Below are 67,342 nucleotides of genomic sequence, written 5' to 3' on the forward strand. Positions count from 1 at the left end.
TTCCTTTATCTCCATGATGCAGGCACTGGTCTCAGGGACCTGAAGTGTTTTTGCTTGACTTTCTCTTGTAACATTTAGGTCAGATGAAGAGTGAAATGAATAGCCTTGAAATGAGAACGACTAAAATAGATACTTTTCCCATTATAGGTTCTGCTGTGTTTTCCTGGAAAAGAAGTAAGCACTTAGGCTGCAGACAAGACAATGCAATATCATACTATTCACATCATATTTAATAATGCTCTAGTACCATTCAATATAAATAAATAACCATTAAAAAGTACTTTCTCGACATTCTCTTTTGTTCATCAATAGTATTTTCTGCAACAGGAAAGGTTAGTAATATTCATTGGTTGGTGAGTTGGATGAATCTCAGAGAACATGAGTATCAGTACTGATATGCTAGTAAAAACCAGGCGCTAGGATGCCTCTTCTTGTGTTTAAATACTTCAGGCTTGTTCTGTGGCTTCCCTCCTTACTGCACTCACTTCCCCTGAAGCCTGTAACCCCGATGCTGCTGCTGTCCTGGGCTCTCCCACCCAGCTCTGCTGGTGAACAACCATCTTGTGGTGCCTGTTACTTGCCATCCTTAGCTGATATGCCTTGGCCAGCAGCAGTCCTTGCTGTCCTCAGGCTGCCCTACAGGGAAAAGAGTATTTGTGCTGAACAGGCCCACATGTCTGCTAGCCTGGAATATCAGCTGCATACATTCATGCTGTCCATACAAGGTCTTGGTTCTGCACAATGTAGTGACTGACAGAACTTCTTGGTTCACAAAAGGTCTGCTCCACAGGGCCAGGCTGGGGCAAGAATGGAGATGGTGCAATAGGGCTGGTCTTGAGAGCTGACTCTGACCAAGACTGAACTGACAGCATAGTACATACAGAAGGAGTAATTTTGCTTTCTTATAAGGAGGTAGAGAGAACAACTCTCTAAAAACGTGTGTGGCGGCATCTGTCGCAATGGGAATAGATCCTTGCTACAAACACTCACTGTCAGTGCCTAGACCCTAGGTAGGACCTGTGTGAGATTAAAGGCCAGAGAATTAATCACCACATCTCCTCCTGTTCATACGGGCAGAAACTTTGCCCATCTCAGAGGAGAAAATGGAGGATCATAAATCAACTCCTTTATTCCCTCACTCTTGCTCATTCATTGAAACATCAAAAAAGGGGACTTAGTCTTGGGTTAATGCTGGGTAGAAGCACTGAGCCCACCTGTGTGGTGGCAGGATGGGTTGGCAAAGCCCACTGGAGTGCAAGCCCTGCTACCTTCTGCAGAAGGCAGGACAGAAAGCCATGACAAATGCAGAGTGAAAAGCATTCTGTGGATGCTGGGCTTCCTTCATGTTAACCAGTGCCAGTATGCCATACCCTTGCTCTGTAAGACCTTTCTAGGGTCCAGAGAAGACACTGTTCTCAGCCCATTCAGTATTTTCTTCATGTTGAGACAGCTGGCAGGGTGGGCCTGTACTGCTGGTGTGTTCATCCAGACAGACCCTGGCCTTAGTCTCACTAAATGCAGTCTCCATTTCTCTAATTGATGCCTATTCTTTGATTTCTTCTGTCTCTCTCTCTCTGAAAAGAGGCATCTCATCCCCTTTGCCCCTCCCATACTTTGGCCCCCTCCTATAGCAGGATGTGTGGCTGCTCCTTTTCCATTGAAGGAATATGGATCAACTCCCTCTCTCAGATACCCTTCAAAGAGCCCCCTTCATGGAGGCTTCCTGAGATCCCATGGGGACTGTCTGCTCAGTGAGGCAGTCCTTTGCTCATGTTTTTACCTCACTGTGATTGCTTGGGAGCCAGAAACTTAGTGCCACCCATGTCTGTTGCATAAAGGAACTGTAATTTCCTTCGCTGTACTGCCCCCCTTGCTGTGTTTCTGATTATTTTGCCAGTTTAAGATACCATTGTAAAGAAACCCCAGGGAGCCCAGAACACATGACATTCATTGGCGATCACCAAGCTCTACTGTTCTGAGGCAAGGGGGAAAATATTCTTTCTTCATGAATATGTCACATGACCTAAGCTAAAAACCAAAATTAAACAAGGAATAGGCAGAGAAGAATTCTAGTATAAATAAATCAACAAATAAATAAGATTCCTGCTAGCCCAGAATTTCTTGGGCAAGGGATGACTCAGTTGCTTACAACTTCCTCCCAGCTGTGACATCCTTGATGTGTTTTGAATGCCTAAAGCCTTGTTTCTCATGGCCTGAGTGAAGAATGTTTTAAAGATATGCTCAGACAGGTTTCTGGGTCATTCAAGGAATCTTCCTGGAAAAGTCACAGCGACACCACTCCCCACGCACACATATGGTACCAACACTTGTGCTTTTAATCCAGTGCATCTTTCCTTCGGTCCTCATTTGCACCTCCTGTTTTGTAGGCTGCCTCCCACCTGGCCGTCTTCCTGTTTTATTGAGGGAAAGGGAAACCCTTCCACATGACACTGACTCCTCTCTCTTCACAGCACCACATACTCCTCTCAAAGTTCAGCTGGAAAACCTTGCCACGCTTGTTATTTCAGTTGTCTTGTATGTGCTCAAGATAGGTATCCCGGTGATGTCTCCAAATTCCTTGATGTTCTCACAGCAGATGAGTGCAGGCTGAGGGTTACTCTTCTCCGAGCACTTTTCACCCACCTCCCTCTCAGAGAGTTGTCTTCCTCTCTGGAGGTCTAGGAAGCAAGTCCATGCACATGATTTGAGGCTACTGAAGCACCTGATAGTGCTGCAGCAGGCTTCCAGGCTTTGAACACATTCAAGTCCACCCATCTTTGCCCCTGCTTTCTGGTCTCTGCAGCAAGACACGGAGGCATGGCCTTTGAGGTACAGTACCTGCCGTGTCTCCCTGAGCAGGAAAGGAACTTCATCCAGAGGGCTCTGTGCCTGGGGATCTGAGATGGCGTTTTCCAAAACAACTTTAAGCAGGGACAGTTCAAGATCTGAGCTGAGGGATAGGTACCAGATCCTCCCTGAACTCCCAAACCCCAAATGAGGTTCTTCAGCACAGCTTCCTCTCCAGCACTGAAGGCTGATCTGTGTACATATTGGAGTGCATCCCTCAGAGGGAGGGACTCTCGTGCTAGCTTTACTTTAAAGCTGTTTTGAGAGCACACCAGCCTCAGGCCAACAACTCCATGTTTGTGCTTTAGTGACAACTCCTGTCCTTGAACTACTGCAGCTCACAGCTGCTGTACTGAAGCTCAGGTTTCACGAAATGCCAGGAGAGACCTTTGGTGGCACCTGCACCCATCCTGGATTTCAGCCTCTGTGCTGGCACAGCTGAGAATGAAGATCACATCTAATAAGTTATAATGAATGGTTAAAAGTACAGGGCCCAGTGGGGAAGGGAAGCACTCCTCTCCCAGGTGGGAAGGATCTCAGGGCACCACATCAGCTCTGTCCCTCCTTATTACCACCTCTTTGGGCAGTGGAGCTGTTTGGAGTGATGACATTTGGGGGTGTTTATCATCCTCCAGCTGTGGAGCAGAGCACTGGGCAGGACAGGCAGGGTGCACAGCTGCTACGGTTGCTGATGGACTTCAGGAACAATCACAGCCCTCTGCCTCTGTCAAAACAAACACAAGGTGAAGTAAGAAGGTGTAAATACAACATCCAGTGTAACAGGGCTATCCCCTGGCTCAGACAAACACCTTGCAGGCATCAGTAAACAGGTTCCTCAACCACACTGTGCACGGCTTTGGGCTGGGGTATGGCTGAAGAGCTGCTTGTTCTATCTGCACTAGAGTCTTAGCTGGGAGATTTTTATTTACGAATTAGATAAAGTTTCTGACAGATTTTTTTTGTCTGCACTTTAAGTCATTATTTTAACTTCTTTGATAATTTTTTTAAAGAAAGAGTAGGAGGATGAGATCTGAGAATCTCTATTCAGTCTGTCTGGAAGCTCTGAAATGCAGATGAACCTTCTCTGTTTCCAAATTTCACAAGGCAGCAGGAGTCCTATGCTAACCTAAGCACATTCTTCTCTTTCGGATGCCTGTAAATAAAAGTTAGCAATAAGAATAGGTAGTTTTTATAACACCAGTCTTCTGTGATAGTTTTCAGGACTTTAACAAAGAAAAATACGAGGTGAAATTGATTTCCATCTCCTGTTCTCAGAAGCCAAAGCCTGTGTTTCGAGGGTGTTTCAATACAGTCGGCAGGGATGTATGCTGTGACAGCTTTTGGCTGCTCTGTCTCAAGCAGCCATGCACATGGTCCAGCTAGAGATCAGGAAAGTACCAAATCCCACACCAAGCAATGTCTGCCTCACTCACATCTGCAGGATTTAAAGGGAAGGAGGGCTCTGGGAGGTCTTGGACTTAACTGGCTTGATCTGATCCTCAAGGAGGACTAATTGGCAGGAGGGAAAGATGGAAACATTCTTCCTATTGTGTCTAAGAACTGAAGATCCTCAGGGGAGCAATTTTGCCTCTTTTTTTTCTCAGCACTGGCTTATCTAGATCATGCCTATCAAGGCTCTGAAGCTCAGCAGCCTTGATAGTAAGGACCTGCAAAACACTGTAGCCTTCAGCAGAGATCTCAGTGTAAAATTTTAAGAGAGGCAATCTAAGGATTTTGCTTGATTGCCCTTGATTGTCAAGCAGTTTACCTTGCATGGAGTAGATGCCACCTGCCAACTTGGTGAGTCAGAGCAGCTGCCCCCACATGACAGACAGTGGTGCAAAAGGGATCGTGGTCAAATTCACTGCTAATGCAAGTGCAGAGATCCTTCAAAATCTGCAGGGCTGACCCGGCCAACAATCTGCTTGGAACAGTTGGAGAGGATGGCTTGGATAAAGGTGCAAGTCCTGCTGGTGAATCAGTGGCAGTGTCTTAATCTTTTAGAATCGTTGCTTTCCTTTCCTTTCCCACAACAAGTGACTCATGGGGAGCCATGCTCATGAGAATCCATAGCTGGTGCATTGCATTTCTTGTGGAGGCTGGCTGAGCGTTTGGCCAGGGAGGGAGGTGAGGACTAAAGTGCCCATCCATAAATGGCACATTTGTGAAAACATCACATCTGCACTCTGCATCTCCATTGGAGCAGTCAGCTCTTCCTCTGGCAAGCAGGCAAGGAGGGTCTAATCTATCTGAGATTTATAGCCCTGCTCATCCTTTACAAAGTAGGTGATTCCTCCAGACCAGTTAACTGGACTCTGAGTCCTTATGAGCTGAGTTTGGGCAATCACAGCTTTAGACTATTGCAGACCCAGCAGGGATGAGAGTGCAAAATGAGCCTGCTGCTGCTAGTGGATCTCACAGAAGTGCTGGTGAAAAGAGGAGCTGCCACCTAAGCACAGGTATTGTGCATCATTTATGGGTTTCCAGGATATCTGAACTATTAATAAAAAGCTGTCAGAAATGGTACAGGGTTTGTGTGCTGTAGGAGGTTCAGGTAGGCTACCCCAGGGTCCCTATGGTGGCACCAGGTGTCTGTGCTCAGGTGCCTGAGTCCTGTCCCTTCCATCTGCTGCTGGGTGTGCAGGCACTAGGCTTGCTTTGCACTATTTGTGTGGCTGTCACTCAGAGATGATGAGGTGCTGTGGAAATGTTGAGTGCAGCTACTAGTGATGCACACAGGAGATCAGTGCAGGAGTTGAAATACTCATGACTGCCTGTAGGAAACCTGTCAGTTTTATTTTCACTGGTACAGCTGAGCTGAGGTGTATATTGGGGTCAAAACTGAAAGCAGTCCTGGAATATCTTCTAAAGAAGGACAAAATCATTCAGCATCCTGTGTCCTGACACAGATACAAGTCATTTCAGAAAGAGCTGGGTACTCTGAAATTGGGATACTTTTATTCTTTTGGGACTTTTGGGATAGGAGTCTGCCATTGAGATCAGAGGGCATGGCATCTGGCAGAGGAGGTCATAGCTCCTCTGAAGCCTGTTCATCATCAATCTCTTTCTAAGAACATATCAATGATCTCTGATACATTCCTGCCGTCACCTGTGGTGGTTGCCATAATCCCCCATTCTGCTGCTGAACCTGGCTCTGTGAACTGCAAAGGCACTTCCTAGTGCCTTCACCACTTCTCCTCAGCTCCTAGCTCTGGTAGCATTGGTAGCACCTCAGACTGAGAGAGTCTGTGTAGGCTGTGCTTTGCCAGTTCCTGTTCTGAGGTGCTCTAAGTAAGCATTCCATCAGCCTTTCCCTGCTGCACCCACACCACAGCTGTTCATGCAGGATAAAAGGTGGATGCCTGAAGCACTATAGAGGTGGCAGGGCTGCTGGGACGAAAGGCTGCCTGCAGGAGTGGGATCTCGTTCCACGCTGTAGGACAACTCCCACACCAAAGGGAGTTTGGAGCTGGATTAAAGAGTCCAGGGGCAAGGAATCTGGCTTGTCATTAATACTGAGTGAAACTGGGGGATTCTGCTGTCACTTTTCTCTCTGTCAGGCAAAACTCCCACATGGTCTGCAAGGAGGCTTGAATGAGTAAGAAATACAGACCATACATGGATAAAGATGAGAATCTACTTCTTGTCCAAAGGGTGGCATGGTGAATTACTGGAGCAGTTGCATATGCAGTTTTTGAGGAAATAATAGTAGAAATAAGGAAACAGGTACAGATTATTTGCCTTGCTAAAAACAATAAAGACAAAGATACTCACACCCTGGAGCTGGCTCTCTGCTTACACCTCTACTCTGGGGTCTGTAAACCCACGCTTGCCTTCATTAACCAGAGTGGGCCTCTCAGTTCTTGTGTGCCAGACCAACACCTAGAGGGAATCACAACGAGTTCAGGCATTCTGACTGCCATGGAAACAACAGTACTGCACCCATTGATCGGATGGCATCCTCAGAAACCTGAGGCTCACAGCTGTTTGAAGCATGTCATTCAAAGGGCTTGATCCTGGGAGACACTTCATGGGCACATGAAACAGTGACAAGGAGGAGGGATCATTCTTGACCAAAATTCCAGGCTCAACCCCCTGCCAATCCTGGATTTTGGAGAAGCAATCTGGGCACAAATTGTACATCTGAGACTCTTTAATAACAGAGAATGCACAGCACTGCTCCTCAGCTTTCTCTGAGCTTCACATCTGTGAAGAATTTAGCAGGCTTTGTCCATCTGTCTGTCCCAGCATCATTTGGCACTGACATGTGCCAGCACAGGGCAGGCACACTGGAAGGTGGAGGGGTGTGGCAGGAGGCTGTAAAAACAGCCAGGACCCAGCAAGGAGACTGTATCTTCCAGATTTCTTGTCCTACTCACCTTTGTGCAGTTGGCTGCTTTGGGCTCCAGCCCGTCCATAGTCACTAGATCCTTCAGCAGACTGGTTTCCTGGTAGCCTCCTTTAACTCCCTCCAGCTTGAAACTGGCATGAGGCTTCTCCAAAATCAACTTGATGCTGATAGCAAATCCGGCCATGTCAATAGCAAAGGGCCGGTTAGGGTCAAAGACGGTTTTCCAGCCCACCACCTTCCCTGCTGGGCTCACTTTTGGGGATTCATATCGCAGCCCCCCGACAAAAGCCACTGGCCAGACTGAGACCCTCCTTGTGTAGCGCATCTGTGTGCCAGAAAGAGACAGTGCTGTGAGAATTCGACCCCACCACGTTTGTCCCAACCCCTTAGTGCACCATCCTCTGCTTTCATTGGCACCTGTCCTCCCCCATTGACTTCCTAGGCAACCACACTGCTCTAGGCAGCACAAGCTCTACTTCACCTGTGCTGCTGCTTGAAGAGCTACAGCTTCCATGGCCACGAGGCAAGTTTTTAGCACATTATTCTCTGAACACCAAACTCACTGCTTTTTTGTGCCCACATTCAGTTCCTCAGAAGAAGGAAAACCTCTGGTTTTCTCATCCCATTTGCACTTTCACCTTTTTGTTATGGTAGAATTTTATCATTTTTGTACTTCTGTACTTTTGTACTACTACTTCTACCAGGCCTCTAGCTCTGTATTATCAGCTCCACTCACTCCACCTTCACACTCATGCAAGTAATCTCCCTCCCTGACTGATTAATCTTCATCCTCACCTATTGCAATTTCTCCCCCTACCTCCTGCCTTGTTTTTCCAACCATGGCTACTGCCTTAAATTGTGGAGGTTTATTGAAATTGTCAGAAAGGACCTGGAAAGAAGTAAGAAAGGATGAGCTTAACAGAGACCTAACAACTCTGAAAACTGGAAATATGTTCTGATGCATAATTCTGCTCTTCAAGTGGCTTAGTACAGTTTGGCTTAAATGGGTGACAAGGGAGTTTACTGGATTTTTGCAAGTTTACAAGGGCTTGGCAACTCACAAACGCCAGGTTTCCAGCAGAAGTCTGGGCAAGCTTCTGTGATCCCAGAGGCACAGCCCTGTTGTGGCTGGAACTTGAAGAACTGAAGGGCAGTCAGGAGAAAGTCAGACAACTTTTCTATCATCCCTTTCTATCATCTCTTCCTAACAACAGTGCAGATTTATGCCTTACCAGAAGTTTGTCTTTGGTGCTTATTTAAACTTGGTCAGCTCTCCCTGAGGAGATGCATAAATTCTGAGGTATGTATCCTGTGTTCCCTGGCAGGGAGAACCCTAGCTGGTGCAATGGTGTGTGAGTGGCTGTTCACATCTGCAGCCTATAGCATGGCAAATGTGTTTTTTGCCCTTTCAGCCCTTTAGAGCACTGGCTACTGGGTTTACATAACTACAGGCTTGCATCTGTCCTATACCCAGCTGCCACTGCATGCAGAGTGGGTGAGGTCTTTGCAAGTACAACTGGGCTTAAGAGGCTCTGCAGCTCTATCCTGCTTTTCTGTCCCATGTAATTTTATGTCTCTTACCTCCTCAAAGAGCTCCAGGCTGTAGGTGTTATCATCATCGGCAAAATAGACTACCCCTTCTGGTGGTGCGGTGTTGCTGAAGCTGTCCCTCAGCCAGTGCAGCCCCAGGTTCCTCTGTAGTGTCCCTCTTGGGGTGTGGGATGGGATCCAGGACAGACCCAGCTTCAGGCTCTTGGGTGTCTCTACGTTGAGGTGGGTGAAGTTGAGCCCAGCCTTCTCCAGCAGGTTGGATACAAGGTTGGTCCTCCGTGGAGAGTCCTCCACCACCACCCAGTGCAGGTTCTGTACGTGGAGGAAGGTGTTGGCCAGACGGGTCAGCTCAGCTTTTTGCACTGGCCGGGTATAGGTAGGGGTGATAACAAAGATAGTTGGCAGGGTGTCTGACCATGGGGGAGGCCTGGAGTACACATAATTCTGGATGATTTTAGGCGTTGCCCCTACGCTTTGCTGCTGCCGAGTGCATGATGAGAAGCCTTCTTCTCTCAGTGCAGATGTACCATTAAGGAGAACTTTAGAGGTCACGTTCTCGTCTGTCTCTTCTGGGGCAAAAGGAAGGAAGAAAGAGGAAGAAAAAGAAGATGTCAGAGGATTAATAACTGTTGGGCCGCCTCCTGTCCAGGGAGGCACACATCTGTCTGGAGTTAGTGCTTAGCACAACAACATCCTCTTCCCAAAGCCAGCCTAAGGTGCATGTTTAATGTGCTCTCAAGAACACTTTATGTTCCTGCTGTTGGCAGACCCCGAGGGGGCTTTCAGGCAAGTTTGTCTTTGTTTAACCCATCCCATGAGAGAGCATCTCCTGCTCAGGGTTCACACCAGAAATCACCACAGCCACCAGCACACCAACAGCAGACCTTTTGCACTTACTTCTCAGCAGGCTGAGGTAGTGGGTGGTTGGATACTGGTGCCACAAGGTTAGGAGAAGAGCCCATGGCAAGGCAATCAGGAGCGTGGTAAGAAGGTTACGTCTCCTCAGCATGCTGCAGGGAGCTTCCAATGCCCAGGCATCTCTCTACCTTTCAGAAAAGAAAAAAGAATAAGGCCTCCGAAATATCAGACACCGAAAATGCAGGGAGGCACGACAAATGTTTGGCCCTGATCCAGCAAAGCGTTGTCTAAGTTTACAAGGAGCTCCATTAATGTTGCAGGTCCAAACCATTATCCAGCTTTGGTGCTATTGAATAGAAACTTTTAGCTATTTCTATTGCTATAAAGAACCTCCCACTATTCCGTGATGAAACCACTGTCCTTGACTTAGGGTTGTTCATGTTGCTGATTCTGAAGTCAGAGATGACTGCTACTTGCCTCATCTTCAGGACTTATGCTCATCCCTGAGCTCTGTGGTGACCATTTCATTTGCTTCTTTCGTACAATTTTTTAGAACTGTTTGCAAGATTTGTGTGCTTGAACATGGAACTGGACAAAACAGTAGATGTCAGGCATTCTCTAGATAGCCAGCATCTCTTTACACTTCTGCAGTGTTAATTCATCCTCCTCATGCAGGTGCATTGAGGAAATCAGGCATGCACGCTATCACCTACTAAGTGTTCCATGAAATCCCTGCCGTGGCGATTCCACAGTGCTGGTGTTGCCTGCTGAATGTTCAATTATCCCACATCCCTTTCTACTTCTGGTTTGCAGTGTTTGGCCATTGCAGCATTTAGTTTAAATCACAGACTTTGGAGTACCCACCAGGCCCTACCAGGTCCTCTTGCACTCCTAGGCTGAAGGCATTTTGAGGGAAGAGAGTGATGGCATCATGCTGATACAAAAGATTGAAAGGAGGTTCAAATTGGTTGGCTCTAAATTCCTCCTCTGCCAGGGATTTTTAAGTGTACTGAACTCTGCCAGTCAGCTAAAACCAAGGTCCTCAAAGGCATGCAGGCACATATTGTTCAAAGGCAACTCCTTGCCCAGGATTTGGGTCTAGCAGCTCATCTGTCCAGAGGGGAAGGACTGCCTTGCTTCAGAGTTAGAGAATTGTGTGAGAAGAAACATGACAATTGGTCTAAAAGGGCTCTGCACTTACAGCAGCCACAGAGTACTCCTGGAAGATATTAGGACATGCTATTCTAAATTCATCCTCTGGGACCTTCTTAGAATCTGTCTTTAATTGTTTCTCTGACATTTGACCTTGGTGTCCTGAAAAAACAAGGGTTATGCAATTGCAGGGCTCGTCAGTGCCCTACCACCAATAGCTGTCAATCCTATTTCAGCCAAATCTGACAGAAGACTAGCATGTCTCAGCAAGTCCTCTGGCTGGCAAGTGGATGTTCATAAGCCCACCTAAGGAAATTACTGCAACACCAGCTCATTCCTTGTTAGACACCAATGGTACCGTGCTGGAGCAGTCCCTTAGGGTAATGTATTCCCACTGACTGCTCCCCAAGCCAACCATTAATGGTGATAATATCTAACATTTCTTACCTCCTCCTTGGGAAGCACCATGGTGAGCATTTCACTACTTTCAAGCTATAAAAAACTGATGATGAAGTGAACCAAGGAGCCTGTGTGGCCAGGGGCACACAGGAGTGTTTTGGTGATGTGAGCAGGAGCTTTGTGCAGCAAACGTGCTGGCTCTGCTTAACTTCACTGCTTTTTGGTGACTGGGTCTGGGCCAGGTACAAGAGTGTCCTTGAAGCTTTAGTGCCAAAGGCATGGGTCTTTGGTAAGCTACAGATCCAGGCTGGGCGCACGGCAGGACGATGTTACCCACACCAAGGACTGCTTTCCCTACAGGAAATCCTTTCTCTTACCAGCAGTGTAGAGTAAAGCTTCCCATCACTCATGGCTGTGACAACAGACAGAGCCACAAAAGAAGTCCAAGGATTGCTATTAACAACTGCAGATACCTAGGTCCACCCAGGCCCTGGCTCAGGGTCATCACAGCTCCTGGATTCCTCCAGTATGCTTGCAATTACAAATGTCCCTGCACCAGAGTCAGGCAGCCAGTGCTTCTTCCCTTTAATAAAAGGCCTTAATTAGACACAGTTTCTATGCAGCAGACCTGCTACTGCTGCAAACTCAGGTTACTTCTGGAGGGAAGGAGAGGCAGCCGTGTTACCAAGAGAGCACAGAGGAGAGTGGATCGGGGTTAGAAGAATTTTTCACGAATTCCCTTTCTAGTTCTTTCTCCTCCTCCCTCTTCCAGCCAGCCCTGTTGATGGTTCCCAGACACTGCAAACAAGTGGAGATGCTGTGTGTGCAACTCCCCTGGTGCTCCATGCTCATTTATTTCTACATGCACCTTCTCTCTATTGCTTTTCCGAAGCAAACAAGGCTGAAGAAGTTAAACCCTGCATAAAGCCCCAGGTAACTTGTGAACCTCAGAGAGGAGCTGACTTTAACCCCATTTCAAAAAAATCTCTCTTGGAATACTTTATTTTATCTTTAAAATGCTGCCTTGTCTCCCCCACTGTCTCCCCCTGCATCCATCATGCGTGCTCTTCTCTGTTGCTTTGTATCTTTCACCTGCCTTTTCTCAGTCCTTCAGAGTCTCTTTTCTTCCCTGTTTCCAGGACTACAGGAATCCCCAGGCTTATTAATAATTTTAGCCTTTGTCTTCTGTCCTTACCCACACAAAGGCCCTTTGCATTCTCTTAATGTCCACCCCGAATGGAATATTTCCCACAAAGTGGTCCATTAAAGCATCAGTCCATCCTTTTGAAAACACAGCATCAAAATCCAGTCACATATCGATGCCTCTGGGTAGCCTGCTGATGGCCCCATTGGGGCTTACAGAGGTTTACTGCACATATTTTTACCTACTTTTTATAATTAAAACCAAAGTCTCCTAAGTGGCTCGGATTAATTGCATGCTTGCTGGCAAACATTACTGTGTGTATTCTTGGCACAACCACCTACCTTCCTCCTGCCTTTAACCCCTCCCAGAGTAGATTCTATTAAATGAGATTCAAGATCAGAAGAAAATTTTGTGATCATCTAAACCCATCTCCTGCGATCATCTGGTAATTCCTTGGTTTAAGCTGTAGAGGGCAGGGACTATCTCTTAACGTGCTTGTACAGTCCGGCACTGATCCCAATGGGAGCCTTTGGATGTGATTGCAATACAAATATTATTGATTGTACTCTCTTGCTGGCTCTTCTCCTCCCTAGCTATTTCCCCTGTCCTGCCTATTCCCCGTTCTCTTTCCTTTTCTTTTTTTCCCTAGTGTCTCCTGCAGCCCTTGTTTGTGTTACACACCCTTAACAACATTAGCTGAATGTTTGATGGATGCCTTCAATATGCTGCCTGTAGCCTTCTTGAGCTGTTTTCCAATTACACATCCCTCTTCTTAATTTCATCCATCAATCTTCTGTTCTCCATTAAAAAATAAACAAACACACACACAGAGCACAAAGCTGAGTATGATAGGGACAAAATGTTTCTCGTTCTACTCTTGCTTCACGCTGCTTTGTCAGACTTCTCGGCTCCTGGGATGCAACACCATTCACTCTCCATTTAAGCTCCATGTGCTGATGCAGGGGGCATTATTCTGAAAGGATTCAGGAGAAGACAATAAGAGAAGCACACGAGGGGAAGAGCTGGATTCCCCAGAACGATGCTGAAGAGAAGCAAGATCTGGCTGAGACTCAGACCATCACAAGTGACCAATTCCTTCATCTGTTGTTGACTAATTACCAACAGGGAACAATTTGTTACGGGCAGGACAACCCAGATTTTGAGAGAGGGATAAGGATTCCAGGCTGGAAAATGACCCAGGCAGTGACTCTCTCCCTGAGCTGGAGAGTGTTTGAAAGGACATGCTGGGTGAATGGGAGAGAGGTGAAAGGGAGAGATGCAGCTGACTGGGGATTATAAGGCTGACACGTTCCAGTGCCTCTGATTTTCCTACAGCCCTGTTGAGGAGGTGCTCAGTTTACATCCTCTTTGATAACTCAGAAATGGTTAGGATCACATGGGCTTTGGTAGTTCTCTTCTGAGGTTTTGGTTCTGCCCTCTGCCTGCCTGATCCAGAATGAGAACCACACCTTTCTAAAAGTTTGCTCTGCAAGAAAGGTGATTTTCCAGCCTCTGGTTCAGGGCAGCTGGCCTGTCTGAGCCAGGCTTACAAAACTCTGAATGCTGGACCAAGCCCAGCCCCAGGACTGTCTGGCTCCAGTCAGAGACACAGGCTCTAAAGATCATTACCTTCCCAGAGGGACAAATTTCACAGTTCAAACTGTCCCTTGGGAACATCCCACCATCCAGTGTAACGATTTTCTAGGCAAGCACCCAAAGCAAATTGTTCTCGGGTAATGGAGCCAAAAGTTTCAAGAAAGACTCCCTAATCTTGTTTTGAGCCATGTTTGCAAGCCTATCATTCTGTGTGTACCCTGGGAGGAGACAGGTGTGGAAAGGGGAGGAGAGAGGAATGTGAGGGGCAGGGCTGAAGCAGACCGGCAGGTAGCTGCAGATGACTCTTAATTTCACGCACCAAAGCTGTCAGCAGGGCTTTTGGTTTGTTTTGCCTGCATTTTGCTGCCTCTCTCCACGAACCTCTGGCCACCTTGAGGAAGTCCATGCAGATTTCATGAGTTCCCAACTCCCGGTGTGGGAGATGTGATGCTGAAGGCAGAGCAGCGAGCTTTCAATTATTGATGAGAGCGACCTCTCTTTAAACAAGGAATGCATAATTCATGGCAGTGCCGGTATTTGTGGTGAGCAGCACCGGCTCAGTCTCTGCCTTGCTGAGATGCACAGGAAGCCGCTGTCCCCTCTCCCCCCATTCCCTTGGGCCCATCAGAGCCTTCAGCCAAAACTACAATAGCGCTAAAAATTGAGGCAGGTCGAGATGCTGCAGTGCTTCCCCTCACTGGGCAGCTGCCTGCTTGTTTGAGATGTGCACGATAAAGTGGGAGGATGGATTCAAGGAACCACAGGAGTGGGTGGAATGGGTTATTGCTCTGGGATAAGCAGGGGTAATTACTGTGCAAACACAGCCAAAACAGGGCATTTCTCAGTAGCAAGACTCCTCCGGCCCCCAGACAGGTCTTTAGGAATGGCATCGTTGTAGGACAGAAAGGGTAGGCTAGATCTAAGGGACAGTGCCTGAGGGCTTCACATCCAGCTGTATTTCTTGTGGGGGTGGGAAAGAGAAGGGGAAAAGGGAGATTTGGATTTCTGTTCTGTAAGTAGCAATTTCTCCCCTAAACTCTGCTGTAACCGGGTGACTGAAAAGCAAAGGGGAAAAAAAAAGAAGCAGTTTTTCCAGGAAGGGAAATGTTAATCATAGAATCATGGGCTGGTTTGGATTGGAAGGGACTTTAAAGATCAAGTTCCAATCCCTCTGCTGCGGGCAGGGACACCTTCCACTAGACCAGGTTTCTCAAAGCCCCATCCAACCTTGCCTCGAACACTTCCAGGGATGGGCTATCCCCAACATCTCTGGGCAACCTGGGCCAGTGTCTCTCCACCCTCAAAGGGAAGAACATCTTCCCAATATTTAACCTAAACCTACCCTCTTTCAGTTTGAACCCATTCTCCCTTATCCTTTCACTACATGTTTTTATAAAAAGTCCCTCTCCAGCTCTTTTGTAGCCGTTTTTTGGTATTTGAAGGGGCTCTAAGGTCTCTCCAGAGCCTTCTCTTCTCCAGGCTGAACATCCCCAAGTCTTTCAGCCTGTCTTCATAGGAGAGATGGATGAAACAGGAAGAGAAAGACTCTGTCCTAAACCCACAACTGAGGTCTTGACCTCCCAGTAGCCCAGGCAATAGCAGGAGACTGTGGTTCTGTCCCAGGGTGTAAGAGTGCTCTTCTGCTGGGGGTTTTAATCATCCCTCTGCTGCAGACTGGTGAATGGCTGCAGGCAAGTGACACCTGCAATCTGAGTGAGGTGAGCACTCCCCTACTGCTCATGGGGATGGAGGGCAAAGGCAAATTAACCGAGTCCCCTGGAGAGACAAAACCCAGGGAAGTACAAATAATAAAACAATACGGGGAAGGATGGCCAGGTCCTTCCCCAGGGCAGGAAGAGCAGAACTACCAGCAGCTGTGTAGTTTCAAGGCTCAGCCCCATCAATACTCTGTGCCTTGGTGTGCAGGCTCCTGTGGGGACAACTTCCCTAGGAAGTGAGTCACTCCCAATGAAACAGCCGCCCTTCCCAAGCCCCCCGCGCCTTTTCCTCAGATGCAAAGAAAGGCTTCATCCTCTCCTGCCAGCTCTTCCACTATATGGGAGCACAGTTCCTTCAGCCCAGAAACCAGGCTTGTCCCTCGGGAGTACACCATGCACAATCCCCATCCCTTCACTGCCCACATGAAGCCAAGTTGAGCATTCCTCAAAGCTTGGTCCGTAAACAGCTTGACACAGCACCTTCCTGAAGACATGTCCTTGTCCTAGACATGTGGCTTGTGTGTGTGAGCATGGACTGGAGGAAGGTGGTGCTTTATACAGGGCTTTCTTCCAAGTCAAAAAAAAAAAGGAAAAAAAAAACCCAACGGAAAACAAAAAAGAAACTTTGATGGAGCTAATTAAATCTGCTGGCTAGGTCCCACGGGAGCCAATACTTTAGAGACAGCACGTGGCTCAGCCTGCTATCCCCAGGTACATCAAGGGTATCCAGGCACTATCTGGGCTATCAGCAGGAATGGAGATAACCCAGTTTGAATACAGACTAGACCTTGAACTTGGCTGCAAAGCCCGTCCTTGCAGGGAGCCTTCCGGAGCCTGAAAAAGGAGGTCTAAGCCAGGCTATTTTTAATCAGCCTAGACCCAAATGTCCTTCACGATTGATCCATACAACCTGTCACCACATTTCTGCCCCCTGAACACTGGTGAGGGTGGGCTGTGACTCAGAGGGACACAGCCCTCTGCCCTGTCACAATTTCCCTGTACTGCAGAGCCATAATCCAGGGATGCCAGAAATACCCAGAGAAAGATTAGCAGCTCAGGCCTGAAGAGAGGCAGGGGGTACCAGATGTCTCCTGAGAAAGCTAGCTCTCTCCTGAGAGACCTCTAAGCTTGGAGTTATCCTTTCTTGAAAGGGAAGTCAGGGGCTTATTCAAACGTCAGCTTCTCTTCCCTGCTGCTGAGCTCTGGCAGAACTGAGGTCCTTTTTAGATGCTGATGACTATTACAGAATAATAATTCCAAACGTATCAGCATGAATCAGCCCAATATCTTCACTAGTCAAAAAAAAAAAATAGCTGCTTTTTTTTTTCCCAAGGAGGCAAAATAATTCTAAGGAAGCAAAAACAATAGCGGGTTGTTCCAAAGTTTCTATATATTTCATTCAGAGCTTTCCCTACTGAGTTAACAGCTGATGCCTGTTCAGCAGGAGTGGGAGCTGTCATTTTACAGCTTTCTTGCAAAAGCAGAAAGGAAAAGCCCATAGTATTTCCTTCCAGAACATTTTCAAAGATGGAGAGGAATTACTTTTTCAGAGAAAAAGGCATTAGGCATTATTTGATGGATAACTACATTTCACAGGTGCTTGTTATGGGGCAAAAAAAAAAAAAAATCACATTGATCACGAGCTCCTTGTTAAGATATGGGGCCCAAAGGTCAATGCTGTTCCTCTGGTAGCAGCCAGGATGCAGAGACAGGCTTTGATCTTAGCTATGTGTCAATATGACATCAAATGCAGACCTCCAGAGGAACATGCTATCACTAATGCACACTCTTGATTGATTTACACAGCTTGTTTTCCTCCTGCTTTCAAAGGCGATGTTGAAATGCTCTTCCCTGCTGGACTTCCCTGTTACTCCTAGGGAGAGCAAAAGAAAGCAAAGGAGAAACTGCTCTGGCTGAAATCCCACTGCAAATGAGTGGGGCAGCAGTTCAGTTATGCCATTTAAAACACCGATGTAGCTGAATACGTCTGTCTTCCCAAAACCTGTGGAAATACTGGCATTTTAATGGTTACATGTGTGTGCTGGCCCCCTGAGGAATCAGAACCCTGATCTGCTATTGCGTGGAAAGAACTGTGGGCAGAGAATAAGTGCAGTGTAAAGGCAAGAATCCCCCCAAGTTTTTATTTGGGAATGCTGGCTGAATTATATGATCAATAAAAGCATCATGCAAACAGCAACTTTGTGTGGAATGTTCTTGTGGGTGGCTGCTCCATAGAGATTAAGACAGAGAGGACACTGGACAGCACTGATGCCACATCATGCAGGTGTTAGTTGTGTGAGATTAGAGAGAGGAGAAACACCACTTTGGTCTCCTTGATGGACATTTTCGCTGTTGCAGCTCTCTGAGCTGTGTGAAATACGCTCGCTTTGTAACTAGATGAGGTGGTCCAAAATGCTAATTCTGATTTCTTCCTCCAAATAAATCATCAGCACTCTTTATATTTGCCACTTGCTGTGCAGCATCCAAGTGTCATGCGGACACTTCTAGAAACAAACGTAGAATGGATAAATTGGCACCTAGAGAATCGTCTTTTGCAATAGATATACGTTATGGTCCGCTGCTTGATTTGTACCTTAAATGCCACAGCTGATCTGTATAGCTTGGGCTTGATGAAAAGAAACACTAGAATGAAAATTAGAGTCAGCAGACAGTGTTTATTTTCCTGCCTTCTGTGTGTGAAATAAAAAGGGAAGAAGAGAGCAAAAGAAAGAAGGGGCAGGAAGGTGATGGTCAGTGTCCTGCTAGGACTGTCCTGCTGCCCTTCCCTGTCCTAACAGGGAAGCTGTTGACTCTGGACAGGCATTCAGACATTCAAATTATGTGCCTAAGTGTTTGAGATCAAGAGACCCATATGCAATTCCCACCTTCTGGGAATGCCAGGGGAGCAATATCTAACTTGGGCACTGGCAGCAGCTGCCAGAATATATCCCTGCATCATGATCAGAGTGAGTTTTATTTTGTAGTGAAAGTAAGCAGTGCATTTGGGTGAACAGATGGAGCTAAGGAGTAGCAAAAGTCAAATGCCCCTTTCTAACAACAATCCAAACCTACCAGAAGAAAAAAGATGTGGGTTTTGGTTTCTGTTTTCCCATGTCTTGCACAGTTAAAATGGAAGAGTCTGTTGGGAAGGCAGGGAAGGCTGTGAGGGAATTGAGGGCAGACGAGCTCACAGCACAAGAAACAAACTGCTCTCTCTGAGTGCATGGGGCTTGCCATAGGGCTTGCTTGTATAGGAATTGCTCTCTGCCATGCTCCTTAATTGCCCATGAAAGCAGCCTGGTCTGAAAGTCATCTTTGCACGTAGTGTTTATAAACCTTCCCTTGGGAGGGAGGTCAGCCTGTGCTGTATTGTACTCGTGGGCTTATCTGTGAAGTTGTGTGCTTCAGGCTGCCCTAGGCCTGGATGCAAAAGGGGGTTGATACTATCCCCAGGCTGGTGAGTTGCCTGCTCTATCTGTTTCTTGTGACTGGAATATCATCTCTGCACAAATACAACCATGATAACCCTGAGAGATGCGTCTCCCCAGCTCTTACACCTCTGCACTTGGGGTGCTGGGCAGTGCTGTCCTTCCTACCTTAATTCCACATTCATGGGGTGCCAGTTGGCCTTGGACAGAATAACTGATGAATAGATACTTCTGGCTGGATAGGAAAGATGAACTAGACTTTTTTTTTAACCCTTCTCTGCAGTTTGAGAGCCCTTGGAGTTTCAAAGGCAGACCAAGTTGGCCTGGAAGATCAGGGCAGACAAAGAGTGGTTTCTTGTTAAAACCAGAAATGGGCTGCTGCTATAAATCTGAGAGGTGGATATGAATTTCTCCTGATTCTGGGGATGAATCTGGCTCCCTCCTTGTGCTTGGGGAAGGAAAATTCTCTCTGGTTATAAGGACATTTGCGGAGGTCAACAAGCCAGGTCAGGTATTCCTAGCTTCACACGTGGACACATGAACTATATCCATCCACTACCAGCTCTGCAGAAAATACCCCTAAAGGGTCAGCAAGAATTCCTAGGTGGAGGAAACATCCAAAAGCTGCTTGGGAAGGAAGAAACTGGGTTTTCACTGCTGCTGCTGCTGTAAATAATTTCTAGGCCATTTGTGCTTGTTCTGGTGCTCAGATTAGGACCTGTGTTTGGGTTAGGAAAGAAATACTTGGTATCAGATTTTATCAGTCTGGTAAGTGCAATGCAGAAGGAAGTATACAAGAGCAGAAGTCTTGCCTAGTGACTATTTTGCACCAGTGTTTAACAGTTCCAGGACTTGGTTTTACTTCAAGAGAGCTACAATCCAAGTGTGGCTTGGCATGTCTTGATGGACTATGAATAAAACTTGCTGAGATGGCAGCTTATCTACCACTGAACAGGAGCTGGTGCTGACAGAAGAGCCTCAAGCATCCTCTGCAGCACGCCCAGAAGAGACTGCTAGGTGGGATAAAGTGTGCAGAGTTTGTCTAGCAGGCTAACATGACTAGGAGCACAAGTGGGGAGACTGGTCATGATACAGGAACACGTTACACAGGAACAGTCTTGGATATATTCTCAAAAGGGGGACAAGAGAAGACAACTCCATGCATAAAGGCTCTTTGAATGGTAATGATGCCTTTGCAGTAAACCATATTCACCCCAAAAGTCTTAGCACAGAGGTCAGCAGTGATGATCATAGCAAAATGCTTATCAGTGTCCTGTGACTTCCCTTGTAATGGAGCTGCTGATGCATATCGAGTAATAAAGAGATTTGTTGTGTTTTCCTAAATGCTCCAAGAGTCCTATTCTAACATGGAAGTTAGGGACATCACTTTGGCTGTAAAAAACCTCTTGTTATAATTGGATACCATGCTGCTGAGCACTGTAGGTTTGAGGGAAACAGGAAACAGGAAACAGTACAAGAGTTGCTAACTAGAATGGCTACTGGGATTACTGGAGGAGCTATGGAGAAGCCTGTGGGCTGCTACAATTCAAGAGGTGCTGGTATCCCATGCTGGAGGGCAGACATATGAGTTAAGGCAGAGCAGGGGGCTGGATTGAAGAGGATACCTGAAATATCTAATTGTTCATAAAACAGAGGCTGTAAGATGTTGGTGGGACTAGGATGGAGGAGGTGGTTCCAAGGCCAAAAAGAAAACAAAAACAGGCTGGGGGAGCAATGTTGGCCAGGCTGAGATCTGCCACTTAATAACACTTGACAAAATGCAAATAATTTCTCCTTCCTAAAGATCTGCCAGGGGATGCCTCAGCTATCTGGGGTCAGTGATTAACACTCCTTCCTCCTTTCCTATTGCTCCACAGAGATGAGGAGCTGGCACGCATGTCTGAGGGAGGAAAGAAACTTACTGTGGACCACAGAGCAGCAGGATTTGCCAGCTTGCCTCTGACTGCCCAGCCCAGCCCTGAGATACAGCTCAGCCAGGCTCGCATTTGACTTCAGCAGACACTGCTTGTGGGCTTTGTGAGGTGCACAGGGATAATCAGGATTTGGTTTCTGTTTGCTTGCTAATTTCAGCCCCTGCTGTGAGATTTGGATGTTTCTGAGGATTCTGTATTAGCTTTAATGATTAAAAAATTATTTCAATGCTTACTGAAGAAGATGCATGATCTATCATTGAAGCCGCTTAGCAACAGGACTCATTAAGACACGTATTAGTACAGAAAGATACCCTTGCCCCAGCGCCTTCTTGGAATGACTATCCACTCATCTAAACAAGATAAAGGTCTTTGCTGGCCTCCTCTGAGGCCAGAGGATAAAGCAGTCAACTGTGAAACAAGATTTCTTGGTTCTTTTTCTGGCTTCAACTATGCGTCAGTATGTGGATCTGGGCAAATCATTTCACCTGCTTCAGTGCCTCAGTTCCCCCACAGGTAAGATAAGCACAACAATGTATAAGCAGTCTGGGGAAATGACTTTCGACTGCCTAGGCTCATTAGAGAAAAAACAACCAGTGAGGTGAATAAAACTGTCTCAGCCCCTTGCTGGTAGTTTGTACTAACCACACGGTTCACTTTGCCCTCCTGAAGCCCCACATACAGTTAGCTAATTACAGGGGAGAAAAAAGATCTTCTCCTAACTCCTTACCACCTGGTGGTAGCCAAGCACAGATGTTAAAACTTGTCATTTGGCTCAAAAGAATTAATTTTAGGCAAAGCATTTCTGGTTATCCTTCAAGGAAGGAAAGGGTCTGCCAGTTCTGGGGCAGGATCTAATTTTGCTCGCAGGAACACTGTTAAATACCACGTCTGAGAGGAGAACAGTAATACTTTGTGTTTTATTCCCAGAGTCATTCACTGAATCTCTCAGGCAGCAACATTCTTAGGAGGAAAAACTGAAGTGGGGTGGAAGAAGCAGGTGAAAGAGCAGACATTTTGGTCCATGGTGAAAAAGCTGAGGCACTCCTGATTCTTTGGCTTACATGCAGGACATTGAACTTCATACCTGGATGCACAAGCCTTGGTCACATCTTAGCATGGGGTAAGGGTAAGGGAAGCATAAATGGAAGGAAGACAAGGGAAGAAAAACGGGTGTAGGTGAGAAGCTAAGGTGTGACTGAAAGTGATTCCTGAGGAAAGGAGAGGGAAAAGAAGAAATGAGGTTAATAGGAATGTGAAAGTGGGAGAAAGGAGGAGGAGGAGGAATGAACAAGGGTGAGGGAGCAGGAGACCAAGTGGGACAGTGAGCAGGAGGCACAGTCAAATCATCTGAGCTCTCTCTGAAGAGATTGCCTATTTTGTTTCTGCCTTTTTTTGGTGTGTGATCTTGCCTTAAAATTGCAGGAATGTGGCGGCACAGCACTGGCGCTCTGATTTATTAATTCCATCCCGTCCCACAAGCCCATAAAACAAAAGCATCTGTGTTTGCTCAAGAGAAAACCATGAAGGGCCTCATTCACGTCAGAGGTGGAGAGAGAAGCTGGCAGATACAGGAAAGCCATCGTCTCCTCCTTCCTTTTCACCTTTGTGTGGATCTGGGCTGGGGGAAGGGCCTCGGGAGTGAAGGATCCAGGGGATGAGGTATCAGCAGGGAGAAAGTTAAGATCACCCTGGCAGTTTGTGCTGGAGAAAGTGGAGGGGAGACACAGTGAACGCAATAGGCTGGACCAGTGAGGAAGGCACCCCAGCACAGCAGAGGACAAGATCCCTTGCTGCTACCCAGGCTCTCCCAGCACTGGTCTCTGAAGTGGCACTTCGTGCAGTATTACCCCAATGAACGTCAGTCCTATTGCTGTGGTCACAGTCAGGGCTTTCATGAAGCCCAGCACTGTTGCCTGACCCATAGCTATGCACATAACCATAATAATAAATTAAATCTGCCAGTCACAGGAGAAATACCCCTTTACAGCTGTTTTTAGCTTTCAGAATGAGGGAGGGTCAGGGCAAGATGAATGTCAACGATCCTACTTTAACAACTGAGGCATGAAGGGGAAGAGGAGCCAGCAACCTCTGCTCCTGCCAGGCAAGGATCAACTGTGCTGTTTCTATCAAGAGGCACTGGGAGATTTTTGTTGGGAGCAGAGGACCTTGCTAAAACCCTGCCCTTAAAGACAGTGTCTTTAGAAGCCAGGCTGCCCTGCAACGCTCCAGGGAAGGCAGGGTCTGCAAGTTACTGCTGCCTGCCTGGCCCTTGGCTTTTCCTCCAAGTTCTCCCACACAAGGATTGCTGAGGAGCAATCCTACTTTGCTTAGCAAATCACAGTTCCCATGTGCCCTGTACTCCCCCACACAGACCCACCGTGAACTTACAGAATGAGATAACACTGCGGCTCTAAAATCTTTCATCCAGAGCTGAGATTGCCCGACTGCTAACCCTGTTCAAGTAATCCCAGCACTTTGCTTGGCTACAGGTTGGCTGTACTGGGAATAAATGCCCTCACTCTTACTGACGAGGGGTAACATCCAAAGAAAACCATCTCCTTTTGTAATGCAGCAGGATGCTGGCAGTCTGCTAAAATCCACAACGCAGGCAGGGGAAGTGGCAGCGTAAGCACCACTGGACCAGCTCAAATCTCTGCAGAAGTTAACCTGAACCCACTCCAGCTGACAAAACCCTGAGAGAGCTAAGTGTCAGCACACAGGCTGGAAAACACGTATTTTTGCTTCTGCTGGGAAATTAAAATATGCCCCAGTGATCTTCACTTGAACAGGTCTGTATCTTTTTGTCCTTTGTCTCTTACATTGATCAGTGTTGTGGGTTTTGGAAGGTGTAAGAAATCCTATGCTAGAGGATGTGAGAGGTTCAACCCTGAAGATTTAGATCTATTTCAAGTGGACTGCCCTGTCCAGTGATGAACAACCTACTATCCATCAGAATCTCTCCTCTTCCTGAATCCTACACTCAGCACCAGCAGCATCTTGTAGCACAGAGTTCCTTATGTCACAATGCACAGCATGGGAAAATACTTATTTCTATCATCAAATTGCTACCTTTCATGTTTTCCTGAATGCAGTCCAGTTCCTCTACTGAGAAAAGCCCTGTAGAGAAGCATTCATTCTCCCTCTTCTGTGTTGCTGATTGCTTTGTTCTGCACCCCAGCATCCCTCCTCATGTGTCTTCCTGAGCTAACTAACCCCATCTTAAGGAATCTCTCTATGTGCACTGGACATTAGAGGGATTACCTCATTGGAGTAGGGATGAACAGCAAACAAAATCTGAAGATCCCTGTGCTGCAGCTGTGGATCCCAGTTCTGTGTCTCAGACCTGGGAAGCTGTGTCTCATGAGGAAACTTAGTTCCCATTTTTTAAATCTCAGGAATTTGCAGAGTGCAATGTTTTCATCTCAGGCAGAGAGATGTCAGACAGCCCCCCACACTGCGTGGTGGAGGAAGCCAACAAGACAGTTGATTGAACACTTGGGAACATTGGCAAAGTAGATAAATTTGAGCTTTTAAGGAAAGGCCTTCGGGAGCACTAATGTCACATGAGAGCAAGCTAAAAGAGACTTCAAGCTCTTAATTATGAGCCTGCACAGCTAAAACAGCATGAAAGATTTCTAAGTGTGCTGACCATAGGTTGAGGTGCGGTTTGGAGACACACCCTGACCTGGAGGAATCAGCGGGGTCTGACCAGTGTCCCTTTTGAAGAACTGGCCTTAGGCAGCCATGCCTGCCCCCGAGACGAGAGTGCTGACAGCCACAGGTCTTGTCCATGTCCTGTATTTGTTAGTCTTTTGTGGTACTGGTAGGTTTTAAATCACAGTCCTGTTAGGCTGAGCTGCTTCCCAGCAAGTGCTTCCCAGAGACGCAGGGGCCTCTCGCCTGTGAGACAGATGATCTGGGGCTGTCTCAGCTCTGACGCGATGAGCTGCAGTGTCTCCCCTGTAAAGAGGGGGTAGTCATCCTGACAAACAGCTCTGTACGTGGGCAGGGAGTGCTCTTAATCACATATGTGGAGTACTTGGAGATCTCAGGATGAGAAGCGGTGCAGAAAAGCATAATGCTTATTATTAGGCAGAAAGGCCGGGAGCAAAAAGGACGGAGTGATTTTAGACTTCTCCAGGGCCCTGGAGGTGTGTGGGACCTGGATTCCAGTCTGGCTTATTACCTCCTTTTTAGTCTTCTTCTTTTATTAGGAAGAATTAGACACAAGGAGGAAGGGGATAGATACCATCTTTCCTGTGTACATCCTGCAGAATAATTGCAGCGCTTTCCCAGAGCAATTTTGCATGCTCAGTAAAGGGCATCTTTGAAGCCTATCAAATACCTCATCCCTCGTAGGCATACATACGAAGGCTTCCAGCACATGTCTTTATTGCTTCCAAATATTGTGAACAGGAAAGACCACCGAAAATGCTCAAGGAGAAGAGGCCTTGGAAGTAGTTCCAGGAGGTGGATGGAGTTGTGGGGTGGCTTCTTATGGTTGGGACAGGAATATTGTCTCCTGAGGCATTAGAGGTAAGCAGGAGGTAACTGTGCCTGCAGCACCAACACGCTGGGAGAGAGAGGCAGCCGAGGCTGGAGTTATGAAGGCACTGAGAAACACAGGGATGTGTAGAGCACTGCCACTGGAAGGTGATTACTGTGGTGAAGAGGGGAGGAAAGCCATCCAGGGGTAGAGCTGGCATGAATCCAATCCAGGCTCCTGCCTGCTAGGTACGACTTTGGCCTCGGACACTAAGGACATCTCCTGGCCTGCTGCTGAAGCAGAGGAAAGTTCCCTGCCAAAAAGCACCTTTACCAGTGCTTCATAGGCAAGAAGAAAGGATGCTGAGTACACAGGAGACACAGCCTTGAGCTGTCCAGTACAGCCTCAGACACTCTGCAGGGAAGATGTCATTAGAGAACACAGCCACTAGGCACAAAAACGTTCCCAAGCCATGGAAAGAATATGAATTTAAGGGCTGTACATTGTGGAAGTGTTTTCTCTCTTGCGTACATTTAGCTGCTGTATAGCTCTGTACAGCTCCCTAGGCAACAGTCTTCCCAAATGACACTCTAACAAAGCCCAAAGGTACGGGAGCTTTCCTCATTAAAACCCTTGTCGTGGGAGCAAGTGTCCTCAGCGCAACTGCTTTGCTTTCTATCCCGTGGCTGTTAAAGTGTCTTGCAAGCCAGGCTGAGGCCCTTTGTTGTAAAGGTGGCTGCATCTCAGCTGTGCTCTGTGTCAGCTGGTTGAATTGCTTTGTGATTGCAAGGTTGCCTAGATGATTTCTCTATTATTATTATTATTACTACAATTACTACAAATTTTTACTACTATTATTTTTACTTTGACACTGAAAGTGTCAAAGAAGAGCTTTAACTTGATCTCATCAGATTCCTGAAACACCCGATACGACGTGTTAGCTGCACATCTACCTCTGTACATTAACTGCTCTGCGGAGCCTTGATTCGATGCAGACTGGAGTACCCTGAAAGCAACACCAAAGTCACTCCTGGGAGGGGGCAGGGAGGAAGGGAGGGCAGCAATCACAGCCACGGAGCTCCTGACCTCACACCGGGCAGACACAGCGTGCGCTCAGCCACTGGCACTCCTGCTCTGTCTGTATCCCAGGTGAGCCTGCCAACAGACAGCTTCCAGGAAACCATGGAGCAGGCACCAACCAAAAGTGATCGAGGCCCCCACATCCTGCTTCAGGGCACAGAGAAAAGGGACTTGGCAGCATGCATGGCTGCAAACAGATGTGACACAGGCTGTGACACACAGCTCTGCCAGTGGCCTCCTCCTGCCCTGTAACCCTCTCTGCTGCCTGACACTAAGGTCCCCATAATCTCCTACCAAGGAATCTCTTTTTGGAGTAATGATGGCTTCCCTCCTGTGAGGTTCCTATCCTGCTGTCTCTGTGCACCTGTCTCCCAGTTTGTGGAAGTGCTACATGGCCCCTGTTTCTAGTCCTGTCTGAGGCTCGTGAGGTCAATGCCTTGCACTTCTGCTGGCTGTCCAGGGCTGCAAGGCATGAACCTCCCCACCCATTTTTCCCTTTCTGCACCTGATGAGATTTAAGCCCAAGCAGAAGTGGGTGATCAGACCCATGTGTGAAGCTGCTGTACCCTGTTACACTCTCTGCATATGTGCTTTGCACAAGGAAGCTTCCTGTGGGTCCAGAAAACGAGCTGAAAGCACCTGCAGAAGCTGCATTGCTCACTCTCCCCCACTCACTTGCTGAGCTGTGTGGACTTCAAGTTGTTGGACAGGTATTTATAGATTGTCATGACTGCTCTGCTACATTGATGCTTGGTGCTGCCCTGCTGATTCCAACACCCCTTCTCTCCAGCTGCACAGAAACTGCCCCTTGGCAGGTTTCCCTAAGGATTGGCTGAGGAACTGGCTGCTTCTCTCCACATTTGCAGCACCTTGAGGGGTTTCTCTCTGTCACGCACTGGCTGCTGACCCTCCCCCTCCTCTCCCCCGGCCCGAGGCTGGATGGGCGAGTGGCTGGAGCGGGAGGCCGCAAAAAAAGTACTTTCCAACTCAACCAGCAACATCCACCCCAAACTGCTCCAGAAAACCAGCAAGTGCATCCCTCGGCAGACACCCGTGCGCCAGTCAGGGGTAGAAACGGGCAGAACCCTTCCCCAGACGTCCTGCTCTTGCCTCCCAATACACCTCTCCAGAGCCCCTCACAGGGACGCCCACTTGGGGTCGGTTCCCAGCGAGGCTACCTGTGCCTGCACACAAACCCCGTCGCCCTTCTGTAGTTTGGCTTTTCCGGTATTTGCCACCAAGAGGCTCAAAAAAACCTCTCCGGGAGCAGCGGCATGCCCGGGACCCGCGTTTGGGTACCCTTGCTCGGAGATCCCGGCGGCGAGATTCCCGGGTGGACACACACCAGGAATCGGGGCATCTCCCCACAGCTGGAAAATTCCAGTCTGGGAATGGGATGTCGCTCCTCTGGAAGGTGTCCGGACCAAGCTGTGCGGGGATGCAAGGACAGGGGCTCCCCGTGAAGCGCGGAGCCGGTTCGGGAACTGAGCAGGGATGAAGTTCGGGGATACAGCTGCCGGTCGTAGGGCAGGGCACCCCTCCAGCGCCAAGCGCCGGGGGACCGCAAGGTCACCGCTGTATCCCCGGCGCTGCTCCCACCCCCAAAGCCCCGGTGCCCGAGCGCGGGGTCTCCCGCTTACCTGGCGAGATGAGCCGGTCACGGCGGAGACGCCGGGGCGCCGGTCGCGGGGCGGCACCGCACCGGGGGCTACCGGGGGAGCATCGCCCGCCGCCGGGCGGAGGCGCGTCCTCCCTGCGCCCTGGGAACGGCACCGGCACCGGCACCGACACCGACACCGGGACCGGGACCGGCCCGTCGGCGCTGCCGGCGGATGGCGGCGCCCGCCTTCAGACGGCGCCGGCGATGCGGCTACGCGCGGCGCGGAGCCGATTTAAGGCCACCCCGTGCCGGGGGTGGGGGGAGCGCCGAGGGCCGCCCGCAGCGGCTCCTGCGCGCCGCGCATCCCGCGGGGCCACCTTAAGCGGGGAAGGGTCGAGCGCGGAGGCAGCGAGGGGGGAAGGAGCGGCGAGGAGGCGATCCGAGCCGGGAAAAGGGGGAAAGGCGAGCGGGGCCGGGCACGGCCGCAGCGCTGCCCCCGCCGCCCGCAGCGGGGCCGGGCACCCTCGAAGGGGGAGGGTTCCTGCCCCGGGCCGGCCGCTGCTCTTCCCGCCGAAGGCGAGGGGCCGGGATTTTTTTTGCCCGTCCCGGAGGTCTCGCTTTGCTCCTGACTGGGTGCTGGAGTGATTTCCCGCTCCGGCTGCTTCAAGAAAGAGCCACCTGCCATGGCTACAGCCCGTGCGGGTTGGCTATCGATAAGGCAACCTCGGGGTCACAGCCCGAAGTCGGCGGCCACAGTGCTTCTGGGATTTGATCCTCCCGCTTGCTGCGCACACCGCCACTGCGTGCCTCAGTTTCCCTGAGGTGGGATGACGGTGATGTTGGTGCAACCATTTCACACTGCAGCAGCCGCTGGGCCATTCCTTGCTCTGGCCACTTGAACAGCCACAGCCAATGCTTTGCCTGGCGGCCTCTGCCTCGGAGCAGGTTAGGAGGGAGCTGAAGACTGGCCTGCTTCAGTTTTCCCCTGCCTGCCTCCCTTAGGAGCTCTCTCTCGGCCATAATAAAGTCACCATGCTGCTTGAAGGGGGATGTGAGAAGCAGCTCTTGCTTCAGCCTCGCAGCTGGGGCTGGATGCACGGAGGGCAGAAGTGAGGTCTGTACACCTCAGCCCTGCTGTAGCAAACTTCTCCTTGCACTGGGCTGCACAGCACACACATCTATTCCTCCCTTACCCTTCTGAGGGTTGTGACTGCCATATTCCAAGAGTTTCTCCTGAAGAGGTTTCGGTAAAACAACTCTCAGCAAACCATGAGGCACAGAAGGTAGCACAGTCCCAGGCTCAGGTGGGGAGTTGTTGATCAAGTTTAGCTCCAGGTAACAAAGCTCCTGCCGTGGGATGCAGTAAGCTGTGCAAAATATTTTGAGATCCTTGGCTGGCAAGCGCTCCTGGAGAAGAACAAGAGAAGTCCGTCTTCTCAGGTTAGCTGTCAGGTCTTGACCACATTTTTTTCTGGAGCTGGCATTGCTGAAAACACCTTGGAAAGAAAGACATCAAGTGTCTTTTTACAGCCCAAATGACATTTACAACGTGGAACACAGAGGCAAACCCAACACAGGCAAAGCAGCAGGCCAGTGCCAGTGCCTTTGCTCACCTGCTTCTCCCTTTGCCAAGGGGACATTCTGAGCAGATGTGTTCAGTGCCCAGCAGGACTGTGGCTGTGCTCAGCACTGCTGTGCTGATGGCTGTGCAGACCCACTGGCTCTGTCCTTCTGCACCTCTCCCCCGGCTAGAGCAGGGCACAAAGTGCTGCTCTTCACCAAGTGTATTGAGGGCTGGCACTATTCTTCCCCGGTATCCCAGGCTGCCCTTAATAGAAGCCATCCATCCATCCATCCATCCACCCAGCCATCTTCAGTGTTGGAGGCATGAAGTCCCCAGGTTGTACGGTCAGGCCAGAAGGGTTCTGTGTGCTCGCGGATGAAAGCCAGAATGTGGGTGTCAGGAAGTGGTGAGATGCTTCCCCGCAGATGGCTCAGCAGAAGCCTGAATTCCTCTTGCACTACTGGCAGAAGCATTACCCTGCTCCAAGGATGAGTTAGCTGGGTTGTTCCAGCTCTGCGGCACCTTGATTTTGGGAAAATCCGCACCAAAAAAATTGATTGCCTATGCCTGCAAGGCACTGAGTCTTTCAGCATTCCCTGGGATAAGGCAGAGGCTTTATCCTCCTGTGGCTGGGGAGGAGATGGCTGACTGTGTATTAACCACAGACATCTCGGGTCGTTAGTGAGCTGCAGGCAATCCTTGGGTGAGCACCCTAACCCTGGGACCTCTCTAGGAGAGGTTGGTTAAGGACTTTGACTTCTGGGGCTCTCTTTGGAGTGGAAAAGCATGAGGAAGAGATCAGATCCAAGGCTGCTGGATACTCTGGAAGCCCAAACCACTCAGGCTTTGCTTACTCATGCTCCATGCTCTCCCTTTTTATGTCCACAACCTTTGACATGTCTGTTTTGCTGCTACACACAGAGCCACAGTTTAGTCAGCCTGTTCTATGGTTGGACTGGGGGTGCTGAGAGTTGGCAGTGCAGGAAGATACTTCCCCTCATCCCCCAGTCAGAGCTGGCTCCTGGCAAAAGCTGCACACTTTGGAAATGAGACTCAGTTCTGGGGCAGCTGGGTCTGTGCAGAGATATTTTTCTTGGTTAGAGCATCCACAGTAGATTTATTGGAGGAGACGGTGGAGTATCCAGTGTGCTACAGTCTTTTTTATCCCTCCTGAAGGCAGTGGCTGGGGCAGTCTGTGTTCCTAGCCACATGGCAGTGGGTTGCTGCCCTGGTAAGATCTTCCTCCTTCCACTGCCACCACAGCTCTGTCCAGCACAGACATATGCAGCAATCCACACTGCAGTGCTCTGGGTGGCAGCTCTTCCCTGGCATGCTATACCTTCCCAGGCCATCTGTCCCTCTCTGCCCACACTTCCTTCCACTGAAAGTACAACATGATGTGAAACTCCATAAAATCTTCATCCTGAGGTTGCTACTAAGCTAAGCTCCTTCCCAAGTGATAAGTGCTTCAAGATCCTGGGAGAGATGCTGCTGGAGAGAGTGGCTTACAGTTGCAATCTGTGCGCAATTTATTCCTGCAATTTGCTTTTCTTGCTTTTTCACTGCCATGCCCTAAGGGGCCTGATGCTGTGTCAGCCTTGAGGCAGACCCACAGACCACATCCCTGAATCTTGCAGCAGTAGGTCACAGGAGAGGAAACACTGTGGAAAATGTTCACTGACTCGTGCTGCAAAGGAAGAAGCTGTGCCGCAGCGTTGTGAGCCTCCTGAGGTCTTACTCCATCTGGGCTGAGTGGCTGCAGCTGCTCCCCACTCTCCTGACTCACCCCTCCTGTTGCAGCTCTTAGAAGCAATGCATGGTACAGTGTGTGTCTGAGGCACTTTATAGGAGTTCGGGAGTGAGTTGTTCGCACTTCCCACCCTTCCTTTTGACAAGGGATTTGGCTGCAGGGCACCAGGGACTTTGCCGGTGTCCTCTGCTGTGGGAATGTGTGTGGTGCTGTGCTGTTGGGACCATCTGCTAGCAGCTGTGCTGAGAACTTGACTCTTCAGTGCCCTCAAGGCAGGGGAGAAGCAAAGAGAGCCATTGCTGATTCCCAGCTGGGATGGTGTATTTCACAAACAAAAGATGAGGAAGAGCTGCCAGCAGCCCTGGAGAAGGCACTCAGGGGATGTGGAGTTGGGAAGGAAACCTACTGAAAAGGTCAGTCCGGTGTTGTGCCCGCACCTGACATGGCCTGTGAAGCATTGCTAGGTAGTGGCATCGCACAGTCTCTGTAAATACAAATCTCAAAACTCTGCACACACATAGTAAAGTGAACAAAACCTTTCCTGTGAATTGGGAAGGTAAAACTTTTCCCTTTCTGCTGAGAAGGAGGATAAGCCCTGGAAAAGACAAGTTATTCCCCCAAAGTCACCCCTGAAATCCACATCTGAGAGACGCAATGAGACACCAGTGGTCTTGCCTGCCAAGCCCCTCCCTGCTCAGGCTACCTACAGCCCGATGGTATTTTTAGAGAGCTTGCTGAGCTATCTTCTGCCTTCTCCACACCTCTGCCCCAGGACAGCTTCCCAACTTCCTTTCTTCCCAACCTTCTGGATATGGTTAAAGAGTAATGGCAGGGGATGGAGAGGGGTGTCAGGTGCATCTCTTCCAAGGTCCAAAGCTGCAGCAGAGCCTCTCTCTCCTAATTGTAAATCTGCCTGAGATTATGTACGGCAGAACAAGCAGTCCTTGATCTAAAATATGCCATCCTTTGAAGAACCTGTGCTTCAGCGAAGCAGCCAGCAGTTGCTGCCTGAAGAAGGCTGAAAAACCACTCTGCAAAGCTCTGCAGTTTCATTTCTCTCCCCCTTGAAGCACCAGAACTGTACACTAATCAAGCTATTTCTGCTATAAGCTTGGGAGGAAAGAAAAGAGATTGTTAGTGTTAATGCTATTTTTAAATACTTTGCAGACTCTTGAATAGGATGATGATGGGGGCCGGGTAAGGACCCAGACAGAGACAGATTGATGTGTGGTAAACACATCTGCTATTCTTCAATTGGGAGGCAGCTCTTTCGGCAGCACCGCTCCAAAGGTGCAGCAAGGAGCCGCTGTGAGGGCTCTGCTCACAGCCTCCCACAGGCCTTTGTCTTGGTGCTTCCAGTGCTCTCTGCTCCCTCCTCGGCCACCTGCAAGGCAGTGTTACTGCCGAGGGGCTTAGAGCTTGCAAGCTCCCCAGGAATCAGCTTCCAGCATGTGTAAGGGCCCTCACACAGCTTCTGTGTGGGGGAAGCAACTGCCTGCTTCTGCATACACCTTGCACCCTAGGGATGGGGTCTGGCTGGAGAGAGCATGAGTGACTGCCTATCCGCAGATCCTCCTGCCCACCAGCTAAAGAAATGCAGAACTAAAGAAAGTCTCAGGCTTTGCTCTCATCCCAGCAGGAGAGAATGTTCCCATGTGATAGGGAGAGAACAGGATGGGAGCAGGGAGGTGAGAAGGAGTGTTGTACTGATGAAGAAGTTTAAAGAAACCCAAGCTCAGGTGACAAATTCAGGTTGAGTTTTCCCTAATGCCAGTAGCAGGTCAGAAATTTGAAGATATATAACGACCACCTGAAGGCAGCCAGCCCTTCTGGTCTTCCTGAACCATTGAGCTGTTTGGTCGGGGGCTCCACGTGTACCCCAAAGATGGCACTTCAGCATCCTGCCCCTCTGGAAAAGTCTTGCAAAGGGAAAATGTGATTTACCTTTTGATCGATTTATGGCCCATTCTTTAATGTCAAGCAGAGAGCTATATCCTGAGGGTTAATCTCTACAGAATGGCTTAAAAAAGGAAGATGCTCTCTGTTAAACTGTCAGCTTTAAGAACAATTTCTATGCCATTCTGTCAGTCTCATCTCCATTAAATTCTGTAAGGCTTTTCCATAAAGTTCTGTAAGTAACTACTTTTTAAGAAACTAAATCTTATGTGAGCTATCAGTTGAAAGCACGGATGGATCCTCCATCCCATTACAGTGAATTGATGCACAAGTAGTTTTGAAAACACTGTCATAGAGACCCTGACCTCGACGAGGAGATGTTGCCATCAACACACCCTGACCACAACAGATCTCTCTGCCCTGCCATTCCTAACAGCCAATATTAATCTTGCATCCAGAAGGATGCAAACAGCCCTGCTTTCCACAACAACTACTGACAGTGATGTCAAATCCTTTTCCCAAAAGCCGATCGTGACACATCCTTTGTCTGTTCCTTCTGGGAGGCGGAGGGAGGCTGGGGGTGGAGAACAGAGGGCAGTTGTCACCCACCTCCTCGGCTATATGAGAAAGTGGCTTCTGTTTCCGAGCTTCTCTCTGCTCCACATCTTTCATCGGCATCGAGTTGAACAAGACTTTCTTTTGTACGAGGGGAATGAATGGTCCGTGCAAGGGTCAAATAGCACTGCCTGCCCAGGCTGGGACCTGCCTCACACAGTATGGGCTTGTCCTGGGGACACGCAATCGCCGTCAGTTGTATGTGCCCCCAAGGCTGGCCTTCCCTCCTGGCACTGGACACAGGGGGGCAGAGTCTATGCATCGATCCAGCTGCGGAAGGAGGCAAATGTCAGGGCAGTACTGCCCTCTTCAACATGCAGTGCTGCATCCGTGCAACATCTAGTGGCTGGGGAGGGCTGTTCTGCACTTGGTGCCCCCCCACTTGCTGGGTTAGTGCTTGAATGTTAGTCTGAGCATGCCAGCAGTTCCATGTAGTCACAGCTGTGAATTGCTGGATGAAAGACCTACATGTGGAGGTCAGATAGGAAATTTCTCTTGATGTGGTGATGTTCTGATCTGGGTTACAGCTCTAGTTGTGATTTTTGGTCTTTAAATGAGAGGCAGCCACAAATCCCTATGGACTCTCCGAGTCAGCCTCATGCCTCCTCCAACACAAACATTCAAAGTCATCTCATAAATGCGACAGAAGCTTTTGATCATCGTCTGCTAGAACAGAATCTGCCTCCTGCTGTAGGTTATGCATCACAGAAAGATGTATGCTGGTCTTTGCTGGTGAACACTTAGATGTTCGTTCATCCGGCCTTCTAGGATGCGTGGGACCCCTTGGCTACGTCAGCTACTGATGCCAGCCTTCTGAGGCTGGGTAGCCAAGTCTGGGCAGAGCCTTTCCTCTTAGGAGGGCTGAATCTGTTGATGAGAAAGCAGACTTTGTCAAGGCAGAGAAGTACAGGGTGCCCAGTTTTCTTTGCAATGTCTTTTCCTCTGAGCCTTCAAGCTCTTCCTCAACAAGAACAGCTTCCACTACTCCACTGTAATCCTGCTTAGGTTTCTGCTTGGGAGATAGCTTGGACATTACAGGTTCAGTGCTTTTAACATTCTTTGCTTTCTGGAAATCTCCTGACCACTGTTCAGGCCAAGGTGATTACAGCTGTGCTGAGTGGAACAGCAAAAAAACCCCAAGCCTGAGATGAATGCCAGAACAGGCTGTTTCTGTGTCAATCAGCAATGAAGAAGTCTGTGTCCATGGGCAAAACCAGGACATGAACAGGAAAAGAGGCTGCAAATGTGTCTGTAGAAGAAGTAAAGACTCTTGGTGATTGCTATATTATGCTACACCAGCAAATAGAAAGGCCACTCTGCTGAGCTCTTTGTTAAAGGCATCTCAACTTCTAAGCTGTCAGTTCTGAGTGCTTGTAGTGCTTGGCCAGTTAATGGTTTTTGCAACATGAAACTCTATTTCAATCCTGAAATAGAGTATTACAAGGTGTGCTAGACCAGTGTGACATGACAATGACGTAAGGGGGCTCAGAAAGCTTTCAGACCTCTGGACAATGGGTTATACTGCTGCTGATGGGCTGTCCTTAAGGACAAGAGGCAGTGCCACCCAACCTGAAACAAGAGGAAAGACTCTGTGTGCAAAGAAATGGGATGAGCTCATGAGCACTGATATGGAAGTCCCTTCCTCTCCATCCTCCTCCATCTGTTGACCTCATCTCAGCGCTGCAGAGGACACTCTGCGTGGGGGATTCAAACGTTAGTGCAGACTTTGGGCTTGCTTGGCTCTCAGCACCTCGCCCACACAAATCCTGCCAATAGTCATTATTGTGATGTCTTCAGAGCTACTTCCAGTGAGAAATATTGGGAGAAGAATGATGGGTGGATGTAATGTAATGTGCTGACACCACATGGACCTTGTACCCCACTCTTTATTTCAGTCTCATTTGTGGTGAAAGGCTGCCTTGCAATTTCTGTGTTTTCCATCTCAGAAGCAGCAAAAGATCAGGTCAGGGATATGAAATGGACATGAATGTGCACAAGCTCCGTGTGTGTGCATGCAGGTGTGTTTTTACCTCTGCAGCACAAGGAATGAAGTCAATGATATCTCCTCGAGTAAGTCATGGGCCACCTGTCACCTGTCTGCAAGTCTGATTTGTCAGACAAGACTGATTTTGTCAATAGGGCATCTATATGCAACATTGTCCTAAGAAGAGCTAATACTCTTAATGAGAAAAAGACAACATATGTACTTTTGTATCCTCTAAGACTTGAATATTCTGGGAAATTGAGTCGTGTGGCAGCAGAATAGCAGTTACTGCTCTAGCTATGTTGTTTTAACTCCCTCATGTGCATAATCTGTTCTGGAATAAGAGTAATTGTTCCAAGGTAAGAAAATGCTTTTATTCTAGAACATCATCTCCCTGAGGGTGAATTATACTGAGAGCAGAGTGTGAACTAGTTTTTCCTGCCTTACCAGACTTCAGGATGCAAAAATTGTTTTTTGATCGGCACCAGAATAAATATCAGATTATTCTAAGATTTTTATCATTGAAAATAAATCAGTGAGATCAGGAAGAGCTCCTTAGCATCCTACTGATCAGTATCTGCTGTGGGTGGATGATCCACAGTTTGAGGCCCCTTGACTCTCTGATTCATGGATGGACGTTTACTTAGAAATCCTGCTTAGCGAGAAATGTCCTGAAAACTGTACCTTCACTGTAATAAGTGTGTGTTCTGACTCCTATTGTCTTCTTTTTTTTAAATTTGAAGTGTCCTTGTCATTGAGAAAAGTTTCATCTTTGATAAAATCAGTTGGTATTTTCCAGTGAAACACTGGTTTGTTAAAAAATTCATGACCAGCCTTAGTAGTATTAGCATAGATTTAATGGTATAATTATCTAACTATAGTTATGCTGGTCAGTTCCCTGAGGTACTGAAGCTCTCAGCTCATCTTTTCGTGTGCATGCGAGCTCAAATGATAATGCAAGTCAAGTAATCCCCTCCCCTGAACATGGGCATCACATCTCTTCCCTGAAGCTACCCTTGCTAGTGGTGCTCAGTAGCACTTACCTGATCCTGCCGTGCAGCCCCCTGGCCTGCCCTTCCCGGGCTCCCCACACATATGCTAACAGCTGGGATTCTCCTGAGGCTCCCTCAGACCCTCACCTTCCTGACAAGCAGCATTGCCAGCCACTGCATCCCTTACCCCCGTGCTCTGCGTTTGCAGCATTGCCAGCACCCAGGACTGCTCTCGGGCTGGTGACCTTGACGCAGCAAGCTCTGTTACCTCCTCACGAGCCTGCCTGCCCACCAGCTTGCCTTTGCCTTCCGAGCTTGTCCTCCCCCTTCCAAGGGCGCACTTGGAGCTTGTTGTAGCATCTGCTGCCCTCTCATTTGGAGTCTCAGTGAACGCTGCTGCCCTCAGCTAACTGTCAGTATTTATCATGACATCCCATTAGCACAATCCACACTAATGACTCTGAAAGATGCATCCATTTCCATTTTCTAAAGGGCTTCCACTGGCTGGAATCCAGCTGCAGGGTGAGGCTGGGGAGGGCAGCAGGGGGACAGATCTTCGTGTTGACAGAGCAAAGCATACATATCATTACCAAGCGCTCTTCCCTCCAGCGGCTCAGCAGCTGTCAGGGGCGAGTGAGGGATTCCTCTCTTGGCAGCTCAGCGCTCGGTCGGGGCACTGCAAGGTGTGAGCCGGCTGGGGGAGAGGGGGGAATCACCTCCCTTTTGCCATCTGCGTGGACAGAACAGCTTTCCAGTTAAACAGACTGCAATTGTCCAAAGCTGCCATTTCTCTCTGAAGTGTGTGTTGAGAGTTAAATCTGCAGTCTCACACCCGGTGTGGAAGAGCTGGCAGACAGGACACAAAAAGTTAGTGGGCAGCGTGTATGTGGTGGGAAGAGGGGGCAGGATTGGGGAATCATGATGCATTCTCTCCCTACCCCACACAGCACTCAGTTCACCTGGTGTGCAGGTCTCAGCCCCTGGGGTCTATGTCTATAAGGTCTCTGATTTGTCCTCCCCAAATGGCCCCAGTGAGGAAGAATTAACTTCTCCCATACATCCAGCACTCTTACTCACTCCTTTCCAACACCTTCTTAATCCAAATCCTGTTTGTGTCCCTTTTGTCTGACTGAATTGGACTTTACTGCAAAGGAACTGAGCAACTTCACTATCAATCTTGTGTAGAGAGGGGAAATGGGTCCATGGGAGATGCTTGTAGCTCCTGCTATGTCATTCTAGGTGGAGATAAGTCAGTTCTGTTGCAGTGAGACCAAAAAATAAGGGTTACAAGAAATCAGGTTTGTATTCTGAGCCCAACCCTGATGTCTTGCAGCAGTCCCTGGTGGGTGTTTTGGTTCAGGTGAAGGCAGAAGAGCATATGGCAGGCAGAAACCCAGGGCAATCAAACACAGTAGTGCCATTCCCTTCTTAGGACTTGACACCATTTTCTCCTTGTCCCTCTCACATCCTGACTCCAAAACCTCCCACCCAGAGCTGGCACTGATCGCTCTGTGCTACCCAGCACAGAGGCCTCTATACAAGTGAAATGAAGTAGAGGGAGCTTCCATCTCTGCCCGCAGGAAACTTTTCCACAACTCAGTGCAACTTTGGCCATAAAACTTACCTGATACTGAGTTGGAAATATCCTCTTTTGCTCCTGCTCATTCCAGTTTGTCTCCTGCCTCCCTAGCAACCTTGCCCTTTAGCTATTGATGAATAGCTGTGTTTGCTTTTGGTCATCTATTATCCCACAAATATAGATTTAACTTCCGTAATACTTGCTGTAAATTTGACCTTCTAGCCCTCTGACTGGTCTCATCATTTCTGTCTGATCTCCAGTTCCAGAAATGGCCAGAAGTGCTACAAGTAAACAGCTGATGTAAACTCTTGCCAGTCAGATTTCCCCCCATCTTTCTTAGGTGCCCAAAGCAACAAGGACCATTTTCTGCACATTTTTATATTAAAACCTTCTGTTTAGTTGATGCTACTTCTCCCTAGGACCTATGCTGTAACCAGAAACATTTCACATACCTTCTATTTGCTGAGTATGTGCTAGCAATATTTTAGCCTTGACTTTTTAAAATGAATCCCATCTGGACGTTTCTTGCTGAGGTTTCCAATCTCTCTTGCTCTGTTCCTTGTTTGCTTTGGTCTTCATTATTTCATCCCCAAGGATCCATGAAAAGTTTCTTTAGTCCTCCTTTGATGTCTGTCCTTGTCTCACTGCCTGTATACTCTCCTTTCACATTTTAATTCATTGAGAAGTTCCTTGCTTATCCAAATGAGCCCTATGCTGAAATACCAGTCTTCCTGCTGAACAAGACTGTTCCTATGCTCTCAATAATTTTTTAAGAATCAGTCAGCCCCCCTCGGTATCTTAGGCCCTCATGGTAGCTTCTTTCTCATATGATTCTGCCTGGAAGGTCTCTAAAAAAAAAATCAAAATTTGCTCTGGGAAAACCCAGAGTATTAACTGCTGTTTACCTTCCCAAACCTTCTCCAGATCTTAAACTCAATGATTATATGGTTACTGTGGTCCAAACTATTTTCATTCACCACTATTACCCCCTGTTTGTGAACACGAAGAGCATTGCTTTATCCCTGCAGTGTTTTGAGGTTCCTAGGACATACCTGGGTTTCCTCTTGTTCTCCCAGCAGATGTTTGGATGGTTGCTATTCCCTGTGAGGACCAGGGCCTGCACTAAGGAGATTTCTGTTGGCTGTTTTTAAGAAGCCTCATTTACTTCCTCCTCTTGGTCAAGGGTTTGTGATGGAACCCCAAAGCAACCTCCTCATGTTTCTTTCTTTGCCCCGCCTGTCCTTCCTAAAGAACATCCTTGGCCTCCAGCTATGAGTAACGTCCTACCATGTCTCCGTGATCCCTCATGAGCCTTCCTTGCTCACTGCAGTCTGGAAGATGGAGAGGAAGCTGGATGCAGGCACACACAGTCCCTTCAGGCGACTTCCCTTTGGGTGAGAAACCTCTTGCACCATTTTGGTTCCCAGCCGTGTTCCCTTACCTTGTGGTCTTCGGCACTGTGGCACACTGGTTCCTCCCCTGCTGCAGCCTGGAAAACTCTATTGCTTTGTGTTACTGAGGCATGACAGTGAAACAAAGCTAAAACAAACACAGAAAGATAGATACTGAGATGTTCAGATTCAGAATGAGGATAAAAATAATAAATAGGCCTTAACAATAAAACATTTTACTGCTATAACATGTTTTTCACTGCTGCCCTCTAAGAAGATGGGTACTGTACATCATATGCTGTGACAGGGTGGTCTCGCTAAAAGCAAAATGATGTGTGATGTGAGTGAGAGATTCATGGCACATTGGAGACTATCTTGTCTTGCTTGTCTGGCTGAGCTTTGTGTGAAACTGATATGCTCTGATTATCTCTGATAATATGACCTGATGGCCGGAGGGAGCTCCACTACACAGCACTATGGCAGAAAGAGCTGTGCAAGGCTTGGTTAAACATTTCTGACTAGGCTGAGAAACTGATGGAGTAGAGAACTACTTCCAGTCTTTCCTCCTCCCAAGAAAAGCCATTCAAAGGTCTTTTGATCATCACTGGATGGAAAAATTAGTCAAGAGAATGAATCAGGCCCTAAGAAGAAACGTATGCAGGTGAATGGAGCTCAGGTGATTTTTGTCCTACATTTTGTGTGCCCAGTGGGAGGTTGCACATGATTCAGCAGGACCTTCTCCATTTTATATATTGAATGGCAGACAGCCTAAAGCCTTCTGGACTTCAGTCCAAAGCTAAACCCCAAACACTTCCATCACAGTTTAGAGATAAGAGAGAGAAGCATAAGGAAAAATCCCAGACAAAAAAAGCAAGGCAGGCTGGCTGATAAAACTAATCAGGCTGGCAACGAGGAAGAGCTTTATTGTTACTACCTGCAACTGAAGATAAACTACAGGCAAAATGGCAGGAGCTGTTTGGGCTGAGCAGGGAAGGAGGAGGTGAAGATTATGGGATGGAACAGTCTGAGGAGAACCTTTGAAGTAGATTTACTATGTCTCTGGCCTGAATGAAATCCCAGGAAGCTCTGAACTGCACTTCAGACGTGGAAAAAAAAAAGTCCCTTCTTTTTTTATTTTTTTGTAGGTAGAAGCACACAGTTTGGGAGGGAACAGGGGATATACAGCCAAAGGGACAGCTAGCAGGAAGAGCTCACAGCTTTAGCAAGATTGTCAGCACATTTGTACATAGGCAAAGGCAGCAGTGCAGGGCAATGCATGGTATCAAAAAGACATGCTTCTTCCCACAAACAGTCCTCCAAGCCTTGGGTGAAGCAAGGAAGCAGCAGAGCTCTTGGTGTCTGCAGCAAACAGAATCACTGCCTTTGCTGTCTCTTCATAGCAGTTAGTGCTTCCCTAGGGCTTCTGCTTTGAAGTACCAGCTACCCTCTGCTTCACTGAGCTGGTCTGCTGGATGTGCAGGACAGAAGCAGGTACATGGCCATACTAGACCTTGCCAGCATGTATGGCTGATGGCCCTGGAGTCAGGGTGCAAATACAAAATCTGCTTTGCCACCTCTGCAAGATTACACTGATATCTGGACTCTCGGGGCCACAGGTGACCTTCCAGCATCTCATGGATTTATTTCTACAGCTCCAAGTGGAGGATATGGCAGCCTAAAGGACATGATCTCTTACAGAACTGACTGCAGCAATGTTCAACCTCAGTGAAATTAGTCCAAAACTAAATAGTTGAAGTGGGGATAACTATCAGCAGCTTTCTTCTTTACCATGCCTGCTAAACATACACTGACTGGTTCAGAGAGTTGATACTTAAAGTATCTTAAGGACACTGGGAAAATCAAAACCAAGTAGTTTCTAAAGTTGGAGTTGTAGGGGAAGTGCTGAATTACTAGCTTCAAAAAGCAAGACAGTTTTAGGGGTAGAAGATTATTATCAGATGTCTATTTTTGAATTTTTGCTTATTACCATGTTCCCTGACCAATTTGCTGAAAAAAAAAAAAAAAAGACGCCAAAAATAAGGGAAGTAAATTAGATGGAAGAATGTCAATGTACCTTTGATGCAATGAAAGAAGCCCTGAGACCAGAGCCAATGTTGATAAGCTCTGACTTTAGGAGACCATTTATAGCACAAATGTATATGACCAAAATAGGACCAAAATAGCCAAAAGAAGGACATGGAGAACAGTGTATTTTATATAAGGAAGAATATTTGCCCTTGGGAGCCACGGTACAGTACTGTAGAGAGGCTGCCTGGCACTAACACAGTTCTGCAGAGCTTTCAGGTCCGTGCTTGTTGCAGTGAGGGGCCAGCATCCTCCGGCTTGCTTAAATACACAGAGAGCCAAGGATACACACAGAGCAAGGTGCCACTCGGTTGCACAGTCATGAGGTGAAAAAAGCCCTAAAAAGCCATAGAAAAAATGGTTAATCCTGAGGAGGATGTAATCCATGCATATGGGGAGTAACTGTGTGTGTGCACGGCGCAGAGCAAGGGAGGCAGGACCGTCTGTTCCTAGTGGCAGTGGGCTTTTGCTTCCCCGAAAGTGTAAGGGCTCTGCTGAGGAGCTGATGGGTTAATCGTGCTGGCAGGCAGCCTGATAAAAGAAATCTAATTGCTCACGGACTCCTGTGTAGCCAGCAGCGAGAGAGAGTGAGGAGGAAGTGCTAGCTCTGGAGTGGGAAAATGTTTGTATTGCTTTCATGAGGAAATTGAAAAACTGGAAAGCTATTCTGATTTATTATTGAGATAAAGCTGATCACCATTCCTCAGGAAAAAATAATCCTCTGATTGCATGAAGCCAGATCTAACACCAGAATCTGCCAAACACTACACACAACACACACCTAATTGCTCAACACCAGCAATGATTTCTTGCTCACAGCAGTAAGTTTAGACCCCCTCATCTTGCCCCGGGCTATGTCCCTACTACCATCAGCCCTAAGTCACACAGGAAAACAAGCTCAGCAAAGGGAGTGGTTTGCCTGGGGGTCAGGCAGTGAATCAGCCTCAGAGTTTAACCAGAGAACGTGTGACTTTCCAGATGCCTGCCCAGACCTCTGGCTGTACTTCCTCCCCAAACCTGCCCCCAGGTCCTGGGTGGGACTTCTCTGCTCAGTGAGGCAATGCACTGTGCATTAGCACAGGGGAGCTGCAGAGGGTCAGTCGTTTTGCTGACAGGACACTGCTTCACCTGAAGGATGCCAGAATTTCCCTTTTCCTGCATTGATCTTCTCCTTAATGACTCGGGGAAGAAACGGCCATGGAGGAAATGTTGACTACTAGGCTGGCAGCCTTGATGCAAATGTCCAAAGTGGCCAGGTCTGCGTGACATTAATCCTTTCAGTGAAAGATTGTGGCAATAAATCTGTGTAAGGGGTGGTGAGGTCTGATGCATGAAGACAGTTTAAAACAACTAGAGATGTGTACTGTAGCTTGTCTAACGATTCACACCTGCCAAGTGACACCCACACATTTTATTGTGCCTGTCAGTCTGCCCAAGCCCAGAAGGGAGGAAAAAAGCTGTTTTTTTTTTCTCCTCACTACTCCTGTTACTGCCCTTCTGGGCGTTTGTGAGGCAGGTAACCTCCCTTCTCCCACTGACCCATTTGCCGAGGTATCTCTCGTGCTAAGACACTGCATCCTGAAAAAAGGAAGCCAGTCAGGCACAGCTCTTTGAAAAGGGCCTCTGTGAAGGGTAGCAGACATGCAGTGAGGAGCCATTGTACCAGGGCTTCCCCGGGGCAGAGTAGATGGAAATGTTATCTTCAAGAAGAGGTACACAAAGATCACAGCTTTTTATATCTCTGACCTCTTCGGACCAAAACTCCAGGCCAGAGAAATCATTTTTTTCCAAGCCTCATGATTTGTGTCTGACTACAGGTCCTGCAGCATTGATGCCTGTCTGAACACAAGCCACGCCTATGGCATGAAGGACTGATCTTCCCCAATCTCTCCTTCCTCCCGGGGCAGAAGAGGCAGTGAGGGCTTAAAAGAGGTGCATTCTTCCTCTGCCCCTCTTTTCTTACTTCCTTGCATCCCATCATCTTATCTCAAGGAGAAGGTGAGAGACAAATAGAGAATGCATCTACCTTTCCTCCTGTGCCCTCCCTCCAAGGACAGAAGAATGCAATGAGAGCAAATTGTGCCCTGAGTTACCTTTACCAAGCCCTTTCAGGCTCGGGAAGGGAAATAGGCTATTGCTAATGCCACTTTGAGATGCAGAGTTTCAGAAAGGACAGAGAAGAGCTCAGCCAGGAGCTGCAGGAGCAGATCTGGAAGAATGAGGTTGCTCTGGAGATGAGGGTCTCCAAAACATCTGCAGAAAAGACAAGGGTCCATACACATGTTTTGGGGGTAACATGGAGCAAGGTACAAGCATTAATTGAATGACACCTAAAGGGAAAGCTGGGAAATCTTCATCTTCAACCGGGTCGAAATCACTTTGGCTTTATGCATCTTGAGACAATGAGTGTAAGGTCCTTTTTAATTCCCCCTGCCACATATATGTGGATGCAGACAGTGGGGGAATGTCCCTCTGCATATGTGTGTGTGTGAGAGAGAGCGAGAGAGAGAGAGAAACAGGGAGTAAAAAAATGCACAGTCATCTTCTTTGCTTGGTCTAAGGTATGTGGGAAGGGATCTGGCTCAGCATTTGGGGTTAGGCACTCCACCAGAGAGAGAAGTAACTCAAGACAAAAGTTGGGAGATGACACAGTTGCAGGGAATCTTAAAGTAAGCTGTATAGGGGTTTCATAAATACTGTTCCTCTGGTTCTCTGACAGACAGCAGGTTGTACTCCATCTAAAACCAGGGCAGCTCACAGAGGTCTGGCAGGAAGACAAGAGGGGGTGGTCCATCAGCATGGCTTAGCACTATATCATTTAAACAGAACTCTGCCTTCAATTCTTCCTGGGAGATTTCATGCATCTGATTTAACATCCTAAATAAGATATCAAATATTAACACAAAATACTACCTCTACCTCAGGGACTCAAAAACTGTTCTTGCCATAAACTCAAGGCTTTCATTAAACAGGCTGGGGCTGCAGCTGTACTGTTCTTACAGAAACAGATAACTTTTCCTGTGTCAGGGCGCTGCTGTAGTAGAGCTATGAGAGAGGGAATATGAGAGAAAACAGTATGGAGCAAAAGAGATGATGGAAGAAGAGATACAGGGAACAAAAATTGGAAAGTAGCAGCTGGGGAAAGAAGGATCAAAGAAGAAATGAAGGGGTATTGATGATGGGCAGGAGAAAATAGGCAAAAGAATGGAAAAAATATGTGGCAATTAAGTGGCAAAGGAAAAAGAAAGAGAAAAGCTTGTTTGTGATTCATAAGGCTAAGGCATGTCCTGAGGGGACCAAGGAACTACTTGGGAAATTCTGGGAAACTACATATGATTAATAATTAGCTGCAAGATGGAGTTGAATTTTTTTCCTTTTGGCATTTTCCATTCTTTTCCCTTTGCTCACACTGCAAGGAGAAGTCCGCCAGATCGACCTTCAGGAGCCAGCTGGCAGCAAAGAAACAATACCCAGGCATTCATACCTCAAACAGGAGGTGAGGTGCAGTGGTGGCCTCTGGCAAGTAGGCACTAGCACATGGTTTATCAGTGGTGGAGGTACCGCACAAATCTAGGCAATTCCTACCCTCCTATGGTCTGGGCTGTGCAGCCAGTCTGACTTGGTGACTAAAACAGCCCCCCCCTGCTTTGGAAGTATTATCAATGCTGTTTTGTCCTGTGAATTAAAGATCTTTCCTGGCTCTGCGGCTGCCTTCAGTTGGTCCCGCTTTGTACAAATTCTTTCCCTGCTACATTACAGCACAACCCAATACTAGCAAGTAGTGCCGGAGGGTTTTAGCTAAAGACAGGCTTCCAAATGAGAGAAATGAGTTCAACACACTCCACAGTGCTTTGCCACAGGTGATCTTGTGCTTTTGTTCTGCTGATTTTTAGGGATTGCTACCAAAACCTCTAAAGGCAACAATAAAGACAGATGAAGGAGCAGCACAGTGTTAGGCTTGATTCTTCAAGGTCCCCATCTGCTTCCACAGTGGATGGTCAGTAGAGGGGAATAACACATTCACATGTGGCAGAAAAAGACCCTCTTTTTATTTTTTTTGGAGATTAGATTTTTACAATGTGGCTCATTTGACCAATTGAACGCAAATGCAATTCCTGGGTCTACCACATTTCAGGCTAAAAGGAATCACAGTTTGATCAAGCAGTCTGACCTTCTGTGCACTGTGGGTCTTTCCTGTTCTTATTCCATTGCCACTGTAATGGCAGGAAGAGCTTGTGTTCCATGAAAGCATCTTTCTTTTAGATGGGCATTTAGTCTTGATTCAAGGAGAGCAGGGGATGTGATGTCTACATCTTATGTCAGTGCTGTTTCCTGGCTGACCATCCTCTCTGTTGAAATTCATGTTTTGCCTCCAGCCCAGATTTGTCCAGTTTCCAGTCAGTGACTCCTGCACTATTTCTTTTCTGCTAGGTTACAGAGACCCCTTTAGTAGCTGGCATTTTCTCCCCATGAAGGTACTTGTAAGTTGCAATCAAATCACTTCTCTGTCCTGGTTTTGATAAACTAAACAAACTCAACACTGAGATTCTCATAGAAAGGCACTTTTTCCAGCTCTCTAAAGATTTTAGTTGCTATTTGTTTTTATCTTTGGTTTTTCAGCACCCTTTAAAGGATGGACACCAGAGCTGAACATAAGTATTCTTGACTTAGTCTGATTAATGAGGGAAGACCTCATTGCAGTATACAGCTTCCTTGTGAGGGAAAGTGGAGGGACAGGCACTGGTATCTTCTCTCTGGCAACCAGGACCTGAGGCAATGACCTGAAGTTGTGTCAGGGGAGGTTTAATTTGGATACTAGAAAAAGGGTTCTTCACCCAGAGGGTGGTTGGGCACTGCAGCAGGCTCCCAGGGAAGCAGTCACAGCACAAAGCCTGACAGAGTTCAAGAAGCATTTGGACAACGCTCTCAGGCTCAGGGTGTGACTCTTGGGGATGCTCCTGTGCAGGGCCAGGAGTTGGACTCCACGATCCTCGTGGGTGGGTCCCTTCCAACTCAGCATATCCTGTGATTCCATAATACTCTCACACAAACATAAAATAACCTCTCTACAACAGAGAAGTAAGAAACAATTTTTTCTTCTGCATCGAAGGCTCTTATTATCTCTCTTTGTCAAACAGTGGTACAAGATGATCATTGTTTGTCTGGCTTTGCCACTAGATCTTCTTCAGAGTTGATGTGTCACAAGGCACTTGTGGTAGGAATAGCTTGTACTCTTTCTTCTTAGTTTTTCATTCAACCATGTCAAAATGCATTTTGTCTGTAAGTATCCACTTGCTATTGAATGCAATTCAGGGTCCATGACTGCTTTTTTTCTTATATTTACTACTCTGCCAAACTTTATTTCTCTATAAACTTTACTGGCTGTGATTTTTTATTTACTTCCTGATCATTAGGCATCAGGCCCATTTCTGATTGTGGAGCTGTGTGAGACACCATCCCCATTTGAAGAGTTGTTCTTCCCAGCAACTCTTTTTAAAGGCCTTACAGCTGCTTATCCTTAACCCATTTATGATGTGCTTTATGGATGTTATAAAATCATCACAGGTCTGTTTTTTAATCAGAATATCATGCACTACTAAGTGAAGAGAAATCTGTGTGGTTGTCTTCTTCAGCTAAACTTGTGAGTCCAAGAAAATCATAACAGGTTTGACATGTTGATTGGCATTAATTATATTTCTGCTCATTACTTTGTCAGTAGCTGACATCTGGCCATCTGACCTACCATTACTTGGAACAAGCTGCTTGCATTTTTTTGCTACATTAACACAACATTAGAGTTCTCTCGGTCTTCTGAGATTTTGCCTCCGTGCCAAGATTTGTTTACTGGAGATTACTGGCTCTAATCAATAGGTGACACAGTGAACTCCTTTGGACTCTTGGGTAAAAGTCATTCAGATCTGGAAACATTAAAATAACTAACCTTAGTGGGTGATGTTTAATAGCTTAGGACACTAATGGACTGGAAAGCACTTCTTCATCTCTTACAATGTCGCTGTTTTTTTAATACAGACCAGAAGAAGTACTTAAGTCAGTCTCCTTTTTTCCAATATATAATGAAATACTCTCTCCATTAGTCATGAACCTTGATAGAATTTATTTAGTTCCTTAGACACTTAAACTTCTTATTGTCCTTAACTCTACCACGTACTTGTTTTCAACTTATGTTTAATTTCCTTTATCAATTTTCTATATTCATGACTTCTAATTTATATTGACTGTCATCTGTTTTCTGATACAGTATAACTCATTTATCATACACGTCTTCCCAATTTCTGATTGCTGCTTTGACTTTGCAGCTGAATAAGGATGATGAGCTCTCAAGGCAAAGCATCCCTTTTGCTGATTGAAAAGATGTACTTTTTTTCCAGCAAACTTTTCTGTAAGACCTGCCAATTTTCATTCATCTTTCATGCCTAATTTTTCCCCATCAATTTCACTTGTATTTTTCTTCTGCTGTTGAGAAATTAGCTCTTTGCAACTGCCCTCTGTTTGCCCACATTTAATGTAATCATCTCACAGTCATTATCATCTGTAATTTTAGAAACCTTTAAACTCTGTCAGCCCCAGCATATATCCTTATAATCAAAGCTCATTAAAACAGTGCTTTCATTTTTTCTCCTTTCTGCATTAGGTATGAAGAAGAGACAGGTGCCCAAAGAATAACTCACCTTATTTTCCGCTTAGATTTAGCACTCTGGAACATCCCTGTACCTGCATGCCTCCTGAGTTTTATTAGGTAACACATTAATCCATATGCATTCAACATCCTTTGGTTCTGGATTATCAATAACTCTAAATCAAGTAATGACATCTTTAATGCAGACTGCCACCTCCACTTATTTTTTCTGCTCACTTATTCCTAAACCGATTAAGCCTATGGATTTTAACATTCCAGTCGTGTGAATTGTCCCACCAGGTTTCAGCAATGCCAATTATATCAATGAGAATTTCTAATTCTTTTGCTTGTTACAGAGTCTCTTTGCACTGCAGCATGAGCAGCTGAAACATTTCTTTCCCTATATGCTGCCATCTCAGTGCAGTTTGTCTGTGATGAGCTGAGTTCAGTGTCATTTTTGCACTCCTGCACTCGTGGCTTGTCTCATAGGGTGTGGAGTGTGTGATCTGGTGTCACGATGGTATCAACATCCATGTTTTATAACAGTGCTAGAGGCTAGCTTTTGAGACAGCTTACTCTTTTGCCTACAAGAACCATAAAAATTACTGCATTGGGACTTGGCACCTGTCAAGTCTGTCTGTCTTCAGTAAGCTCATGATAAGATATTTAATGCCAAGACATACTAAATAAAGGAAGGCAAAGATGTCTTTGTTTCTCATATCTACAGCTGCAGAGTTTTGTGGGAGTTAGTGGAAAAGGTACCTCTTGTGCTTTGGTGCAAAGATGATGAGACAGAGTCCAGGACACAGCTGGATCTGTGCAACTGCTCTGGAAGAAGGGAGTCCCTGAGATAGTAGCCATAAGGCAAGACAGAATATTTATCTCTATGCTTTTCAGCTATGTCTTTCTTGTCTGAATTGCTTTCCCTCTAGCTAATTATCACAAGGTTCGTTGAAATGGGGCCAGTGGTGCTGGCCATGTCACATGCTCAGTTGTTTGGCAATAGACTGGGCATCAGTGGCATCTCTCCATCTTCCCAAGGGTTTTCAGAGGGCAGTGTTTTAAGTCATGCAGGCAGGAGCTTCAGAGGTAGATGAGCAACTGTCCATTGTAACAGGATGCCTTGTCTGCAGCCTCCCTGGGCTACAGGGACTGTTCACTGAGCAGGGGACAAGTGGTGAGATAGGAGAAAAATTTTTGCAGCAGAGGACATCAAACATCAATAATAAATGTGAGACCGGAGATCTGGAAATACTGATAGTCATACACATATAGATAGAGTGATAATATAGGTTTAAATTTCATTATAATCCATTGAAAAAGATCTTGTTTTTTTATAAATGGCCAATCGCACAGGTGACTTCCCAGCCCACAGCAGACTTGTTGGGGTCTCTGGGAGCAGGCCAAAGGGAGAGAGCCAGCATTGGTTCTTCCTGGAGCAAGACAGGCATCTACTCAGCCAGCATCCTCACCTCCTCTGTAAGGGAAAGACTCTTCAGTTACACTCCAACAATGGCTAATAGGGAACAAACCCAAGCAAGGAAAAACAACTCTCCCTAGCAAAACACGTTCCTTTATCAGAAATTTGCTTGTAGTCCATGCTTACCATTAAACTCTCAGCCACAATGTTTTATCACTACGTGCAACATCAGACAGAGATGTTATTTGCTCATATGCCTCAGCTCGCTCTTGTTTAGCATAAACAAACAAACAGTAAACCCAGTAAACATTGCCCCAGGAGGGCAATGAGTAGTTTATCTGGGAAATGCAGTATGTAAATGGCAATTACTCTAAAATCTGCTTCCGGTGTATGTTCACAACACAGCTTCTGTGTAAAAATGTGGGATATTGTCCAGCTTGCTGCAAGCCATAGTTTCCACTGCCAGTGGACATGGGTCAGGATGGATACCTTATTCCTTTGCCTCAGATTGCCTGCTTCTGATCCATCTCTTCCCCAGCCACATTCAATACATTGCAAGTGTCAAGTCACCAAGTGCCAGCACTTGTGTCACTCTGGGCTAAGGAAAAGCCCAGGTGCCTACTGCAATGCAAGTCATTCAGGAGATGCTTGGTCACCTCTCTGCTGAGTCAAGCGTTTAAAAGAGAATACATCACAGGAAGGGGAAAATCAGCTGTTTCCTCAGCCTTTCATCTGTGTCTGAATGATAAAATGGAAGAGGAGCTCAGCTCCCTCTGAGCAGTATTAATTGTGGCTGGATTGTCAGCGGTGCTACAGGCGAGAAGGTTTAGCAGTAGTGCGGGTGGAGAGAAGCATATTCGTCACAAGAGCTTAGGGCTCCTCAGTGCTGTCAGGAGGTTCTGGATTGAAACCCTGGGATGATGAGGATATTTTGTCAGGTGGCTGTTACCTTTCCTGGCACCCTGACATCCCAGTGAAGACTACAGAGAAAAAACCCCAGCACTGCATTGCAACATGCCTTGGTGGTGCTTAAAGAGTGCTCTTGGAGGGAGCCAGCTGAAGACATGGGCACCACAATTCCTACTGCCTAAGCTCTGAGCAAAGCATGATTTACACCCTTCCTGTGCAAATGTGCTCCATGCCTTCAGGTCTGAAGTGTCAGGATTTATTCTACCAGACTCTGAGATAACATGGCAAATTTGCATCTTCAACTAGATCTCACAAATTCCACCAATTCCCCCAGCATGTAGCTCTACCTCGTTCCATCACTAGCAGCTCTCTTTCTTTCAGCACGACAGCTGAGGGAATAAACATATTCATAGTGAATAAAAGAAATAGCAGATAACACTTATGTGTGTGAACTGCTCTGTGGGTCATATATTCAGCCTGCAGTGGGAAGAACCAGGATTATGACCAGAAGTTTAGCTTGCAATGGAGCAAAATCCTGCACATAATGCACACACTACTATCCTGCTGCTAGAATGTGCAGTGATTTAGGAACATATGAATGCAAGAATTCTCCAAGGTGATATAGGCCAGTCCCTGCCTAACAAAAGCAACTGTACCACACTGTTTCTTGTAAACTGATCAAGTCCCCAGTAGCCCCATGTGGCTTGACCCCTCCCACCCTTGGACCCCATGTAAGACCAAGGGCTGTGAAAGACTTTGAAGCATATAAACAAAGAGATGCAGTAATTCCCATGGCAGAGAAAGTTCAACTGCTGAACACTGATACATTCAAGGGAATCATCTCACTGAGCCCTAAATGTTACAGAACCCAAATTAGCTGTCCCTAACAATCAGGCTATTGAAAAACTTGTGCTTCATTCCAGTGTTAGTCCAAACCAAACAGACAGAGGAAAAGGAAGAAGAGTACAGCCTTCCTATATGTGTTGGTAGAAATATTTATTGAAACTTATGTCTGTAAATGTAGAATTTTCATTCTGTGGTGGCTTGTGCAGACCGAGAGTGGTTACAGCTGTTCCACAGGATGGTGAGGCTGAATGCTGAGTGGGTGCTTTGTGTCTTTAAGTTTGTCTATAAAGCTCACAGTTTTAAAAGATGCTGCATTAAACTCTAGTTATTATAATAATATACACATGCAGAAATAATCCAGGCCCAGAATTTTCACTGTGTTTGTCGTAATGGGAAGAATCCCAAGAAATACTAACCCTACTTTTGGTCTTACATTTGCTGTTATGTATTTCACTAACCTTACTCTTCTTATTTGTATCTTCTTTAAACTAAGAGATCACATCCTTCTCAATCTTTCTTTAACAGGAGCCTCCCAAGCAGATAATCATTCATGTCACCCATCTCTGAGCTACTTCCATTTCTGCTGCTGCCACTTGATGGCTGGTGACTAGAAATGAACACAATATTCCACGTGAAAGCACACTATTGATTTATTGAATGGCTTTATATTTTCAGTAATCTCTTTCACGCACTCTTTCTTGCTACTGATGCTAGAGGAGTAAATGGATAAAAAATGTCTCTCAAGTGCACTAAAATGGAAAATCTCAAGTATAATCTCTTCCTCCCCCTGGAAAAGTAACACATCTGACACCCTCTCTGCTGCAGAAAGTGCATATCCATCTTGGCTTTTCAGAGAGGTGAACTTTTGACTTCCAGTGTGACTTACAAGAAAGTTGGTATTTATTGTGCTACTGCCCATTTGCAAAGTACCTGAGAACTGGGATTCAGTTAGCTGAAAATGTGAATATCTTTTCGTGGGCTGAGATATGTTAAAGAAGGGAATGCTAAAGGACTTTTCTTTGCCAGTAACCATTTCTGTAAGTGGATTTTAGCAGTAGGTACCTGTAGCTGTTTTAACAAAGTATTCTTTTTTTCATATAAAATATATGGGTCATCGATTACAGTTGTAAATATGATAGCATAAAAATATATAGCTAAACTGAATTCCTGAAGTCCAGAATATGTACAGATGCTCTCAGACTAGGTAATAAAAACCTCTTTTTCTTTAGGGCCTTTGTTCTGAAATTTCCCCTGTGAATATACCATTCCCTGGAATGCAACACATAGCAAAGTCTGTCATGCCTAAAAAAATAATTTTAAGAGGAGATCCTATTTTATACCATATCCTGTGGAAAATAAAAATCAAGAACTTTCAGGAAGTCAATAGTCACTGATTCCTTCTGGCCACCTCTGGCATGCTCTTCTCAGCTATCTCATGGATCCCTAATAGGTGCAGTTGGACTTTAAGGGTAGAAGGAGAATTTTCCTTGTGTCCCTAAAGCAGCAGTGTGGACACACTCACAGGCAGCTGTGGACTGAATGCTGGCAGCCTTCCTGCTGACTCTGAGGTTTTTCTGCTCCTGTAAGGACTTAAGGATGAAGATTGTAGACATACAGGCACTTCAACCCTATCTATCTTGGCATATGCCAGTGCAGATAAAAGAGTGTATGGCTACGTGCTGAGGCTCTCTGCTAGAGCCAATTGACAAGAAATAAATGAAAAGCATAACAGTTGCCATTATCACCGAGTGTCTTCTAGACACCCTCACTGACCAGGAGCTGTGTCTTGCAGAATGCGTAATGAAACAGGCAGGAAGATGACTTTGCATCCACCTTTCTGTCTATTGTCCTCTCCAGAGTCCAGTACTGAAGTTTCTCAGTGCACAGCCACACTGCATGGTCCACTAAATGGTTCAGGAGTTAGTCCTAATAAAAACAGGCAGCTGTGTGAGTAATGACAAGTAATTTACTCTGGTTTTGGCATTGAAAGTCAGCTGAAGTTATCATTATTGGTGTAGAACTAATCCAGTCCTGGAGAGCAACCTCAGTTCCCATTATAGCCATGACTACAGAAATGAGCATGAGAAGTTTGCAGAACTTTATTATTTACTCATGACACCACTTTTGTTAGCAGGTCTCCTCTACATAAAGATCTTTCTTTATAACAGGCACTGAGCCATTAGTATGGACTTGCAAGTACCAAGTATGAATCTTTAACTCTGAGTGTATCTCGGGGATTAAGAACAGTTGTGCCTCTGAATTTTAGCCAACATGTGTTTGACATCGGGCTACCTATCAGCAGGCAGCACAGGTGCTTAACAGACAGGGATGTGAAAAATAATGTCAAAGGAAGTTAGGGCACCATGCAAGTACCTTTGTACTAAGAGTTTGCTAGACATGACACATTTTAAAGTGACATGGAGAGCTTCTCAGTCTGTTATTTGATCGTGCTCATGTTTATCACCAAGGAATCTGAATATTTAACCATGAATGCACACAAATGCTAGAATGAGGCAGCAGGGAAGTGGTAGTCAGCCAGCAGGGGTAGAGACAGCTCCTGTCTAAACAGCTTTTTTAGCATCACACTCTACTACTATGACCAGAGATACTGCTGTGGTGGGAACATGAGGAGATAAACAGAAGCATAAAATAGATTAAATGGTTCAGGATGATAAGGTTCAGGTCACTAACCATTAGTTTGATGGGTCAAGTGCAGTCCCCATCCTTGTATGTTTCCAAGATCAGAATAGACAAAGCCCTGAGCAACTCAGTCTGATCTCATAGCTGGCCCTGCTTAGAGCAGGGGATTGGACCAGATGATATCCTGAAGTCCTCCCTTTCAATCTGAATTAAATTCTCTGTGATCTTGTTGCCAGGGTCCCAAATCAGTGCTCTGATGCCAGAGCCTTCTTCAGTCTGTCATGCTTTCTTAGCTGACTCCAATCTTGCTATTAGTTTCACTCCTTGCAATGAACACTTTGAAAACATTCTGGATTCAATGAAGCCAAAGGTCTAGAAAAAGAATATCAACAGGGAATCTGTGGCTGTGAAATTCACAGCCAGAGCTCTGACTAAAACTGATGAACAGTAACTATAAAGCCCCATCAACTTTCCCCAAACATATTTATGTTTCACTGGGAATAGCAAAATATGGTGCCTGTTTTCCACTCATGACATCTCCTCACAAATATATAGCTTTCAATTTTTTTTCAAAGTTTCCCCCACCCCCAACTTTGTTTCATTTAGATATGATCACTGAATCATAATTTCTGTTTCATTTCATCTGGACCATCTTTCATCAGTCATATTAAGCAATTTCATCCAATTTAATTTCTAATACAAAAATGTTTGTTTGTTTTCATACCCCTTCCTCAGCCTAAACAAACAAAAAATTGGAGAAGAATCAAGTGCTTTTGTTCTGAAGAATTAAAATCTCTAAGAGAACATGCATTTCTCATGAGCATTTGCTCATTTGAAAACTCAGTTTTTGTTCAGAAAAAAAAAACCAAACCCAAGAAAAGCAAGCCTTTGATGAATGTATTAGCAGTTCATTCTAACCAGGATAATAAATGGAATGCTCTCAAAGCAGAAAGAACCAAATAGCCTCTTAAAACATATAACTGCCTGCGATAGCTTTTTATGGACTGATGAACTTGGCACAGCATGCTCCTACATTGCTTCCTCAAGACGCTTTCCCACCTCCAGCTTAAGGCTACTGTGCTATAGAAATCCCTACAGCATGGCAGGAATCTCTCTGTGAATGTCTGCAATGCATATAGGGGCTATATATAGTCTGTAATCAGGTTAATTGTTTATAATAGTGCCCTTCACTCTCTTTGTCAAGTTTATCATTCCTGAAAGATGTCACCCTGACAACTGCTGAGACTGAAATGCCCCATCTTCCACAGGAGAGTGGAATATGCTCCAAATGTATGACAGATTCCAGCAACTTTTCATCCCTTCTGATCAGTTTGGGTATAAGGGAGACAACTGTGGTGACAGCTTTAGCCTCAACTGTTCCTCGAGAGCAGCAGGACAGGATTGTCCACAAGAGGCAGCCACTGGTAGCCAATGGTAGCCACTTATGGCTACTTTTGAGTGGAAGAGATTTGAGGTAGTCATATTATTTCAAAGTCACAAGCTTCACACATTTTTATGTGTATGAATTTTGATGTATTATGCATCTTTGCCACTCTGTGAACTCCTGGTGCAACACTGTTAATAAACGACAACTCCTTGGAGTATGATGCTCATGGCATAAAGCAACCAGGAGAAATTATTGTCACAGAGGTAATCACAGCCCAGGTGGTGCCCTCATTGACCAGGCACAGTCCCACAGCACCAGGCAGGGTCCTGATTGAGGCAGAGTCCACTGACAGCCCCAAGCAAGGCAAGGTGGTGAGTAAAGTCCAGGTTCCCACCAGGGAACAAGAAGAGACCTTCTACAAGTGGACCCAGTATACCTCCAGAAAAAGAATTAATTAAGCCAGGACAGCGCTGAGCACAGGTACACAGGCAACATAACTCAGGAGATTTATTGAAGCTCAGGTCTGGGCTAATGGCCAGAGGTAAGCTAGCCAGGGCAGTTCAGGTCTGTTAGTGCCCTCAAGGCATGGCAGATAAGAAATTGTAAATAAAGGGGAGCACCATTAAAGAGAAAACGTGAGCACTGAACCACAGGGAGCTGGCTCACAGCATCTTGTGAACAACTGCCTTAGGGCTAAGTGTGAACTGACTATTCCAAGTTTTTTGTGGGTTTTTTTTTTTTGGTTTTTTTTTTTTTTTTTTTTGTATAGGGTAGAAAGAATTTCTTCTTGCATTGGGATACAGGTAGTAATACACAGGCACAAAGGATACACATCACTCAGCAGAACAGCTGTGGATTCAACACAGTACAGCAAGGGATATTAGGGAAAAATCAAGGGCAGGAGAAAGGAATAGTTTAGCCTGTGCAAAAACAACAGAATTTGCTCAACAACCCAGTAGGTGGAAACAACCACCGCTGCCAATTGTCATGTGTCACAGTCTAAGTGGATCACAGTCAGGAAGGCATTTCTTTCCAAAACGTACACGAAAACATGAGGCATGCCACCAGCTATTTTACTACATCTTAGAACACATCTGTCTGATCAGTTTTTAGGAGAGTGCACAATGATAGGTGATGAACAGAGCTGCTCTAGCATGAAAACTTCTGCTATTCCTCTGGCTCCTTCGGATATGCCAAGCTGCACGCCCCCGGGAGATGGGCTGTGGGAGCCTGAAGCACAAGGTGTGAAGATGAGGCAGCAACGGGGATTATAATAATCAGAAGGATCTCTGTTTCTGTCTGGAGGCATGGTTAGGACTTGTTAACTTCTTTGGGCCCATCCCTAGAAAAAAGTGGCATACCACTGTCTCTGAGCTCTCCCTGCACACACTTCATGTGTTATTTGCACATGAGGAGGAGACTTAGACAGCAGATGCTGCAGAAAAGGGAATCAGTGAATATTTATTCAGATTCTGCACAGCTGCTCATCTCCACTCCTCCCCCACTGTCTTTTGTTTCATATTCATGAGGATGGGTCTGAGAGGGGTTCTGTCTGACATGTACGTTTGGGACACAGCTGTGGTGGGGGGGTTTCTGCATTAGGAAGGAGAAATCTTGTAATTAAAAGCATTCTGACATGTAGTTCAAGAGCTGTAAAGCACAGCACATCAGCGAGGGAGCCACTTAGACGGCCTGAATGGGAGAAGGCAGCAAATTGCAGACACCCCCCACAGAATGAAGTTTATTTGCATGAACCACTCATGAAATAATTACCAAGAGCAACAAAAAGCAAAGTCTGTTTGCTAATGATTCATGAACTGGATAAAGGCTTGAATTAGTTGTATAATTTATTTGTAAAAATAATCTAGCCAGCTGTAATTAGAAGGCTGGATAGAGTGATCTAGAAAGAGAAGGAAATCATTCCCAACAGCACATGACCTTCCAGAGGGTATTGCTGTTTTTGAACAGAAGCATTCCTAAGAACCTGTGACCTTGCCTGGATGCAGCGTGGATCTGGTGGAGGCCTAAGAACCAGGATGCTTTTTTTTTTTTTTTTTTTAAAGTGTAGGGATCCTTTCCTTTCTTGGCTTTGGCCTATTTGAGCAGTTGGTACTATTCCCAGTGGCTTTTGGGTGTAGATCAAAGCATTGCTGAAATCACTTTCAAGTCAAGCAGAGAGCATTTGGAATTAGATCAGCAACTAGCTCCATTTAAAAAGAGAGGTTTTCTGTTGAGAAAAAAAAGTTGTTTTTTTTTTTCTAAACATAGTAGGGCATTAACTTTCCTACAAGTTTCTCCATATGGCCCAGGTCTTCTCCCCAGTTGCAACTCTTACAGAGGCTCAGATAGGGATGACCCTTGTTGTAAGCACCATCCTCTGGGGACAGCACCTATAACCCATGATGAATACCCACAGGCCAGTGTGTGATCGATCCCAGCACTGCTTGTTTCACTTGCCAAAGCCCTGAGCTCAAATGGTTCCTTGTCTGTCAGCTGGCCTGACCCTGACACCAGTGGCAGAGGCTGACAATTCTGCCTTGTCCTCGGCTTTGCTGCAGGGCTGTTCCCTTCTCCGCTGACTGGGAGCATGGAGGTCAAAGAACTTGGCTGGGCAGTAGGAGGAGGGGAAAGGGGCCACTGGCAGGTAGGAAGCTCTTGGTGTTGTCATGGTACTGTGAGCAGTAACCCACCTACTGCTTTGTGCAGAGCATTGTCCCATCATCCTCACAGAGCCACAAGCCGGCTTTTGCTACAGACCTTCCCCTCAGCACTCACCTCCAGCCACATATGCATAGTAACAGCATGAAAATGATGAGGCAGCCCCTTTGGAAGTTATCTGCCTCCCCTGGGCCCATGAAGAGCTCATCTCTGAGCTCTGTCTCCGTGCTTCAGCCCAGCAACCTGTGTGACTGGACCCTCCTCTGTTCAAAAGGAAAATCCTCTGGACAGAAAGCAGGCACTGGATGACCCAAACATCAGCTGTTGTGTCAAACTCACCTCCGCTGGTCTGTAGTTTAATCATCCCTGCCTGTTTTTGTTGGCCTGCTCTGAAGCCCTTGGAACAACGCTTAAAGGGGCCTTTCCTTGACATTTCCTTTCAGTGAAATGTCAAAGGGACTATTGCAGCTCTCCATTGCGTGAGGAAGCAACAGAAGAGAATATGCTAACCATGCCCTAGGTTTTCTAGCAAAGGGCTCTCCTCTAAACTATAAGAGTACTCTCTTCCAGCAGGAGAGGTGACAAAACTCTCTTTCCTGCTCATGGAGTGCTGCAGTTCAAGCCAAGCCCTTCCTGGTCTTCCTATCACTGGAGTGAACTCCATCCTGCCGCCAGGGAGGGCCAAGGCTCTGCTGGTGCCAACCAAAATAGGCTGAAAGCTTCATGTAGGGGTTAAAAAGACCTCATGTGGGGAGAAGCTTAATTTTACTTAGCTTTGCAAATCGGTGTAATAATTTTAAGAATTTGGAGATTGGTCCTCTAAGGTATATCTGGGAGCTATAGCAGAATTTTCATCTTTCCCAGGGGGAAATCAGCAACATTCAAAGAGAAGCGAGTCCCTTAGATACTGAAAAGCAACTGTTTGTTGCTATCTATGTAACAGTCCTGTACAGAGGGGTTTGAGAAAAGGGTGGGTGGGAAGGGTTTCCACCAGATCAAAATAAGACAGTGAATCATCAGTGTCACACTGTTATGAAAATGTGTAAGACCAGACTCAGATGTATTGCTAGACTCCTGTAAAGAGCCTGGGTAATCCTTCAGCACTAGTGATTGGTATGATCTCATTTAAACAACTGGCATCACACTTCAAAATGTTTGTGGATCAACTGGGCAGAGTCTGGGAGGAGGGTGCCAACAAAGGTCAGTGGTCGAGAAAACAAGATGTGTGAGAAAAGACAGAGAGTATTGCCTGAGCTAGAGAAGATGACAGTGGTTGAGGAGGAGGATGTGAGGCACAGTCTTCAACACATAAAAGGCCACTGCAAAATGTATGGGATTTTTTGGTTTTTTTTCATATCTGTGCTGGGGAAAGGAAATGTAATGAACTGCAGCAATAGGAATTTAAGGCTACAGATGCACTGAAGTAGGTTGTCTTGGATGGGTGAGTTTCCATCATGGTGACATTGGATAAATATCTGCCAGGAATGGCCCAGATACAGGTAATTCTCTTTGGGGCAGAAGATGGGTAAAATGAATGTTTGAGGTCCCTTTTTAACCCATATTTTTTTACCCATATTTTTTTATTTTTTAACCCATATGTTTTTACTAGTCTACATTCAATATGATAAAGCCTCCCACTAGTCACACGCAGGGGGATAGAGTTCTGGCACTGGAATGCAGGGATAAGGAATGGACATTTGTTCCAAAGGTTGCTGAGCCTTGAGTAGGGGATCAGAGAATTTCCAAGTCAGAATACAGCATCAAAAAGGATTAATTTCATGCATTAGAATGCCAAGCAGGATGCTGTCCACACATCATTAGGAGTCAAGGCTTTTAAGATCTGCTCTCCACTGGCACAGAAAACAAAATTTGCCCCAGTAGCCTGTGTAAAAGCCATAAAAATAAAATTCTCCCTCATGCTCAGTTGCAGTGCATTGTCTACTGAATAAGATTTGTTTGTCACCTTCCAGCCTGGTGATGGTCACCGTCCAGCAGCGCTGCCAGAACGGCAGAAAGGTGCGCAGAATACTTCAGGATGAAAGTTTCTCCCCACAGAGCCATATGGCCACAAGCAGATAATGCTGTGAGCAGCATTCATTAACAATTTCCAAATCTGCAGCAGCTGGAGCGTGGGATCATTTAAAACATGACTGATTTACTTCCTGCAGCCTTGAAAAGGAGGGATCGGTTGGAACCCGAACGCACAACACATTCCTCTGAACTTATTAAACGAAGCCACATGCATCTCATTAGCATCACACACACACTCTCGGAAGTTACCTCTTGGGGAGGGTACTGGAGAGGCTCACAGGACAGCTGCTCGACGGAGCATTGGCAGGAGACCAGGTATCCCAGTTGCTGGGGTGGCTCCAGAAATTGAGCAGAACAGAGAAAGAAGGAAGAATATTTATAATAATCCCGACGAAAACAAAGTGTTGGGCTACTATTTTATTTGAGCTGCAGCAAGATGAACAATAAAAGCTGTAAGGACCATTCTTTAGGCAAAACTGTTCTGTGAAGGCTTGTAATGAGCTGCACTCACCTAAAAATAGAGTTCAAGTTAACACAGTCTACCTTAATTTGTGGGACAGTGATCCATCTTTGTGCCCACCAGATGTTACTTCATTAATTATTGACAAACAACATGGCATTTCTATAGCACTTCATAGCGTTAAGAGAGTTTTATAAATAGATGGATAAAAAATTAATCAATCAATTTTGTTAGACAATTAACTAGCATCCACCATTTTAGTCTGAGATGATGCCAAGATATTCCTTTTTTATAAAGCGTGCAAGAAGGGAAAGAATGAGCTTGCCAGAAAAGAGAGAGAAATGCTTTCAGCCTAAAAAATGCAGAATAATTTCTGAATGTTAAGCAATGGGGTTAAATGTTTAGAGCTTCCAAAAATTTTGGGCACTGGGACAGAATGCATCTCCCTCCCTTGATTGAATGCAGACGTCTGCATCTAGGCTCATCATTGTGGACCTCCTTTATAGTCAGCAAAAAGAGATGAACCATGCCCTTCAAGTGCCTGTTCGTTGTGGCTGATCATAAAGAGAGATATTGTAGATGTTAAGGTCTGACGTAGGCATTGCGCAGCTGGGGGAGAAGAATCCTCCCCTGACATCTCCTTTGAAAATCTGTCAGGAAAAACATTTTGAGCTCCAGCCCTGGAGCTGTTGCAGTTTAGTTCTTTAAAGAGGATGCAGGATGGTACCCCAGGGGAAGGATGGCCAGGCACGTGGTGGGCGCAGGTCCCAGCTGGCACAAGAATGGCACTTGCTCTGCAAGTGCATTGTGTAAGGAGGGCACCTGCCAGAGGGCAGGGAAAGCTCTGCTCCTCCAGTACCTCTGCATGGGCTCTGCCTCTGAGCTGCACTGCTGCAAAGAATAAGTGACAGCTGGGTTGTGAAGGAAACTGTTGCCCAGGAATACACAGGCAGGTCTATCCGGGCTCTTTGTTTTGTGTTTAAGTTGTGGCGATGCTGGGGCTCCTGCTGGTTGCTGTAAGCACAGTGGGTAGTGGTCACAGGCTGCTGTGTCCCCTGTCTCCCTGGCTCTGTGCCTTGCATGGCCTCTGTGGGCTCAGAGGGACTGAGGCAGTAACAGGAGGCTTTAAGCTGGAGAGTCATTCCTGATAAATAGGAACAGTACCCAGAGACAGATTGCAGTAGTCCCTGCTCCGTTGTGTCTGCAAAAGGGCATCAGCCAATACACTGAAGCATGTGTCTTCTTTCAGCCATTTCTCCCTAGCAAATGAACTGATGTTTGTTTTAAGGTGCAGGAACGGGAGCACAGAGAGCAAGGTGCTGAGGAACAAGAGAAGAGAGAGCTGACATTGTGCAGGGAATACAGCATGCCCTTAAGGCTCAGAGATTTGTGGTGTAAAACACCAGGACCAGGATCCCCTCTCCGTACAGCAGAAGCCAGCACTCACCTGAGTACTCAGGATTTCACCTTCCCAGATGAAAGGATTGCAGAACTGTTAGAGGAGACAGGATGGGAGGAGAAAAGGGAAGGAAGAACTCCCACAAATAGGGATAAAAATCCTGTTTCTTCATCCTTCTATTTTGAAGATCAAGACCGGAACAGTTCTTACCTAGGGGACAGCAGCATCCATTCCCACCAGTATTTTATAAATTTCACTGAAGACTTTCCCTGTCATTTTGTTTTAACATAATGTACAGTCACAGCAAAATGCAATCGATGTTTAAGGGGACAATACCATACAAAGCAAGAACAGCACTGGTTATCACTATCATTAGGAAGAACAGCACTGGTTATCTCTATTATTATCAAGATGATACCAACAAGATAAGAAGATTTAATTGTTATTTGTGTTGCGAGACCAAAGACACGGCCATTATCTTTTCAACTTTCTCCTATACAGACTTTTCTGTGTTCATCTGAGTTGCCACTCTCCAAAATACTCATGTGTTATTTAAAAAAAAAATGTATTCATGGAAACTTGTTAAGAGTACTTATAGTGAGTTAACATAGATTCATACACTTTCTAAAGAATGCTTAAAAATTCTAGAGTTTTTCTGTGTTTGTATTCCTGTGCAGTAGTCCTCAACGGGGATTTCACTGGCTGTTCCCAGGCCTGGAGGTGGACATGCAGCTACACAGGCTGATTGCAAAGATGAGATGTGTAGGAGAGGGCTACAAGGTCTTTTATGAAGTAATGGCCTTTCCCCCCTGTTTTTCACCCCCTCCCTTCAAAAGAACTCTATATACTTTCATGTTGAGAGTAATGTCTTGATTATAAATAATCTTTCACTGTTCTTGTTCGATAGTCTTCCTTTAAACCTCTATCACATTACACATGCATAAGCATATCAACCACGAAATTTTCTTTCAAGATCAGCACCAACAAGAAAACACTAGAGACGCCACTGGCCAAGCTCCTGTTATTGCTAGATTTTCTCCTCTTTCTGTAGTTGTACCTGTTTCTAGAAGAAACACTATCCTGTTTGTCTCGTGCCACGAATGTTTGTGGCACCCTCCTGACAGATAGAGATAATTCCTGCCCTGAGGAGCACTTGAGTGCAGTTACAGGAAGAGAAGAGACAAGAAAAGAAAATTCTTCAGAACTCTTAAAATATTTTCTAATTAACATTTATTCTTTTTGTTTCAGCAGCTGTACACAGCGGGCCAAATTAATCTCTTGTAAATTGTTACTAATCCCTGTATACATATTAATCTAATGTTTCCAGGCAGACTGAGAAACTGCCTGGCCACTTTCTATCTGCACAGGTTGCTTTTAGTGGGAAGAAGCAGATCTTGCAAGTTCAAAGGAGCTGCTCACCCTTGCAGTCCAAGCTAAGAAACTGGCTAAACTTTTGACAGCAGGCAATTTCCCCATCAGATTTTGAGTACAGGTTGGGCTAAAATCATGTTTCTGAAGGGGTAGTGATACTTTCCCATTCTGATTGTAGAAAATGTAGAGAAGTAAAAAAATAAAAAACATTTCAACGTTTGGTAACCCTCCAGAAGTGTTACTTTGGGCTGCTGCTCAAATCACCTGAAACATTTTGCTCTTCCCTGCATTTTCTTTTAATAAAGACGGTTCTATCAGTGCATTCATTATTTAGTTCCTAGCAGCAGAGCAGCTTCACAAGACTCTCCTGGTTGCAATCATTAATGGCACCAATCAAACCTGAAGCTGAAATATCCCAAATTTATTTAAACTCCTCCTCCTGCCAGACTTCAGAATTAACTATTTGCACATCCTCTGATGCTTTACTTGTGTTAAGACCCTCCTGCTATTGCACAATGAACCAACTAAGGGATCATAAGCAAAGAGATCAAAACACAAATCTTAAAAGATGTTTCTTTTCTGGATGAAATGTGACCTGGGTCTACCTCTTAGCTGTTTTTCTGCCTTAGTCAAAAGGCAGTGCAGGATATGAAGACACATAACACTGATGTGTGGCTGTACAGGCAGCACACAAACATATACTGGGACGAAGGGGGGATGATGCTCCCTCATCTTGGATGCCGGACTGTGACCCTTGTGCTCCCTGTATCAGCTCTGGGATTATACCGCACGTTGCCACTAGATGTCAAACTGTGTCCCCCACAAGTGCCTCCGGTGTCAAGTGATGGAAGGCCCTACATGCTGCTCCTGCTGCAGCAACTGCGTCAGAGCAGACTTTAATTTTATTTCAGAGGAAAATGGTTGACAAATGATTGAATTAAGGGGCTTTAGTTACTGCAGACACAGGGATTTCGAAAGGCGTATTTTGCCGAGAGAGGCAGGATCAGGTGTTACTAACAGCTACTAACTGTGATTTTGTTCAAAAATCAAATCTACCTGCTCGCACCATTAATGAAAGGACAAAATTAATATAGGTCCATAGGGGGAAAAGTTAACTTACCAGAAAGTGAGGCTATATTATTCCTTTGTTCCCTCTTGGCAAGTTTTACTTGCTTTAAAACCAGAATCAGTAAGAAAAACTGAGGAGCCCTTAGCTTAGGATTGTGGCTCTGGCAGCATTCGTACATGAAGCACAAAAATTGTGATCAGCATTTGGATCAAGGATTCCCCTGCATGCAACAAGACCCACAAGAGTAGCTTATTCCTTCAAGTAGCTTAATTTGGAAGTGATGGAGGTGCTCCCTTGCAGATGAGCTGCACATTGAAGCCCCTAATGAAGTGTGTTAATGACAAGTCCTGTGTTTCCTTCCTCAGGAAAGGCCTGTGTGGCACTGTTACTCTGGACAGGTTTAAACTCCTACCTACCACAAGTTTGATTTCTCAGATGTGTATTTCTTGTTGTTACCTTCAGGTTTAAATGACAGCTCTTTTACCACCCAGACAGGGCTGTTTCTCAGCAGGAGGTGAAGAAATTCCCATCTAACTGAACGCTTTCTCCATGAAATCTGTTACGTAAAGGATGAGATCTTGCCTTTACCATGTGTTGGAAAATACAGTTTGTTAGGTGTAGGCTTCTGAAAGGACATGGCTTGGACTCTTTTTAGCCTCACCAGCATCCTTCCTGTTTCTACCAAAAATAAACACAGCAAAGCTTTTCTTCTTTAGCACTTTTAAACTTTCTTGGCTTTGTCACAAGTTGTGTCACAGGATGTCCCACATCACCACAACATACAGCATCACCACAGCATGACATGGGCTGAGATCAGCCATGTGTGGGGAAGTGTCTGGGCCTCTCCTGCCTCCCGTTCCTCATCATCATCTCCCACTGGATGAAGAGTGATCAAGAATACTGGGTGCAGAGCCTCCCTCCACAGCCTAATCAAGAGGATTTCATCATCTGGTTTTGACCTTCTCATTTAGCAGTGGTGTCTTACACCTCTCAAAGGTGTAAGGAACCCAAGTTCCCTCCCTGAGTACAGCCACAGTTCTTTCCCTGCCCATTCTCCACATACCCTCAGTGGGCAAAGTTGAGTCATGGCTCACGTCCCTAATTAGTTCCTCCTCAATTCCCTTCTCCTGTGGTCCTCTTTTGTGGCTGGCAAGCTGGTAAGAGGCCCCGAGGCACAGCTCTGTAAGGACAGAGGGTCTGTCCAACATGGCATGGTGGCTGCCTGCCTCCCACACAGGGAATGGAGGCTCTGGCTGTAGGACAGCCAAAGAGCTGTTTGGGAAGGAAAGGCTGTCTTGGCCTGAAGTCCTCATCTGAAGATCTTGTGTCAAGACCCACAGCAGGTCCTCTTTGGCAGTCCTGCTTAATTACATGGAGCAGCAGGTCCAAGAGGAGGGTCTCCTTAACAAAGCAGGCTGCAGAACAAGCACGGTTAGGAAAGCTTCTGGGTCTGGTTACTCGTCCCCAAAGCTGTCTCTCCAGCCAGAAAATTTCATCTTGACTCATGAGGAGGGCCTCCTCAGTAAGCGTGCTCTATCCAAACCAGTAAAGAAAGGGCCTTGTGCCAACAAAACCAGGCCAAAACTATGCAATCAGACCTCCAGCACGTTTAAAAATATCTCTGGGTCCCTGTACATCCCACTTCTCCTGGCTTCCTTTCTGTTTCTCAATGTGAGGAAGGAATCTCTAGCTAGCCGAGGTTTGGGATGTGGTTGAGACGTTTCTGTGGTAAAAGGGTGGAGCTCCCTTGTTTTCTTCTTTTTCCACAAAGTGCTCTGACTCTTGCACAGTGACTGTTCAAAGAAACCATGCTGCTATTCCTCTCCAAGCCCCTGCCTCTCCTTCCCTTGCTGGGAAGGTAGATGAAGGAGCTCAGGGATGATGGGAGCATGCAGCAAGCCTGCTCTTTGCACCAAAGCCCTCATTAGAGCAAGGTGCAGCCAGCACAGCACAGCAGAGGCCAGCCAAGACCAGTATGTCCCTTCAAAGGGCCCTCCTTCCCACTACACCAACATTGGGACATCCTTTCATGGGATTTCCTTACTATGGCAACCCACACCCACACGGTATTTAAAAGAAGGAGCATTTTGGGTTTATCCCTGTTATCACTACCTGCTCCACTTGCCTAAAGAGTTGCCTCCAGCAACCAAACAACAAATTATCAGGGGCAGGGATGGGGACATGGAGACCACCAGGGTGCCCCAGGATAGCAATGAAATGAAACAGCTTTTGGCAGCTTGACAATATAATTTCTCAGTCGTCATTTCTCTCTCTGAATTTTATATCTGAGGCTATATACTGTTCTGAATATAAGGAAAAAGTTATTCCCCTTCGATGGCACGCAGTCTTATACTTAAATTTTTTGCCCTTCAGCATCCTCCTTAAGTGGAAGATACAGGTGTAAAAGTTAACAGCACCTGAAAGTAATAATGATGATCTTTTTGCAATCAAACATTGGCATGTGACTGTGTTCTTGATTTTTCTCAGGCCATGCAGTCTCACTCGTCACAGCTGG

At 46.4% G+C, this 67,342-nt stretch overlaps 1 protein-coding gene across 3 annotated transcripts; it reads right to left on the reverse strand.

Moving 5' to 3' along the window:
- Positions 1-212: 212 nt before the first annotated feature.
- Positions 213-28,361, reverse strand: LOC104687055 (galactosylgalactosylxylosylprotein 3-beta-glucuronosyltransferase 1-like). Of its 3 annotated transcripts, none has more exons than XM_039558843.1 (6): positions 28,185-28,361; positions 9,647-9,791; positions 8,780-9,318; positions 7,227-7,523; positions 6,622-6,729; positions 213-3,571 (listed from the first exon to the last, which is right to left on the reverse strand). In XM_039558843.1, the coding sequence occupies exons 2-5, from the start codon at positions 9,756-9,758 to the stop codon at positions 6,643-6,645; spliced, it is 1,035 nt and encodes a 344-aa protein (XP_039414777.1). In that variant the 5' UTR covers positions 9,759-9,791; positions 28,185-28,361; the 3' UTR covers positions 213-3,571; positions 6,622-6,642. The 3 variants fall into 3 exon arrangements, with proteins under 3 accessions (XP_039414777.1, XP_039414769.1, XP_039414762.1); XM_039558835.1 differs by having other exon boundaries at positions 8,780-9,315; positions 9,647-9,795; positions 28,185-28,269; XM_039558828.1 differs by having other exon boundaries at positions 9,647-9,795; positions 28,185-28,269.
- Between the last annotated feature and the right edge of the window lie 38,981 nt (positions 28,362-67,342).

Source organism: Corvus cornix, chromosome 1 (genome assembly GCF_000738735.6).
Source record: "Corvus cornix cornix isolate S_Up_H32 chromosome 1, ASM73873v5, whole genome shotgun sequence".
Lineage (NCBI taxonomy): Eukaryota > Metazoa > Chordata > Aves > Passeriformes > Corvidae > Corvus > Corvus cornix.

What these genes read in the sequence shown, in the direction of transcription:
- LOC104687055 (XM_039558843.1), bottom strand. Translation starts at nt 9,758, where the DNA reads ATGCTGAGGAGACGTAACCTTCTTACCACGCTCCTGATTGCCTTGCCA. An exon ending in CTACCTCAGCCTGCTGAGAA is followed by an intron (nt 9,319 to 9,646) that starts GTAAGTGCAAAA and finishes CTTTTGCCCCAG; the next exon opens with AAGAGACAGACGAGAACGTG. An exon ending in AAGCAGCCAACTGCACAAAG is followed by an intron (nt 6,730 to 7,226) that starts GTGAGTAGGACA and finishes GATTCCCTCTAG; the next exon opens with GTGTTGGTCTGGCACACAAG.